Below are 72089 nucleotides of genomic sequence, written 5' to 3' on the forward strand. Positions count from 1 at the left end.
ACATGCTTTAAATCATCAAACAAAACTCACCAAAAATCACAAAACAACACTTGGAGTTTTTGGTTTTAAACTTAGTCCAAAACAGAAATTGTTTTTCCCAACTAACTATGGTCAATCTCCTGATCCATGCCTTAAAGACATGTGATCTTCAAACTAACACATCACATGGTTTAAAAATGTGTCCTAAAGAAGATCCAACCATCAAACGTAAAATCACATGGCTAAAATTTAATAAAACATGGATCTAACTCAAAAACATCAAAGTTTAGGCCTAACCAAAATCCTCTTGCATAGAAAATCATATCTTTAAAACTAATACTAAATATCTTCGAAATAACATCCTAACAAGTATATAAGAGGCTTAGGATCATCATATAAAAATATCAAAACCTTTGGAATAAGATTAAACCACGAAATATTCAAACTTTCACAAAACAGAAACTGTTTTTCCACTTCCAGTTTTCAAGTTTCTAACTCTAAGAAAATCTATCATCAAGAGCTTTATTCAAGCAACAAAACCTCAATGAACATTCATAAACACATGTTAACAACACTCCATAAAATTTTCGGATCAAGATATGTCCATTAGCTTGGTCAAAACTTCCAAAACATGACATACTCTCCAGTTTCACGCCTAGAATGACCGTTCGATGGTTAAAAATACTTTTGACCGATCAAAGGAGCATGGACTGAGACTAATAAGATATCCACGAAAACTAGACTCAAAGATGAACAACTTATGTGAAGGAAAAATCTTGGGAAAATACTTACAAAGGGTCTAAAATGGCCACGTAAAATGTCCTAGAAATCTTCCCGAGAGAGCTCTTTTGGGTTTTTCTCTAAGAACGAGAGAAAAGAAGTGATAAAATAGAATGAAAAGTGCCTTGCAAGACTATAGACTCTTGGAGGGGGAATTTTTGGGCTGGAATGACCCTTGATTGGAGGTGGCTATGTGACATAAAGTGGAGAATAGTGAGGGGTAGAGACTGCCTGCAGCAGCTGTGAAAGATGGAGGTTGATGGAGTGGATTTCTCCTTCATATCAAGGCACTATTGGGTGCAGTCAATGGCAGTGGATGGTCTGCCATGTGGGGGATGAAACTTCTCCAAGAAGCTTTGCCAAGGTGGCCAATTTCGTGGGCCTTGGTGGGCCCCACCAAGTGGGCTTCAATTTGGGGTTTAAAGGGGGCTTGGTTAGGGTTTGAGATGCTATCAAGCCCAAAATCAATTTTTCTTGGCCCAATCAAATTCCCAAGGTTTAAAAGGTTGAATAATGATGTCATAATAAGGATTTGATTAATTAATAGCATGTGGAAGTGATTTAATGAAGTGATTAAACACAATGCTAGAAATCGGATTAAAAAGGGTTTGGAGGCCAACTTTAGGGTTTGGGAAAACCATTTAGGGTTTTGATTTCAACCAAGCTTTTGGGGTTTCAATTGGATTCCAACCATTTAGGGTTTTGCTAGGGTTGAACCCTCTTTGGTCTGGCACAATTTGGTTGAACAGATGAAACACAGCTTTGCTTAGGTGGCATGATCTCACACCTTGATTCCTTCACAAATCTATCTAATGGTTTTTCTTTGTGCCAAGTGTCTAATACCATTTACTATGTGTGGCTAAGATCTTAACAAGTGTCCAAATAAAACTTCTCTAACCTAATTTGGACATTCCACATTGTAATTTTGAAAATACTGCAATTGGTGCACTTATCGAGGTTACTATTCACTCCAAAAAAATACATAATAAACTTAGTACTAAAAAATTTTAAATATTCATATTAACCTATAGTGAAAATCGTTTAACGAAATTCAACCCCGAAGTACCCCTAAAATAATTTCACAATTTTTAACAGACGTTTCGTCCGGAATTATGAAAATAAGCTATTACACCATAACGCATTCTGACACTTCTAACTACCTCAAATAATTAAACTCATATTTCTAGCACCATAGTGAGTGATAACACTGATTATGTTGACAGACTAAAACCTGTGCGATTGGTCGATTCGTAAAAACTTATGGGGTTTTCACGAGATTCCTAAAGTCAATAGAAATTCCACTAATGAATTTCTAGCGGGCTGTTACAAGTATCAACTTGGGAAGTGGAAGAGAGAGTGGATGGCTAGGGCGAGGCACATGCCCATGCCACTTGTCATCCATGCCAAAGGTTGTTTGTTGGGAAAAGGAATAGGCATGAATTATTTTACAAAGATACCCTTGAAAAGATATTCACTTGCTCAAGGAAAGGAAGGGCATAAAGGTGAAAGAAGGGATTTTGGCCAGAGGAGAGGAAACCCTACACGCCACCCCAAGTAGTCCCTTCCCAATGCAAATCCAAGTGGGGATTCTAAGAGTCTTTTCGACAAAAGAGAAAATGGAAGGAGAAAACACTTGCCACTTTTCATCCATGCAAGGATTTTGGAAGCAACCAAGGAGGGAAGTGAGGAGACTACTATAAAAATGACGGAGTATATGCCTATGGGCTTTTCCCTTGCCACTTTTCAAATTTTGCATGAACTCTCACTCTCTCCACACAATTTTCACATTGAACATTCTTTTACTCTCTCGCACTTTCTTTCAAACCAAACAAGGGAGATTCTTTTTCAAGAGAGGATTTCGCCACCATCAAGAATAGACAAGCTAAGAATCGGTTTTCTCTTAGTCTTACACACACAAGTCACTTTCTCAACTCAAAATGAGATTCAAATCTCATAGGATTTCAAGAATAGTGAAATACACACACTTTCTATCCATTCTTATGGAAGAAGGTTTTACGGTATTCAAGGAACCGTTGAAGCCGAATGGTAGGGATGTATACCCTCCATATTTTTCGATCACCTCATATGTATTCATCTTGTTTCAAGTCTTGTTCTACTTCATGAGTGAAATGAAGAGTTTTGACCAAAAAACCCTAGAGGTCGGATGATTTGAGATCAAGTGATGCCCTAGAAATCTTCACACACTCAAGAACACAAAATAAGATTTTTTCTAGGCACTTTCTAATGAAGCACATTCGGATTTACAGCTTGCTAGTATTTCCTTACATGAATTTTTGTAAGTATACATTCAACTTACTCTTGGTTAATATTTGTATATGATTGTGTAAATCCTGATATTATATGAATGGTATGTTTGATTTAAGATGAAAATGGCAAGAATGTTCTATGCATGTTTTGGTTCTAAGGAAAACTTTGTGGTTGATTTGTGTTACTTGATGGTTCGGCCATACCATGTCTTAGAAGTTTCAGATCTTGGTCAAACACCATGATTTTATGTTTTGTTTCATTATGCTTTGATTTCTAAGCAAATATGTTGGAAGAAGAAGCATGTTCAAGTGATGATTCTTCATGTTTTGCATCTATATGTTTCGGCCAAGGCCCTTTTCCATGGGTCCATGCATGTGTTTTGATATTGTATATGGTTTATGTTATCATGATATGAAATGAACATGTTATACTTGGTTATTTCATGCACGACATTTCATATGCCATATGTCAAGTGTAAGTACGCATGTTATAAGTCTCATGTCACATGCATTTCGAGTAAAGTGTTTAAAAAAAAAAGGGTTTAAAATTTTTATCACGACCCTAAATGCTAGGGCGGGAGAATGTCCAAGTGGAGCTCCTCTGTCCACTCTGGAGTGTTGAAGAATAGAGTCGTAACCCCTGGGTCGACAAAGTATTGTTGATGAGCCTTTCAAAGAATGCCGGAGCAATGAAGTGACTAACGCTAGTGGGTGCATATGACATGTAACCCGATGAAGTAAGGTCGAGTCAATATGAATCTCTAATTATGACAAATTTCATCACAATGCACGGTGTGACGCCCCCAAATTTTGCTTGGGATCGGACGGACATTTGAAGCGTCGAGACATACAACACAAGGTTACCTGCCCCCATTCATTACATACAAGATGCAATAATCCTAACATGCATATAGCATTATGCAATATTCGCAACGGATAATTTTTTTCTTTAGCAATACTATGCACCAAATTGAAATATCCCAAATACTTAAAATATACTTCATACTTAATGACATACTAAACAATTAAGATCACAAAAATAGTCCATATGATTGTGATCAAAAGAGTACTGGAGATTGAAGTCCACAAATATAAGTAGTAAGGAGATAACTACTGTACTACCATCGACGTCGCACCATCATTTAGTTAATCGTTTCTAGTTGGTCGATTCCTAATTCTCTTTCAGATCCTATAGTAAGATCTACCATTCGGGGGGAATGGTAGTTGGGACTACCACAGTGAGATTTGATTACAAATCTCAGTAAGTTAATAAAAAACCTTCACACAGGTTAATGATGTATGCATGACAGTAAAAACATGAATGCATAATCAAATTCGTAAGTAAGCATAGCATAACTTGACATATAGCATGACATAAATGACATAACTTGAACTGAAACTGAAACTTAGCTTGACATGACATGACATGTACATGAACTTAAAACAGGACTTGAAACATAGCATGAAAGTGAACTTGAAACATAACATGGACTTGAAACATAACATGAACGTGAACTTGAGCATGACATAACATAAATGTGAACTTAGAACATAACATGAACATGAACATAACATAACATGAAGTTGAAACATATCCTTATCTTATGAGGTCACCATGATAGAGTAGTCTTATCTCATGGGGTTACCATGATTGCTTAACCTTATCCCATGAGATTACCATGATTGCGTGAATGTAAACTTGAACATAACATAACGTGAAACATGACTTGAACGTGAAATACATGAACTTGGAATCTTATTCAATAGACTTAATTAATAAAGTGACCATACGGGTGCTACACAGGTCCCCTTGAGTCGTGTGTCTCTGCCGATTACCACATCACATCACAAGTTGCTATACTAGCTGTGAGTGCGTTAATACGTACTCCACAATTCCTATGGCCCCACTACATATCACAATTGCTGTGTCTCATGTAGTGTATGCTCCACAGTTGTTGTGGCCCCATACTTCATGCTCCACAGTTGTTGTAGCCCCATGACTTATTTGTGCCACACTTGCTGTGGACACAAGTAAAATAAAGTGTGGCTCCATCGGTGTTAGTGCCTGGCACGCTTCAGTGACCAGCTAATTAGGCCTCATTCACAACCTATTGACTATACTTCGTCAACCTAGGAAATTTCACATCTATTTAGACACTCCAGCGTGAACAAAGGAGTTCCACTAGGATATTACCTTATCCTAGCACTTAGGGTCGTGATTGACATGAATAACTTAACTAGCATACATGACATTTCGTAACGTGACGTGACATGAATGTAAGACAACATACATGACGTACTTTGAGTCATAAATGTAATGGACAACATTCCATACTATGGCATACATGTAACAGATAATATTTTGTAACATGACATAACATGTAATAGTGAATATTACGTGACACGAAATACATGTAATAAATGGCATACTTAACTTAACATGACTACTTGCAATGTATAACAATGTATATCAATACGTGGCAGAATATCTTGTGTAACAAATGAATAATTCATGACAAAATAAATTCTGTGTAACAGATAAATATGAAATGACTTGGCATGACACATATGATAACATACATACATACACTTTAGTTCCCTTACTTATCACTCATACACATTAAACTCATAGTAAGTTAAAAGCTAACTTACCTCGATCTTCGTGCTTCTAGACAAAACTCAAGTGCGATCACGAGAATTTGAAATTAGTGATTTCTAAAAATTATAACTTAATCACTAATAATTAGGAATATGGAAAAATATCAACTTAGAGTAAAATTACCATTTTACCCTCTATATGTGAAAAAATGACCATTTTATCCCTAACTTAAGGATTTTGCATCCCAACTCCAAAATTTACCAAAACTTACATACCTCTTGTAAATTTTTTCCTAAACTCAAATATAAACTCAAAATAATTTAAAAATATTCACAACTATGGAAAACTCACTATGGCTGAAACATTCATAGGCCATTTCTCTTGATTTTGGTTGCAATTTCTTTCATATTCAAAACCCATGATTAAACCAAATTTTTTCTTCTAATATACTCATAACATACTCCTAAGAATAATCATGTTTTGAATCATGAACAAAAGTAATCAAAATCACTAAAACCATGCTTGAACTTTTTGGTTTTTTTTTTCTAAGTTCAAAACAAATTTTGTTTCTAACTTGTTTTGATCAATCTCTTGATCCATGACTTATAAAGATGTGATCTTCAAACCAAAACATCACATGATTTAAAAAAGTGTTCTAAAACAGATCCAAGCATCAAACTCAAGATCACATGGTTAAACATCAACCAAAACATAAATTTAGCCAAGAACATCATCACTTTGGCCTAACCGAATATCTCCGTGCATAAAATTTCATATCTTCAAAACTAACATCAAATATCTTCAAAATAACATTTTAACATGTATATAAGAGGCTTAGGATCTTCCAATAAAAATATCAAATCCATTGGAATAAGATTAAACCATAAAAGATTTAAACTTTCTCAAAACAGAAACAATTTTTCCTCTTCCAGTTTCTATGTTTCTAGATCTAAGAAAATATTTCACCACAACTTTTAACCATGCAACAAATACTCAACCAAAAATCATATACACATGTTAACAGTACTCCATAAAAATTTCGAACCATGATCTATTCATTAGCTTGGTCAAAAACTCCAAAATATAACACACTCTCTAGTTTATCGCCCAGAATGACCTTTCTGGGGTCTAAACAACTTTTTAACCAATAAATGATCTCCAAATGGAACAAATAAGGTATCCACGTAAACTAAACTAAAAAGAAAAAAAACTTTCATGAAGGAAACTTTGTGAGAAAATACTTACAAAAGCTTTGAATCAAATGTTCAAAAGAGAAACATGGAATACGGCCAGTCACGGGTATAATGGTGGTTTATAACCCTACTACGAGGGTGAAACATGGAATACGGCCCAGCCACGGGTATAATAGTGGTTTATAACCCTACCATGGGGGTGAAACATGATATACGGCCCAGCCACGAGTATAATGGTGGTTTATAATCCTACCACGGGGGTTAAACATGGTATTTATCCCGGTGTGATGCTATGAGATGATATGAATATAATGATTCGGTTTGGATATGCCAAAGGACCTTCTTTTTGGGAACAAGTTTGTTTTTCTAAAAATTTCGCTCTGATGTTTTGTAACAAGTTTTGTTTTACATTCTGAAAGAAAATATGTTGTTTCTGCATCCTGAAAGTAAATGTCTTATTCTGCATACCAAACTTTATAAATGCTCATGTTTACATGCTAGTATATGATCTCTGCTTACTGAGTTGTTGATAACTCACCCCTTATCTCCATAATATTTTCAGATATTTTAATGGTTCAGCTGAGGATTAAGATTTTGAGGCTTTGGATGAGATGATTTAAGTATAGTGGTTTAAGAATAGAAAGTTTTCAATGAGTATTGATATTTTTTCGTAATTATATTGTGGAAATGTGAGTTTAGGTGACATGTAGAGAAGTTGGTAATTTTTAGGGTTACTGTATTGAGAATTTTATATACGAGTATGTGTGGTTAATTAAATTTGAAGTGTTTATGTTTTGATTTGAAACTTTTGGAAGAATATTAGCAATGTTGGAGTTGATTATTTGGTAATATAAGTTAACTCTCCAGACCCTCGGGGACGGGGCGTTACATTTGTAGCATGTGGAAGTGATTTAATCAAGTGATTAAACACAATGCTAGAAATCGGATTAGAAAGGATTTGAAGACCAACTTTAGGGTCTGGGGATACCGTTTAGGGTTCCGATTTCAATCATGCTTTTGGGCTTTCAAATGGATTCCCACCATTTAGGGTTTCACTAGGATTGAAACCTTCTTTGGTCTGGCACAATTTGGTTGATCAGAAGAAACAAAGTTTTGCCTAAGTGGCATGATCTCACACCTTGATTCCATCAAATCCAACAAACATTCGTCATGGTGCCAAGTGTCTAATATTATTCACTAAGTGTGGCTAAGATCTTGCCAAGTGTCCAAATAAAACTTCTCTAATCTAATTTGTACATTCTACTCTGTGATTTTGAAACACCGCAATTGGTGCGCTTACTGAGGTTACTATTCACTTTGAAAAAGTTAATCATAAACTTAGCACAAAAAATTCCTAAATAATCATATTAACCTACAGTGAAAATCTTTTACCGAAATTCAACCTCGAAGCACCCCTAAAAATAATTTCATAGTTTCAAACAGGTGTTTCATCCGAAAATATGAAAATAAACTTATTGCGTCATAAAATCCTAAATAATCAACTGAGTCTAATGGCGTAGACCATAATGCATTCTAACACTTCTAACTATTTGAAATAAATAAAACTCATATTTCTAACACTATAGTGAGTGATAACACGGACTATGTTGACAGACTGAAACTTGTGCGATCGGTCGATTCGTAAAAGCTTATGGGGTTTTCAGGAGATTCCTAAAGTCAATAGAAATTCCACCAATGAATTACTAGCGGGCTGTTACACATGGACGGTGGATGATGCGGTAACTAACAGGAGCACACAGTGCTAAGGCGAACCATGTTGTATCCAAGCTCTGAACAAGAATAAGAGCTTATGTATTAAGGATCACTTGATGTGAGTCTCGTGACATGATAATGATCACTCAATGCAAATCTTGTAATATGTTCTGATAAGACATGTTTTAATTAAGATTACGTAAATAAGAAAAGTTAAGTTCTTCTGAAAAGTTAAGTTTTGTTACAAGTCTTTTGAAAATGGTCAAGTTATATGTCAAGTACATGTCCATGCATGCATTTCATTAGGTAACTTTTGTATTCTTGTGTTAATTGTGGAATGTTGCATGATTACCTGCAGAGATTTTTTGAAATTTCATTGTGGTAGTATCCACTACCATTCCCCTACCGGAATGGTAGAAGTTGTTAGAAGTACCCAGATAACCAAGAAACATGAATCTAGATGGTTCCTTGATAGTGGATGAGTATACTGTTCATGCTCATCATGACTATACTACTGATGCAATAAAACACACGGCTAAACTTCTCAAGGAGATCCTAACTAGTATTAGTGAGATCGAGATCAATGCTACGATCTATCAACTATCCAAGAATCTGAAGTTTTTGTAGAATATGGACCAGCTGTCTACTTATATGGAGGAAGCCTCGAAGGCCTCGACTGACGTAAAGGCAACAACAAAGGACTTAGGTTTGCCACAACCCAAGCCTTAACAATCCCATGGGTCTTATGGTGTCTGTCTCCTAATGGGATAGTAGTTATGAAGAAAACAAGAACCTAAGTTGTTTTGTGGTAGAAAAGAAAAAAAGAAAAGGAAGGAACCTATGGTTTAGATCTCAACTTTTGTGGAATTATATTTTGAGGAGGTCCCGTGTTAACGATACTCTATGCTTTTGGGATCCTATATATTTATGATACATGTTTATGATTTTTGAACAATGTTGGGATATGATGTTAGTACTGTGCTATATGCTTTGCAATTGCTTATCACATTGCTTAGATTATCCCACCTTTACTAATTTTCCGCTGCTACGTTATTGCATATTGCTAGTGTACTTATGTGCATAGCATATTATCTGTCATGTATGAGGGGAGTGTAGCCTTGTGTTACATGTCCAGGCATTTCAGTCACCGTCCAATTCCAAGCGGGGATTGAGGGCACCACAGAGCATGGTATCAGAGCAATTAAGTCTCTGGGTAAACCCACACATTGTCCTAGGAATGCATGGTACCTTTAACTAGGTTTGAGATCTATAGTTGTAGGCTTGGATTTTAAAGCTATAGGCTTGAATCTAGAGGAAGAAGAAGATATGCCCCTAAGATCGTGAGTTCTAGAGAGGAAAGGTTATCCTTCTCTAAGGAAGGGATTGACCCATGTTGGTTTTGTGTATTTTCGGGAGAAGGAAATTATGATTCGAAATCGGTGCCAGAATACATCTCCGAGAGGTGGGGATCAGGAGACTAGGAATCCTCCACTGGAAGGGGGGCAAGCTATAGCGAAAGCCATTCACCAAATGACTGAGGTGGTACACACTTAGATGGAACAAGGACAAAACGCTAGACAAGTACCGCGCAGAGGGAAACAAGGATGTACTCCAGAAGTTCATGGTGTATAGATACCCGAATTTCATTCGAACGGAAGGACCTTTAAAGGGGCTAACAAGTGGCTTATGGATCTAGAAAGAACCCTCGAAGTTAGTGGATGCTCGGAAGAGTAGAAGGTCCAGCACGCGGGTCACATGCTCCAAGGAGAAGCTAGAATCTGGTTGCACACTAAACAACAACTTTTGCCCAAGAATTGGGAAATCTGACTACACTCACTTGGGATCGATTTAAGATAGAGTTTGGCTAGGCAGCAAAAAGCTTTAGAATTTGCAAGTTTGACCCAAGGGCATATGATAGTCGATCAGTACGATGCTCGTTTTATGGAAATGGGGAGGTTTGCACATCATTTGATCAGTATCGAGAGGATGCAAGCAAGGAAGTTTCAGGACGGTTTGCAACCTCGTATCCAAAACCAAGTAGCATGCCTACAAATAGGAAATCTCCAAGAATTGGTCAATCTAGCTTCGATAGCAGAGGCGGAGCAGTGGAGACTAATTGCACAGGCTCAAGCGGATAGGAAAAGAGGATTTCCTTACTCGCCAGGAGGTAGTACGGGGAAACGAAAGGCCCCTGTAACTTCGAGCAAAGGAAAGGGCGTGGTATTCTAGAAGGCAGCACCTATCACTCCACCACCTTGTTGCCAATGTGGTAAGAGGCATAGTGGAGAGTGTCGTAGGGCCACAGGAGTGTGTTTCAAATGTGGTCAAACTGGCCATATGATCTGGGATTGTCTACAGATTATGCCTGGAGTAGCGTCAACGCCAAGCTCTAAACCCAAGACAGCAGCGAAAGCCAAAGTTTATGCCATTACACCTAGAGAGGTAGACCTACAAGCTGATGAAACAGTAGATTTCAGAGTGATTACTGGTAACATTTCTAACTTTTCCATAATTCATAGAAAGCTTGTGTTTGGGAATCTTGAGTAATTATAGTTACCTCTTTAGGTAAAGTTAGATTGAAGTAGTACATGGTGTGTGCTTTGTTTGATCCCTGAGCATCAAGGTCTTTTATCTCTAGCAGATGCGTACGACAATGTGAGCTCGAGGCTGAGCCAATGTCTCAGAAAGTTTTAGTAGCTATTTCAGATGGGAAATAGCTATTTCAGACGGATAACCAAGAAACAGGAATCTAGACGGTTCCTTGATAGTGGATGAGTATATTGTTAGTGCCCGTCATGACTATATTGCTGACACATTAAAACACACGGCTAAACTTCTCAGGGAGATCCTAACTAGTATTAGTGAGACCGGGATCAATGTTACGATCTATCAACCATCCAAGAATTTGAAGTTTTGGTGGAATAGGGATCAGCTGTCTACCTATCTGGAGCGAGCCTCAAAGGCCTCGGTTGATGCAAAGGCAACGACAAAGGGCTTAGGTTTGACACTGCTTGAGCCTTAGCAATCCCGTGGGGTCTTCTGGTGTCTGTCTCCTGATGGGACAATAGTTATAAAGAAAAAAAAAAAAAAAGGAATGAAGTTATGGTTTAGATCTCAACTTTTGTGGAATTATGTTTTGAGGAGGTCCCGTGTTTTGGGAGATTTAAACTATACTCTATGCTTTTGGGATGCTTTTATGATACATGTTTATGCTTTTTGGACAATGTTGGGATATGATGTTAGTACGGTGCAATGTGCTTTTCAATTGCATATCGCATTAATTAGATTATCTGACTTTTACTATTTTTCCACTGCTACATTATTGCATACTACTAGTGTACTTAGGTGCATAACAAATTATCTGTCATGTACAAGGGGTGTGTAGCCTTGTGTTACATGTCTCGGCATTTCAGTCACCATCCAATTCCAAGCGAGGGCTAATGACACCACAATATTCTAACAATATTTTATTCAACTTTTTAACTTTAATCTCGATTTTATCTCATCTCATCTGTGAAAACAAACAAGACCTTAGTGTGAGACTATAAAAATAGGATTGTTAGAACCAACCCACCAGAAACTATAACGCCCCGTTCCCGAGGGTCAGGAGAGTTAACTCATATAACCTGATAATCAACTCTAATAAGGTTAGAGTACTTCCAAATTCAAGAATATATATTTTCCCAAACCTCAAATCAAACGTAAATACTTCAATTAAATAAATCATATAAACTCATCTATCCAATTTTCAATCCAACAACCCAAATAAAATTCAACTCTTCTTCATGTCTCAAATAACAAACTAGAAATAATGAAACATTAACATAAGTCTCCGTAAACCGTCTAAATCCATTGAAGCAACTTAAGAAATATAAATAACTTCCAACATCAACACTAATACCACGAGGTACCCAATAACTATTCACTGCTAATCTTCTCCATAAACTCTAATACTGATCCTCAGTTGAACCATCAATGTCATCTGAAATATTATGAAGATTAAAGGGGTGAGTTATCAACAACTCAGCAAGCAGAGAGCATATACTAGCATGTAAACATGAGCATTTATAACATTTGATAAGCAGAACAAAACATTTACTTTCAGAAGGCAGAAACAAAACTTTGTACAAAAACAATAGAGCAAAATTTTCAGAAAAATAAACTTATTCCAAAAAAAGAAAATCCGTTGGCATTTATAAACTAAAACATTATAATCATATCATCGTTTAGTATCACATTGGGACAATACCAAGTTTAACCCCCGTGGTAGGGTTATAAACCACTATTATACCCATGGCTGGGCCATATTCCATTTTTCACCTCCGTGGTAGGGTTATAAACCACCATTATACCCGTGGCTGGCCATATTCCAAATTTCACCCCCGTGGTAGGGTTATAAACCACCATTATACCAGTGGCTGGGCCTTAACAGAAACAGAATAGATTTCATCGAAAATCCTATTACAATCATATACAGAATCAGAACTTCATGCTAAGGTTTTCAAATGACTCATCATATCAAAACAAAATACTTAATTGCTTTAGATCTCTTCACATGTTCGACTAAACAGAATCAAAATATTTTCATTGGCTCATAACAAAACTTTTAGAATTCCTTATTCGCTCTTTTGCATAGTTCTGAAATAAAGTGCACAAAACTAGCTCATGTCTACACCAGTCATGATAGAAAAACACTTTCTCTTATATTGAATTTATGCATATGCAGAATAAACATCTGAGGTTGTTTTCAGATAATTTCTTTTCAAAAACAAACATGCATATTTTCAAAGTCAACCTCATTTCATTTCTTTTATGCAAAATTAGTATATGAACCTCGCTTACCTGGGCAACTTAGCTTTTCAGAAATTTCCTCAAAAATATCGAGTCGACAATAAATCGTCACCTATAAAAATAATCGCATAATTTTCATAAGTTTTCAATCAATCACGGATTTTGATATTTAAGCCTAAGCTTCTTAAATAACCTATTTTAATATCTCAAAACTTAAAATCCTCATAATCCCAAAATATATCATCACTTCCTAAAAATCACCAATATCCACCATGACCAACATCAAACTCAAAACACCAATATTTAAACCCGAAACAGCCAACAAATTCCAAAGCATAAACCAATCTCACGCAAACAATTCCATCATCGAATCCAACCGACCCCCTTACTCTACGGACTTAGTCCGGCACAACCAACAAATTCGCAGTAAATATGAATTAGCGCAAAAATACATTTAAATCTCAAAAGTTCTTTGGAAAAATACTTACAATGCTATAATATAATTTTTGAAAGATCACGGAGGTGCTAGAAGCGGCAACGCAGCAACAAAACAGTGCGAAATGCACTGTGGCCGTGGGTCTCAAAAACCCATTTTTGAACAGGTGTAAACGAAGACCCGAGATTGATAGGGTAGGGCCTAGGGATGTCGGTGAAGTTAATGGTGGTTGTGGTTGGCAGTGGGTGGCGGCGTGGGCGGTGGTTGAAGGCCAAAAAGCACAAATCGGAGATGGAGATAAATGGGCTTCACAGGTGACAGATCGGAGCCAAGGATTGGTGCATTAGGTTGCTAGGAGGTCGATGATGAAGTGGTGAAGAAATGGTGGCCAGTGGTGGCGCGACGGCGGCGCACTAGCACAAGCAACGCCGCGGCATAGTGTTGCGCGTGGGGGTAAACGGCGAGGCGAGAGGGGCTGAGATTGGAGGGAGGTGGTTGCCGGAGGGTGGGGAAGGCCATGGGCTGGGCGGTGTCGCCGGATGAAGGCTCACGGCGGCGGGCTGGGGAGGAGACGCAACGCACGGGGAGAGAGGATGAGGAGTCGCGCAGGAAAGCAGCGGTTCCGAAAGAAAAGAAAGGAAAAGAAAGAAGAAAAAAAAAAGGAAAGGGAAAATGAAAAAAAAAATGGAGGGAAAAGAATGAGGTCTAGTCCTCACAACTTGGATCACAAAATTCCAGCAAAAATTTTTTCAAAACAACAATTTAAATAAAATTAATTTAAACACATTGACTAAGTAAAATAAAATAATCAAATCCAACAATACAATAATTTTAAAACCCACAAACTAATTTAAATTAAGAAAAATTTAAATCCATAACAAATATTAATATTAAGGAAACATGTGAAATTTAATTTTCACAATGTAAAAATCATAAAAAAATAAACCCACTAAAATCTGAAAATTTAAAACAAGATAATCAAATTTTAAATTAATAACAAATAATCCTTCAAATATAAAAAAAATACACTAAAAAATATGGGGTGTTACATCCTTCTCCCTTAAAAAAATTTCGTCCTCGAAATTTGAAAGGTCAAACATGACGCTAAAGCAGGATAGAAGATACAACCCAAAACACACTAAACCTTCCATAGGCAATTCCATCATACTCGTATTAGTCCCCCAGTGGCACAACACGTCCAGTATTCCTAGGGTGGCTATGATATCCAAAATCTCATTTTCCACAAGAGCCTTAATACAACATCCAATGAATCCCAATGATTAATAGCTCTATTCGATAATCTATATTAACCTCAATTGACTCCTACGGTATAACTTCCAAATCTTCATTGTATTCTACCTTTGGTAACCTAATGGTCACTTCCAAAGTTAATCATCAATAACATAATTGGTACAACTGAGCGATTAGTCTCCAACTACGAGTATCGTCTCAAAAATTTAAGTCACGACTAATTTCTCAAAATCAACACAAAATTTGAATTCCTAATTACAACGAAAATATCACGCTTCTGCTACGAACTCTGATAATTCGCCACATGCATAAAATTTATGTCCTTATAAAAACAACACCATTGAGTACAAGGTAGCTCCATACCTAATGACCAGAAAACTCTTATCACATTTTGATAGAAAAAAGCTTGATCTCCCAAAACCATGAATTATTACACTTTTTTTTTTTCCTCAAAATCACCAAGAATGCCTTCTTGAATCTACACCAACTATCATCCTTAAATTTGATCCCAAAGCTTGCCACTAAAAGCTCGAACTAATAACAATTATTATCCAAACTGGACCAATACCTTCAATCCTCAAAGAAATAGTCCCCTTGAAAATTCCTATATCAATAACTCAACTTCGATCAACCCCATAATAATGGTCACATACTAACCAGTCTCCAAAATAAATCAAGCTAGCACACCAAGCCTGCAAAATTAAAAACTTAAATCTTATTACAAATCATTCCTTCAAATCTGTAATTCTAAAACCTTAAATTATATAAGAATCATTTTCCGAAATCTGTAAGATCGATGAACTTATATCCAATAATAAAACAATGGACTCCCGAATCTTTCAAAATCTAAAATATTAAATGATAACAAATCATTTCCTAAAGCCTGCAAAACCTTAAACTTTTGGTGAAATTCCCGTAAATCTATCCTTAAAATTTGTTGAACTTACAACCTCCTATTCTAAAGCCTCGTGTCATACATCCACGAAATTGAAAACCTCAAATATCTTACTCTTCAAATACATCAACCAGACCATGCTGTTCCTTTCAAGCCTCGATATTGTAAAAGCACACCAAGTCGATAAAAGTTCAAGCCTACTCTGCTAAATATTTATACCTAACAATAGCATTCTCAGTCGTACCATCTTCCTGCCATAACTTAATCCTTAACCCACTTTTCAGCTTCGAACGAAACGAACAAAATAAAGTAAACTTAATAAATAAATAAAAATAATTCCAATTCAAATAAAATAAAATCAAGCAAAACCAAATAAATTCAATTTAAATAAAAATAATAATTTCTAATTAAACCTTTAAACCTTTCTGGTACCGCACACATGGTTTTACCCATTCTTAGCCATATCTTTAACCAGCACATATAGTCATTCCTTCCATCTATAATTGTAAACCTGACATCGCTCTAAACTCACTTTTGTCTTTAGAAATCTAACCTCAAAAATCTAAACCTTAAATTAAATTAATCTTATAAAGATTATCTCCTATAGTCCACCAAGTAAGCTTGTCCGATCTAAAATCTCTAAACCTCAAAATCTCAAAACTCAATCATAAAGTCTGTAAAATCTAAACCTTAAATATCCACATAATCATTTCTTATTCTTTAAAATTCTACACCTAAAATCTGAAGTTTCTTCTTAAACCTACAGATATCTAAACCTCCAAGGTTTATAGTATGCAGAATCTCTAACATGACTCTGATACCAACTGTAACGCCCTGCTCCCCGAGGGTCCGGAGAGTTAACTCATATAACTTGATAATCAACTCTAACAAGGTTAGAGTACTTCTAAATTCAAGAATATATATTTTTCCAAACCTCAAATCAAACGTAAATACTTCAATTAAATAAATCATATAAACTCATCTATCCGATTTTCAATCCAACAACCCAAATAAAATTCAACTCTTCTTCATATCTAAAATAACAAACTAGAAATAACGAAACATTAACATAAGTCTCCATAAACCGTCTAAATCCATTGAAGCAAACTTAAGAAATATAAAAAACTTCCAACATCAACACTAATACCACGAGGTACCCAATAACTATTCACTGCTAATCTTCTCCATAAACTCTAATACTGATCCTCAACTGAACCATCAATATCATCTGAAATATTATGAAGATTAAAAGGGTGAGTTATCAACAACTCAGCAAGCAGAGAGCATATACTAGGATGTAAACATGAGCATTTATAATATTTGATCAGCAGAACAAAACAATTACTTTCAGAAGGCAGAAACAAAACTTTGTACAAAAATATTAGAGCAAAATTTTCAGAAAAATAAACTTATTCCAAAAAAATAAAATCTGTTGGCATTTCTAAACTAAAACATTATAATCATATCATCGTTTAGTATTACATCAGGACAATACCATGTTTAACCCCCGTGGTAGGGTTATAAACCACCATTATACCCGTGGCTGGGCCATATTCCATGTTTCACCCCCGTGGTAGGGTTATAAACCACCATTATACCCGTGGCTGGCCATATTCCATGTTTCACCCCTGTGGTAGGGTTATAAACCACCATTATACCTATGGCTGGGCTTTAACAAAAACAGAACAGATTTCATCGAAAATCCGATTACAATCATACACAGAATCAGAACTTCATGCCAATGTTTTCAGATGACTCATCATATCAAAACAAAATACCTAATTGCTTGAGATCGCTTCACATGTTTGACTAAACAGAATCAAAATATTTTCATTGGCTCATAACAAAACTTTTAGAATTCCTTATTCGTTCTTTTGCATAGTTCAGAAATAAAGTACACAAAATTAGCTCATGTCTATACCAGTCATGATAGAAAAACACTTTCTCTTATATTGAATTTATGCATATGCAGAATAAACATCTGAGGTTGTTTTCAGATCATTTCTTTTCAAAAACAAAATGCATATTTTCAAAGTCAACCTCATTTCATTTCTTTTATGCAAAACTAGTATATGAACCCCGCTTACCTGGGTAACTTAGCTTTTCAAAAATTTTCTCAAAAATGTCGAGTCGACTATAAATCGTCACCTATAAAAATAATCACATAATTTCCGTAAGTTTTCAATCAATCACGGATTTTGATATTTAAGCCTAAGCTTCTTAAATAACCTATTTTAATATCTCAAAACTTAAAATCCTCATAATCCCAAAATATATCATCACTTCCTAAAAATCACCAATATCTACCATAACCAACATCAAACTCAAAACACCAATATTTAAATCCGAAACAGCCAACAAATTTCAAAGCATAAACCAATCTCACACAAACAATTCCATCATCCAATCCAACCGACCCCCTTACTCCACGGACTCAGTCCGGCACAACCAACAAATTCACAGTAAATATGAATTAGCACAAAAATACATTTAAATCTTAAAAGTTCTTTGGAAAAATACTTACAATGCTATAATATAATTTTTGAAAGATCACGGAGGTGATAGAAGCGGCAACGCAGCAACAAAACAGTGCGAAATGCACTGTAGCCGTGGGTCTCAAAAATCCATTTTTGAACGGGTGTAAACGAAGACCCGAGATTGATAGGGTAGGGCCTAGGGATGTCGGTGAAGTTAGTGGTGGTGGTGGTTGGCCATGGGTGGCAGCGTGGGCAGCGGTTGAAGGCCAAAAAGCACAAATTGGAGATGGAGATAGATGGGTTTTACCGGTGACAGATCAGAGCCAAGGTTGGGTGCATTAGGTTGCTAGGAGGTCGATGATGAAGTGGTGAAGAAATGGTGGCCGGTGGTGGCGCGACGGCGGTGCACGAGCACAAGGAACGCCGTGGCATAGTGTTGCGCGTGGGGGTAAACGGCAACACAAGAGGGGCTGAGATTGGAGGGAGGTGGTCGCCGGAGGGTGGGGAAGGCCATGGGTTGGGCGGTGTCGTCGGACGAAGGCGCACGGCGGCGGGCTGGGGAGGAGACGCAACGCACGGGAAGAGATGAAGAGGAGTCGAGCAGGAAAGCAGAGGTTTCGGAAGAAAAGAAAGAAAAAGAAAGAAGAAAAAAAAAAAGGAAAGGGAAAATGAAAAAAAAAATGGAGGGAAAAGAATGAGGTCTAATCCTCACAACTTGTATCACAAAATTCCAGCGAAAATTATTTCAAAACAACAATTTAAATAAAATTAATTTAAACACATTGACTAAGTAAAATAAAATAATCAAATCCAACAATACAATAATTTTAAAACCCACAAACTAATTTAAATTAAAAAAAATTTAAATGCATAACAAATATTAATATTAAGGAAACATGTGAAATTTAATTTTCACAATTTAAAAATCATAAAAAAATAAACCCACTAAAATCTGAAAATTTAAAACAAGATAATCAAATTTTAAATTAATAACAAATAATCCTTCAAATAAAAAAGAAATACACTTAAAAATACAGAAAGTTACAAAAAGTCTATTTGCATCTACTTGGGCTTGAGCATAACCCGAGCTTGTCTGCCACATTTGGCCACCACAAATACCAGATTAAATCCCACATAATTAATGCCAACATGTTGATAGAAGATATAATCTATATGTCTGACACATATAACCACCACAACCACCATGTACTCTTGAGTTGTACATCAGTACTACTATGATTTTATAACAGCTTAATAGAACATATAAAATCACCTACCTGCAATCAAATAACTAGTACGCAATTTAACTTTTTCACTTTTACCAAACCCCTTCAGCTGTGAGCACTCATGCTCACCACCAATTTCCAGCATAGGAAACCAGTTTTGCTGATATTGAAGAGTACTGCAACCTCCATTAATGTTTAGATTGCTAATTTACATGAATTCATTCACATCATTTAAGTAACATCTGCAGTACTTGTCTTCGAATTTCTGCCTTTGTTGCCCAGGTATAAGGAAGGAATAAATCTTTCCAACCTCCTAACACTCCACACTCTACATTCTTTTTAATTTTTATTATTATTTTTTTTATCAAATATTTATTATATGAATAATGAATAGAAAATTTGAAATATTTTAAAAAGAATAAACTCAAATTTTTTTTTTTTAAAATATTAAAAATTTAAAAAAATGTGGAGTGTGGAGTGTGGAGTGTGGCGGAGGTTTTGTAGCAAAACTCGTAAAGAAGAAAGCAAAAGGTATCGTGTATTTATTCTTTAAACACAAACCCAATCCTTATACCATAAATATATAAGAGATGCAAATATAGAATGAGCATTATTGTACGTGCAGCCTGAAAAGAGTTTATTATCTCCAACGTAACGCCACCAGCACACATGCTTTCATGCCTAGTACATCATGTTGTAGAAAAACTTATCACTTTTGGTTCTAACAGAAAATATATTACTTCCAGCTTCCCTTGTATGACATATGATGACCATCCATAACCGCAATATAAGGCTGGCTACATCAACTGGCGAAATAAAGCAGAAAACCACTGCCACCATGATCAATAAGAGTTAAGTTGTAACACTCCGCCTAATTACCCAATAGGATTAGCCCTTAATCTTCCTTAAAATAAGCTTATAATACTATATTATATTTTGGGCTTATTATTATATTTTTTAGCATGAGAATTATTATTATAATTTTATTATTATTCTATTTTTTTTTCTCTTTGAGAGGTAGTTAGGTTTAGGGGAACTTCTCCCTAAAAAGGTAATCAATAGTATGCAGTCTAAAATTGAGTGGATGATATTTTCATAGAAGTAACAAACGATGTTGTCCACAATAAAATAGTAGTGCAAATTTTCATAGATATGTAACTGTATGGAAACCAGAGATTCACGTACATAGACTCTGAACAATAGGAACTAAGAGAATATAAATTGAGCAATGCATTATATTTATATGCGATGTAGTGGACTTCTAATTTCTAAACTTATGCAGTTGGATAAGAGGCTTGCATTGCTATACCACATAGGCCTTCCTCTGCATCAATATCTCTTTGCATCCTTATGTACCCTTCTTCACCCCATTCAGTACCCCATGAGTTCTTCACCAACCAATACTTGGTCCCGTCATTAGTGATCCCATAACCAACAGCGGTAACACCATGGTCTAGGCTAGTGCCACACTCTCCTGTAAAAATACCACTTGAATAAAATTGAAAATCGGAGCCTCCAGCATCTATGGCATCAGAAATTGGTTGGTGAGCTGCAGCCTTAAGAAGTGCCTTTTCGCTATTGGCCGGCACATCTTCATAACCATTTATCTTGGCTGCATGGTTGGCTTCTCCCTTTGTATTGCATGTTCCATCAACACCCTTGTAAGGATAGTTGGCTTCTGTAGTGAGGCCTTGATTGTGTTGGATGAACTGGAATGCATTGTCCATCAAACCACCACCACAACCTTGGTCAATTCCTTTAATGTCACAGTCAACCAACTCTTGCTTAGACAAAGAGATTAATTGACCAGTTGATAGCTTAGTAATTCCCTCCATGGCTGCTACTGCTGAAAATGCCCAGCAACATCCTACATTTCATCACAAGAAAGAGTTAACAATCTTACAAGGAGCACAATTCATTTAAAAATTAGACACTTACCACATTGGCCTTGGTCTTTGATGGGTGTTACAGCTCCTTTCTTTCTCCAGTCCATTGCAGAAGGCAACACAGTTACATTTTCATATTTGAAAGAAGAAATCTTTGTCGAGCATTCATGCCCCATGAATCTATTTCGTGTCACTGTGAACTCTTTATTTGTAAGATCTGCAAATTGGTTGATACACCACGGCGTTCAGCTAGAGGACTCAAACCAAATCCCAAATATTTGGGAGGAGGTTAGATGAACAAAATCGACGCAAGCGGACGTAGTGCGCGTAGCGCGGGACGTAATGCGCTGGACGTAGCGGGACGAAGTGTGCGGGACGTAATGCGCAGAAACGACGTGCATACGTGCATGGACTGGGTCATAGCCGTTAGAGATATTTCAGCTCTATGTTATCTTCTGTTTTATCTTCTGTTTTATGATTAATTGTTGCTGCATTTTATTCAGTTAAATACGTGAGTCATTTCCCTTTTATTAGGCGTCGGCTACTGGTAGTGGCTTAGGTTGTTCCTCTGTTTCCGCAAGATCTATTTTAGTGTTTTGTTTCAGTGTGTAAGCTTGGTCTGCTATTTAAGCAGCCGAAAGTTATCAATAAAGGCAGCAGAAAAATTATCCCAGTAAAGGTGGTTCATCCTCACCCGAAAAGGACAATTCTTGAGTATCATATTTGGCATTATCAAGGGACCTATCATTGGCCTCAGAGCCAGGTTAAGCATGGGAACCAACAAGGAGCGTATTGAGCACTTGGAGTATGGATTGGGCGCTGTGCAAGAGGGTTTACAGAGAATGGAGGAAACCCTCAATCGACTTTCCAATGTATTGCTCACTAACCCGGATACCTCAAACCCGAGCAATCACCACCACGAAAACCCAGATGGCGGACGGATGATCGTCTCGTCCAAATCAGCCAAGTTAGAGTTTCCACGCTTCTCTGGAGACGATCCAACGGAGTGGTTCAATCGGGTGGAACAATTTTTTGAATATCAGAATACGGCAGAGAACCAAAAAGTTCCCATGGCTGCATACCACCTTGAAGGGGAAGCCAACCAATGGTGGCAGTGGCTTCGTAGGACGTTACGTGAAGAAGGAAATGTGATATCTTTGGAAAAATTCGAAGAGGAATTATGGGCTCGCTTCGGGCCGTCGGGATGCGAAGACTTTGATGAAGCTCTCTCACGGATCAGGCAAACGGGAACATTGCGAGACTATCAACGGGAGTTTGAGAAGCTAGGCAATAAGGTACGTGGATGGACGCAAAAAGCTTTAATAGGGACATTCATGGGGGGCTTGAAGGCGGAGATTTCTGATGGGATAAGGATGTTTAAGCCGCAATCCCTCAAGGAGGCCATTAATTTGGCACGAATGCGGGACGAACAGCTTGCACGCCAGCAACGGTTTGTGCGATCACCACTCACAAGAGCTCCGCCAGTCTTTCCACCAACCACCCGTGTAGCCCCTGCTAATCCTGCAACTCCAATCCGACGTTTAACATGGGAAGAAATGCAAAAGAGAAGAGCTCAAGGTCTCTGTTTCAATTGCAATCAACGCTTCACCACTGGGCATAAATGTCAAAAACCACAATTACTGCTCTTGGAGGGGCATACGGATAATGTCATATGCGAAGATATTACTGATCAGCAAACATTGGAGGAAGACCAAGGTGGAGAAACAGGGGAAGTACAAGAACCTGAACAAGAACCCGAGATCACGTTGCATGCTTTAACAGGTTGGTCGGGTCCCAAAACCATGCGCATAACAGTGAGAATGGGTCCTCACGAAGTGGTGGTTCTGGTGGACATCGGCTCGACGCACAACTTCATCAGTGAACGTTTGGCGAACATGCTCAAATTACCAGTAGTACCCACGGAAGAATTTTCTGTCCGGGTGAATGGAGAAAAATTAAAATGTCAAGGGCGTTACGATCAGGTACGAGTGGAGCTGCAGGGTACCGAGTTTTATCTCACCCTTTTTTCTCTGCCATTAACAGGTTTAGATCTTGTACTTGGTGTGCAATGGCTTGAAATGCTCGGATCAGTGGTCTGTGATTGGAGGAAATTGACCATGGACTTTACTTGGCAAAACCAAGACCGCAGATTGCAAGGTGTAGACGTGCGAGCAATCCAGGAGGCAACACCGACTGAAATATCGAAAGAGCTCCGCCAAGGCCATGCTCTATTTGCGATATACATTCAGCCAACTTTGAGCAAAGCCTCACCTGCTGCGCCAGTTGATGTTAAGCAACAAGAAATGCAGAGGATCCTTAAAGACTAAGAGGACGTATTCCATGAGCCCTCAAGTCTGCCACCAGTGCGTGAGGTTGAGCATTGCATTACGCTCAAGGAAGGGACCGAGCCAATCAATGTAAGACCGTATCGATATGCACATTTTCAGAAGGAGGAAATCGAAAACAAGTGCAGGAGATGCTGAATTCCGGCATTATTCGTCCAAGTACCAGTCCGTTCTCGTCCCCCGTATTATTGGTCAAGAAAAAAGATGGTAGTTGGCGATTTTGCACGGACTACCGCGCACTCAATACCGCCACCATTAAGGATCGATTTCCCATTCCGACGGTAGACGACATGTTAGACGAATTACATGGCGCTTCATACTTTACCAAGCTCAACCTAAGGGCCGGATATCACCAAGTAAGAGTAAATATTTAGTAATGCGCTTCAAAACTGCATTTCGTACTCACAAAGGTCATTATGAATATTTAGTAATGCCGTTTGGTCTATGTAATGCACCCTCTACGTTCCAAGCCATTATGAACTCTATATTTCAACCTTATCTTCGAAAGTTTATTTTAGTCTTCTTTGATGATATTCTCATATATAGCTCTACTTGGGAAAAGTATGTGACGCATGTAAAACAATCCTTGGAGATTTTGAGGCAACAACAATTTTTTGCTAAGGCCAGCAAATGTGTATTCGGCCAACAGGAGCTAGAGTATTTGGGACACATTGTTACGCCTCAAGGAGTGAAGGTCGATAATCAGAAAATTGCTGCCATGTTTGCATGGCCTACACCAACTAATATTTCTGAATTGCGTGGGTTTTTAGGCTTGACAGGATATTACAGAAAATTTGTTCGAAGCTATGGCATCATCGCTCGACCCCTCACCAACCTCCTCAAGAAAGGGCAGTATGTATGGAGCGAGGAAGCCGAAGGAGCCTTCGTCAATCTTAAACGTGCGATGACTACCACCCCTGTTTTGGCCATGCCAAATTTTAATGAGCCATTCACTATAGAAACGGAGGCGGCAGGGGAAGGAATAGGCGCAGTCTTAACGCAACAAGGCAAACCCATTGCCTTCATGAGCCGTGCACTGGGAGTTACAAAAAAATCATGGTCCACCTACGCCAAAGAAATGCTTGCTATTGTGGAGGCGATACGCACATGGCGACCATATTTATTGGGGAGGAAATTCTTCATCCAAACCGACCAACGCAGCTTAAAGTATTTTCTGGAACAACGTTTGGCAACACCAGAGCAGCAAAAATGGGTAGCCAAATTGCTAGGCTACGAGTATGAAATCACCTATCGCCCAGGTCGTGAAAATTCTGCTGCGGACGCCCTTTCACGCAAGCCCAACAGTCCAGTCCTCAACCACATCCATTTACCCACCGTAACTATATGGGATGAAATTCGGAAGGCGTACAAAGGAGACCCAGACTGTAACGCCCCGACCCCGAGGGTCCGGAGAGTTAACTCATAAAACCTGATAATCAACTCTAACAAGGCTAGAGTACATCCAAATTCAAGAATTTATCCATTTTCCCAAACCTCAAATCGAACGTATATATTTCAATTAAATAAATCAAATAAACTCATCTATCCAATATTCAATCCATCAACCCAAATAAAATCAACTCTTCTTCATGTCTCAAATAACACTAGAAATAATATAACATTAACATAAGTATCCATAAACCGTCTAAATCCATTGAAGCAAACTTAAAAGAGATAATTAACCTCCAACACCAACACTAATATCATGAGATACCCAACAACAAATCAATGCTAATCTTCTCCATAGACTCTAATACTGATCTTCAACTGAGCCATCGATGTCATCTGAAATATTATGAAGATTAACGGGGTGAGTTATCAACAACTCAGCAAGCAGAGAGCATATACTAGCATGTAAACATGAGCATTTATAACATTTGATAAGCCGAACAAAACATTTACTTTCAGAATGCATAAATAAAACTTATACAAAAACATTAGAGCAAAATTTTCAAAAAAATAAACTTATTCCAAAAATAGAATCCGTTGGCATTTCTAAACTGAAACATTATAATCTTATCTTCATTTAATATCACATCGGGACAATACCATGTTTAACCCCCGTGATAGGGTTATAAACCACCATTATACCCGTGGCTAGGCCATATTCCATGTTTCACCCCCGTGGTAGGGTTATAAACCACCATTATACCCGTGACTGGGCCATTTTCCATGTTTCACCCCCGTGGTAGGGTTATAAACCACCATTATACCCGAGGCTGGGCCTTAACAGAAACAGAACGGATTTCATCGAAAATCCGATTACAAACATATACAAAATCAGAACTTCATGCCAAGGTTTTCAGATGACACATCATATCAAAACAAAACACTGAAAGGCTTCAGATCATTTCACATGTTCGAGATAAACATAAACAAAATATTCTCATTTGTTCATAACAAAACTTTTAGAATTCCTTATTCGCTCTTTTACATAGTTCAGAAATAAAGTGCACAAAACTAGCTCATGTCTACACCAGTCATGACAGAAAACACTTTCTCTTATATTGAATTTATGCATATGCAGAATAAACATCTGAGGTTGTTTTCAGCTCATTTGTTTTCAAAAACAAACACGTTTATTTTCAAAGTCAACCTCATTTTATTTCTTTAATGCAAAACTAGTATATGAACCCCGCTTACCTGGGCAACTTAGCTTTTCAAAATTTTCCTCAAAAATGTCGAGTCGAAAATAAATCGTCACCTATAAAAAAAATAATCACATAATTTCTGTAAGTTTTCAATCAATCATGGATTTCGATAGTTAATCCTAAACTTCTAAAATAACCTATTTTAATATCTCAAAACTTAAAACCCTCATAATCCCAAAATATATCATCACTTCCTAAAAATCTCCAATATTCACCATGACCATCTTCAAACTTAAAACACCAATATTCAAACCCAAATCAGCCAACAAATTTCATAGCATAAACCAATCTCACACAAACAACTCCATCAAATCCAACCGACCCCCTTCTTCCTCAGACTCAGTCCGGCACAACCAACAAATTCACAGTAAATTTGAATTAGCGCAGAAATACATTTAAATCTCAAAAGTTCTTTGGGAAAAATACTTACAATGCTATAATATAATTTTTGAAAGATCACGGAGGTGCTGGAAGCGGCAACGTAGCAACAAAACAGTGCGAAATGCACTGTGGCCGTGGCTCTCAGAAACCCACTTTTGAACGGGTGTAAACGAAGACCCGAGATTGATAGGGTAGGACCTAGGGATGTCGGTGAAGCTAGTGGTGGTGGTGGTTGGTTGTGGGTGGCGGCGTGGGCGGCGGTTGAAGGCCAAAAAGCACGAATCGGAGATGGAGATAGATGGGCTTTACCGGTGACAGATCGGAGCCAAGGATGGGTGCATTAGGTTGCTAGGAGGTCGTTGATGAAGTGGTGAAGAGATAGTGGCCGATGGCGGCGTGACGGCGGCGCACGAGCACAAGGAACGCCGCGGCATAGTGTTGCGCGTGGGGGCAAACGGCGAAGCGAGAGGGGCTGGGATTGGAGGGAGGTGGTCGCCGGAGGGTGGGGAAGGTCGTGGGCTGGGCGGTGTCGCCGGAAGGAGGCGCATGGCGGCGGGCTGGGGGAGAGAAGGATCGGACGAAGAAAGAGAGAGGGCTGGGTCGCGCGAGGAAGCCGTTCCGGAAAAGGAAAAGAAAAAAAAAGAAAGAAGAAAAACGAGGAAAGAGAAAAAAGAAAGTGGAAAAGAAAAAATGAAGGAAAAATAAATGAGATCTAAATCTCACAACTTAGGTCACAAAATTCCAACGAAAATTATTTTAACACAACAGTTTTAAATAAAATAAACTTAAACACAGTGACTAAGTAAAATAAAATAATTAAATCCAACAGTACAATAATTTTAAAACCCACAAACTAATTTAAATTAAGAGAAATTTAATTGCATAACAATTATTAATATTAAGGAAACATGTGAAATTTAATTTTCACAAATTAAAATCATAAAAAAAAAACCCAATAAAATCTGAAAATTTAAAACAAGCTAATCAAATTTTAAATTAATAACAAATAATCCTTCAATTAAAAAAAATACACTAAAAAAAAAATACGGGGTGTTACATCCTCCCCCCCTTAAAAAAAATTTCGTCCTCGAAATTTGAAAGGTCAAACATGACGTTAAAGCAGGATAGAAGATACAACCCAAAACACGCTAAACCTTCCATAGGCAATTCTATCATACTCGTACTAGTCCCCCAGTGGCACAACACGTCCTGTATTCCTAGGGTGGCTATGATATCCAAAATCTCATTTTCCACAAGAGTCTTAATACAACATCCAATGAATCCCAAAGATTATTAGCTTTATTCGATAATCTATATTAACCCCAATTGACTCCTATGGTATAACTTCCAAATCTTCATTGTATTCTACCTTTGGTAACTTAATGGTCACTTCCAAAGTTAATCATCAATAACATAATTGGTACAACTGAGCGATTAGTCTCCAACTATAAGTATCGTCCCAAAAATCCAAGTCACAACTAATTTCTCAAAATCAACACAAAATTTGAACTCCTAATTACAACCAAAATATCACACTTCTACTGCGCACTCTGATAATTTGCCACATGCATAAAATTTATGTCCTCATAAAAACAACAACATCGAGTACATGGTAGCGCCATACCTAATGACCAGAAAACTCTTATCACATTTTGATAGAAAAAAATGCTTGATCTCCCAAAACCATGAATTATTACACTTTTTTTTTTTTCCTCAAAAATCACCAAGAATGCCTTCTTGAATCTACACCAACTATGATCCTTAAATTTGATATGGATCAAATCCCAAAACTTGCCACTAAAACCTCGAACTAATAACAATTATTATCCAAATTGGACCAATATCTTCAATCCTCAAAGAAATAATCCCCTTAACAATTCTTATATCAATAACTCAACTTCGATCAATCCCATAATAATGGTCACATACTATCCAATCTCCAAAATAAATCAAGCTAACACACCAAGCCTGCAGAAATAAAAAATTCCAATCTCATTATAAATCAGTCCTTCAAATTGCAATTCTAAAACCTTAAAACTTTACATTATATAAGAATCACTTTCTGAGATCTGTAAAATTAACAAACTTATATCCAATAATAAAACTATCAACTCCCGAAGCTTTCAAAATCTATAACATTAAATGATAACAAATCATTTCTTAAAGTCTGCAAAACCTTAAACCTTTGGTGAAATTCTCGTAAATCTACCCTTAAAAGTTTGTTGAACTTACAACCTACTATTCTAAAGCCTCATGTCAAATCTCCACGAAATCTAAAACCTCAATTATCCTACTCCCCAAAGAGATCACCCAAACCAAACCACCGTTCCCTTCATGCCTCAAGATTACAAAAGCAAACCAAGTCGATAAAAGTTCAAACCTACTACACTAAATATTTATACCTAATAATAGCATTCTTAGTCATACCATCTTCCTGCCATAACTTAATCTTTAACCCACTTTTCAGCTTCGAACGAAACGAACAAAATAAAGTAAACAAATAAATAAAATAACATAATTCCAATTCAAATAAAATAAAATCAAACAAAACCAAATAAATTCAAGTTAAATAAAAATAATAATTTCCAATTAAACCTTTAAACTTTTCTGGTACTGCACACATGGTTTTACCCATTCTTAGTCATATCATTAATCAGCACATATAGTCATTCCTACCATCTATATTGTAAACCCGACATCGCTCTAAACTCTCTTTCGTCTTTAGAAATCTAACCTCAAAAATCTAAACCTTAAATTAATCTTATAAAGATTATCTCCTATCGTCCACCAAGTAAGCTTGTCGGATCTAAAATCCCTAAACCTCAAAATCTCGAAACTCAATCATAAAGTCTGTAAAATCTAAACCTCAAATATCCACATAATCATCTCTTATTCTTTAAAATTCTACACCTCAAATCTGAAGTTTCTTCTTAAACCCAAAGATATCTAAACCTCCAAGGTTTATAGTATGCAGAATCTCTAACCTGGCTCTGATACCATCTGTAACGCCCCGACCCCGAGGGTCCGGAGAGTTAACTCATAAAACCTGATAATCAACTCTAACAAGGCTAGAGTACATCCAAATTCAAGAATTTATCCATTTTCCCAAACCTCAAATCGAACGTATATACTTCAATTAAATAAATCAAATAAACTCATCTATCCAATATTCAATCCATCAACCCAAATAAAATCAACTCTTCTTCATGTCTCAAATAACACTAGAAATAATATAACATTAACATAAGTATCCATAAACCGTCTAAATCCATTGAAGCAAACTTAAGAGAGATAATTAACCTCCAACACCAACACTAATATCATGAGATACCCAACAACAAATCAATGCTAATCTTCTCCATAGACTCTAATACTGATCTTCAACTGAGCCATCGATGTCATCTGAAATATTATGAAGATTAACGGGGTGAGTTATCAACAACTCAGCAAGCAGAGAGCATATACTAGCATGTAAACATGAGCATTTATAACATTTGATAAGCCGAACAAAACATTTACTTTCAGAATGCAGAAACAAAACTTATACAAAAACATTAGAGCGAAATTTTCAAAAAAATAAACTTATTCCAAAAATAGAATCCGTTGGCATTTCTAAACTGAAACATTATAATCTTATCTTCATTTAATATCACATCGGGACAATACCATGTTTAACCCCCGTGGTAGGGTTATAAACCACCATTATACCCGTGGCTGGGCCATATTTCATGTTTCACCCCCGTGGTAGGGTTATAAACCACCATTATACCCGTGGCTGGGCCGTATACCATGTTTCACCCCCGTGGTAGGGTTATAAACCACCATTATACCCGTGGCTGGGCCTTAACAGAAACAGAACGGATTTCATCGAAAATCCGATTACAATCATATACAGAACCAGAACTTCATGCCAAGGTTTTCAGATGACACATCATATCAAAACAAAACACTGAAAGGTTTCAGATCATTTCACATGTTCGAGATAAACATAAACAAAATATTCTCATTTGTTCATAACAAAACTTTTAGAATTCCTTATTCGCTCTTTTACATAGTTCAGAAATAAAGTGCACAAAACTAGCTCATGTCTACACCAGTCATGACAGAAAACATTTTCTCTTATATTGAATTTATGCATATGCAGAATAAACATCTGAGGTTGTTTTCAGCTCATTTGTTTTCAAAAACAAACACGTTTATTTTCAAAGTCAACCTCATTTTATTTCTTTAATGCAAAACTAGTATATGAACCCCGCTTACCTGGGCAACTTAGCTTTTCAAAATTTTCCTCAAAAATGTCGAGTCGAAAATAAATCGTCACCTATAAAAAAAATAATCACATAATTTCTGTAAGTTTTCAATCAATCATGGATTTCGATAGTTAATCCTAAACTTCTAAAATAACCTATTTTAATATCTCAAAACTTAAAACCCTCATAATCCCAAAATATATCATCACTTCCTAAAAATCTCCAATATTCACCATGACCATCTTCAAACTTAAAACACCAATATTCAAACCCAAATCAGCCAACAAATTTCATAGCATAAACCAATCTCACACAAACAACTCCATCAAATCCAACCGACCCCCTTCTTCCTCAGACTCAGTCCGGCACAACCAACAAATTCACAGTAAATTTGAATTAGCGCAGAAATACATTTAAATCTCAAAAGTTCTTTGGGAAAAATACTTACAATGCTATAATATAATTTTTGAAAGATCACGGAGGTGCTGGAAGCGGCAACGTAGCAACAAAACAGTGCGAAATGCACTGTGGCCGTGGCTCTCAGAAACCCACTTTTGAACGGGTGTAAACGAAGACCCGAGATTGATAGGGTAGGACCTAGGGATGTCGGTGAAGCTAGTGGTGGTGGTGGTTGGTTGTGGGTGGCGGCGTGGGCGGCGGTTGAAGGCCAAAAAGCACGAATCGGAGATGGAGATAGATGGGCTTTACCGGTGACAGATCGGAGCCAAGGATGGGTGCATTAGGTTGCTAGGAGGTCGTTGATGAAGTGGTGAAGAGATAGTGGCCGATGGCGGCGTGACGGCGGCGCACGAGCACAAGGAACGCCGCGGCATAGTGTTGCGCGTGGGGGCAAACGGCGAAGCGAGAGGGGCTGGGATTGGAGGGAGGTGGTCGCCGGAGGGTGGGGAAGGTCGTGGGCTGGGCGGTGTCGCCGGAAGGAGGCGCATGGCGGCGGGCTGGGGGAGAGAAGGATCGGACGAAGAAAGAGAGAGGGCTGGGTCGCGCGCGGGAGCCGTTCCGGAAAAGGAAAAGAAAAAAAAAGAAAGAAGAAAAACGAGGAAAGAGAAAAAAGAAAGTGGAAAAGAAAAAATGAAGGAAAAATAAATGAGGTCTAAATCTCACAACTTAGGTCACAAAATTCCAACGAAAATTATTTTAACACAACAGTTTTAAATAAAATAAATTTAAACACAGTGACTAAGTAAAATAAAATAATTAAATCCAACAGTACAATAATTTTAAAACCCACAAACTAATTTAAATTAAGAGAAATTTAATTGCATAACAATTATTAATATTAAGGAAACATGTCAAATTTAATTTTCACAAATTAAAATCATAAAAAAAAAACCCAATAAAATCTGAAAATTTAAAACAAGCTAATCAAATTTTAAATTAATAACAAATAATCGTTCAATTAAAAAAAATACACTAAAAAAAAATACGGGGTGTTACATCCTCCACCCCTTAAAAAAAATTTCGTCCTCGAAATTTGAAAGGTCAAACATGACGTTAAAGCAGGAGAGAAGATACAACCCAAAACACGCTAAACCTTCCATAGGCAATTCTATCATACTCGTACTAGTCTCCCAGTGGCACAACACGTCCAGTATTCCTAGGGTGGCTATGATATCCAAAATCTCATTTTCCACAAGAGTCTTAATACAACATCCAATGAATCCCAAAGATTAATAGCTCTATTCGATAATCTATATTAACCCCAATTGACTCTTATGGTATAACTTCCAAATCTTCATTGTATTCTACCTTTGGTAACTTAATGGTCACTTCCAAAGTTAATCATCAATAACATAATTGGTACAACTGAGCGATTAGTCTCCAACTATAAGTATCGTCCCAAAAATCCAAGTCACAACTAATTTCTCAAAATCAACACAAAATTTGAACTCCTAATTACAACCAAAATATCACACTTCTGCTGCGCACTCTGATAATTTGCCACATGCATAAAATTTATGTCCTCATAAAAACAACAACATCGAGTACATGGTAGCTCCATACATGGAAACATGTCAAATTTAATTTTCACAAATTAAAGTCCTAAAAAAAAAAACCCAATAAAATCTGAAAATTTAAAACAAGCTAATCAAATTTTAAATTAGTAACAAATAATCCTTCAATTAAAAAAAATACACTAAAAAAAAAATACGGGGTGTTACACATACATCCAGGCAATCACGCAAGTGACCCAGAATCAAAACGAAGGGCCCTATACACAACGCCAGGGGTTACTTTTCTTCAAAGGCAGGGTACTCATTCCTTCCCAAGGAGAATTACGGAAGCAGTTGCTACACGAGGCTCATGACACAAAGATCGGAGGGCATTCAGGCGTATTGCGGACTTTCAAACGCTTGGCAAATCAATTTTACTGGCCGAAAATGTATCAAGCTGTAACCGAATATGTTAAGCACTGTGAAGTATGCCAGAGGATGAAAACCGAGACACTCTCACCTGCGGGACTTCTCCAACCGTTGCCCATTCCTTGCCAAGTTTGGGATGATATCACTCTTGACTTCATTGAAGGATTACCCAAGTCCAACGGCAAAGATACTATACTGGTGGTAGTGGACAGGTTAAGCAAAGCTGCACACTTCCTAACTTTAGCTCATCCATTTACGGCTAAAGGTGTGGCTGAAAAATTTGTGGAAGGAGTTATCAAGCTGCATGGCTTGCCAAAATCGATCATTAGTGATCGTGACCCGGTTTTCATTAGCAGGTTTTGGCAGGAATTTTTTCACATGTCAGGCACAAAATTACAACTTAGCTCCGCTTATCATCCGCAAACCGACAGACAAACGGAAGTCGTTAACCGCTGTGTAGAGCAATATCTTAGGTGCTTTGTGCATCAATGGCCGCGCAAATGGAGTGCCTATCTACCTTGGGCTGAGTTATGGTATAATACAACGTATCATGCCTCAATAGGGATGACGCCGTTTCAACCTTTATACGGACGGCCACCTCCCACAATTCCACTTTATCCTACTGGTCACTCTTCCGTCCACGAAATTGATGAGCAGCTAAAAAACAGAGATGAGTTATTAAAGCAACTCAAAACTCATCTAGAAACCTCCATCAATCGTATGAAACAAACCGCTGATCATAAGAGGAGGGATGTCACTTTTGAAGTCGGTGACATGGTATTCTTGAAGCTGCATCCCTATCGACAACAGACAGTTTTTAAACGTGCCCACCAAAAGCTTGCCAGTAAGTTTTATGGGCCGTATCGGGTGCTACAAAAAATAGGGGCCGTTGCTTACAAGCTGCAGTTGCCAACCGAAGCCCGCATTCATCCAGTTTTTCACATTTCCCTCTTAAAGAAATTTCTGGGCGAACATACACTGCCTTCTACAGAGTTACCGCCTATAGATGATGAAGGAACAATCATACTTGAGCCGCAACGCATCCTGGATACCCGCTGGGTCAAACAAGGCAAAAAGTTTGAAGAAGAACACTTGGTTCAATGGAAAAACTTGCCAGCTGAAGAAGCCACATGGGAGAGGGCTCAATCATTGATGGAGCAATTTCCAAATGTGGACCTTGCGGACAAGCGTCCACCCAGTGGGGGAAGTATTGATACACCACGGCGTTCAGCTAGAGGACTCAAACCAAATCCCAAATATTTGGGAGGAGGTTAGACGAACAAAATCGACTCAAGCGGACGTAATGCGCGGGACGTAGCGGGACGAAGTGCGCGGGACGTAATGCGCGAGATGTAGCGTTCGACGCGGGACGTAATGCGCAGAAACGACGTGCATACGTGAATGGACTGGGTCATAGCCGTTAGAGATATTTCGGCTCTATGTTATCTTCTGTTTTATGATTAATTGCTGCTGCATTTTATTCAGTTAAATACGTGAGTCATTTCCCTTTTATTAGGCGTCGGCTACTGGTAAAGGCTTAGGTTGTTCCTCTGTTTCCGCAAGATCTGTTTTAGTGTTCTGTTTCAGTGTGTAAGCTTGGTCTGCTATTTAAGCAGCCGAAAGTTATCAATGAAGGCAGCAGAAAAATTATCCCAGTAAAGGTGGTTCATCCTCCCCCGAAGAGGACAATTCTTGAGTATCATATTTGGCATTATCAAGGGACCTATCATTGGTTGAATCCTAACTTGTATGGTTTGGTTCCTGCACCATTAAATGATTCTATGTATGCAACATTCTCTTTGAATATTTTGAAACGCTTCTCTTTCTCATAATTATTCTCATATACACGTCCATAATGAGCCATCCATTGCTCGTACTTCTCATCCATTGCTACATCTTGGAGGGTGCAAGCAGCAGCTTGAGAAGCCAAAGCTCCCAAAATGAGGATCAAAGCTAAAGAAATGCACTGACAATGGTTAGTGAACCCCATGATTTGTACGGGTTGTAGCTAAGATTTGATGAATTGGATGAGTGATTGGCATGCATGCTCAAGTGGTTTATATAGAGATAAGATTGCATACTAATCTATGGTAACACTAGAGGAGGACTTGCTCATCATCGTGCTCGAGAGAATTTCCTGATTTGGATCCATATATAAAACTATCTAATTTGGTTATTTTCATTTGGGATTTTGTAGTTTCTTGTTACTTGTCTCTTTATGATCAATTGGTCTATATTTTTAAGGTTCAAATCATATAAAGTGGATATGTGCTTTGGTTGATAGCAAGTGGTTTGTAATAGTACTTGGGGCTTTCACCAATCAAATCTAAGCAAAATGGTCTCGGCGCCGCAACGTTCCGTTTATATATTATACATAAAGGAAAAGTTGCAATACAAAATAGACGCAACATTGGATAAACGATGTTTGACAAGTATTCAATACACTAATTTATCTATTGTCGGATGTCAACATCATTCTAAAACTTTGGACTTCCTCTATTATTAAAAAAAGAATGGAGTCCTTGTCCACCTTAACATGAGCATATTGTAGGCTCGAAGTAAGGAATTTGAGTATCCTTCAACTTCATTTGCAAAAGTCTTACACTGTTGAGTTAGTTTAAATCCCCTATGATTTGGTTATGTTTGTTCTCCTTGTATTGGCCTTAACGTGATGGGAAAGACTGGAAGAATATGTATGATATATGATATAATATAAATATAAGAAATGAACCTTTCCATCTAAAATGTATAACTTCTATAATAATTGGTGGATATTCAGAATTTGGTAGTATATAATTCCTAGCATATGGGCTACGTACAAACACCCAGATTTATTTTACAAGGTTTGACCAAAAATAAGGATATCCCCAAATAATGGCTAAAATGGGATAGACTACTTTAGGAAGATCGATGGTTTAACTTTGGGGACGAAGGTTTCTTTAGATTTTTGGATGAACGTACACCTAAATATAAGTTCATCATCATGAACAGCTTATATCAGATGAATTTCCTCACTAGCCAAACTCAACGTACAACATAGACAAACCAAACTGTTATATCGAATTTTGCATATCATGCAAGTGACAATCATTTAATTTCAGTGCTTTCACATCTAAGACTGTTCAACTGGGCCGGGTTTTTTCCCGACCCGGTCAGGAACCCGGAAAACCGGGATCCGGTTCTGGATTCCGACCCGGATTTTATCCAGACCGAAACCTGGATTGAAAAATCCAGACCTTTCTGGCCCGGATACGGGTTACAAACCCGGTACCCGGGTCTTTACGCATCCTAAGGAAAACCCTCCTCAAATCGAATCCGTCTGTCACTCTCTCTCTCTCGTTACGCTTGCAAGAAACCCTAAGTTCCGTGCCTCTTTGTAGCCGCGACCCCATTGTCGCCGCCGCATCTTCGTCTCCGCATCTCCGTCGCCGCCGCATCTTCGTCGCCGTCGACCTTTCCCTAAGTCCCTGCCTCCATCGTGACCCCGTGAGTCTACTCCTCTCTCTTTCTCTCTCTATCTCCCTCTCTCTCTCCATTGGATTTCTGGGTTTGGCTTTCCAAGAGAGATTTCTGGGTTGGATTCCTGTGATCGAGTATCTTTTGTTGAGTTTGGATTTCTGGTTTCTCCGTGTGTCTGATTTTGTTTTTATTTGAATATCTTTTGTTGTCTAATGGATAATGCTTCCTCTTCTGCTCAAGTAGTGCTGATTGATTTCTATATTATTGAGTTCATTGAACAGAATCATGTATAAGGTGGGTTTATATGGCAGTGATCGTGTAATAATTTCTATATTATTATCTAGGGTGTGATATTATGTTACTTTCTTGTCAATGTGAGCAACTAGAAAGACACAATTCATTTTTTCCCTTAGAAGACATTATTTATGTTTGTTTTTCCAAGCAAGTTTTCAGTTTTTAGTTTCAAAGAAACAATTTTCAGATTGTGTTCCAATTCATCCTACCTACCCATTTTCGTAAAACTTGATAAAAAGCACCTCCAAAACATTTTTATTGGACTGAGTTGCACCTCCAATTCATCTAACATGCTTGTAGTTTAGCAACAATTATTTTTAACAAGTATTTGATCTAAAAGAATTACAAGTTATTTGTATTATGGTATCACCCATTAGTTAGAAAGTTTAAAGTGCATAAGCACATATATCCAGCAGAAATCACTCCCTAAAAAAGCCAAGTAATATACCGTAACATATCACAAACAAATGCCAAGTCATGGAAGCAAAGAAGCCAAGCAAACCAAAGGGAATGTAGTTCGCCTACATGTTCATAATAGTTCCAAAAAACCCAAATATGTGTAAAAACCAGATTAGCTTCAGAATTGCAAGGATGGGAGATTTCACATAATGTTCATGTACTCAGATATTTAAGTGCAATTTGCCTTATTGAAAAACTAAAACCAGAAAAGGAAGTTTGTAATAATAAGCATATTAAGTTAGATTATTTATTCTTCTAGAGTTTGAACCCTAAACAAATAGTTTGCTTAATAATGTAAATTGTAATAGACAGCCTCTGTTTTAGTCTGTTTTACATTGCATTTTGTGTTAATCATACGGGGGACATAAAGCAATCTGAAGACTAATAAGTTTTATGTTGACGATATTAGACACATATTACCAATTTGGGTAGTAGGGGCCTGGTGCCACTACCATATATGGAATGTTGAGATTTTTTTTGGTGGGTCAAGTCTGCTTTCTGTCAAATCCAAGGATCAATAAAATGGGTTGAAATATTTGGACTTTTATTTATTTATTTTTATTTTTTTAAGAAGAAGAAGAGGAAATCTTTGAAATCTTAGGACTTGGAGCTCTTTCTATTCTGTTCTTTCATGCATATTTTGGAAGCTTTTGATTGATATCTAAATGACTAGAAAGGAAAGTTGGAGAGGAGCCATCACAATAATGCTAGCTGGGCAAGATTTGATGCCTGAGGTACGAGTCTAGCAGATGCTTAATATTGAGATACGAGTGCATGGATGGTAACTTCTGGAATCAGGAAACTCCTTAACACGTTTTCATGTTTTGGTCATCAGTGCTTGATCCACCCTGGGGAATAAAGCCTTGGTTTGTCGCATGAATGTGGCTGCTCTCAATGATTGTTCCTGTTCATATTCTTTCTTCTCCATGGGCTTTGACTTTGTACCATGGTATCAGTCTCAATTTGGTCACTATTGTTACGGAGATGTGATTTGGGAGATTTTTACTATTTTTGGTCATACTTTCCTTTATGGGTACATTGTATAAAGCTGTCAATTAGGATGTAAATACTTACCTTATATAACATATTAGTGGTAGATAGTTTGTATGTGGCTGCTGTTTGTGGCTGCATATTTTGGGACTGTTTTGTATCTTGTGGTTGTATTTGTTTTGGAATTGTAGCCTATGTTATTTTTTATTTTGTAATGTAATGTAATGTATAAATACTAAATAATGTAATATGTAGTGAATTGCATTGTGTTGCATGCATTTTAAATATTATATTTCTTTTTCTAGGTAATTAGTTGTTTCTAAGTTTAGTAATTTTTTACATAAAATTTAGCTTTCCATTTTTATATATTTTTATTATTGTGGACAATGTTAACATACTTATTGAAAACATTTATTTTATAAGATTAAACAAATAGAGTTTGAATGTTATATCAACATTTATTTTTTGAAAAAATGTTCAAAACAAGTAGGCCTTTTTGTTTAAAAAAAAACCGGGTTTAACCCGGAACCCGGAATCCGGGTTTCGGCCCGGGTATGACCCGGGAAGACCCAGCCCGGGTTTGAAACCCGGGTTCCGGTCTGGGTATACCCGATTTTCCGGGTCGGAACCCGGATGAATAGTGCTATTCTCATCTCTCGCATTGTCGATTTTTCTCTTTATCATAGAAAATACTTAGGACAGATAATTATATGGGATCTCAATCTTTTTCACAAAGACCTTTGTAACACCCCGTATTTTAGTGTATTTTTAATTAAAAGATTATTTGTTATTAATTTAAAAATTTATTCTCTTGTTTTAAAATTGGTTGGATTTTAAGTGTGTTTATTTTTATGATTTTTAATTTGTGAAAATTAAATTTGACATGTTTCCTTAATATTTATTATTGTAATACAATTAAATTGTTTTTCATATTTAATTAACTTATTGTTGGGTTTAATTATTTATTTTCATTTTAATCACTACGTTTGAATTATTTTATTTTACTTGTTGTTTTGAAATCATTTCCATTGGATCATTTTTGTGACCCAAGATATGGGGATTGAACCTTATTTCTTTCCCTCCATTTTCTCTTTCCTCTCTTTTTCTTTTCTTTTCTTCTTTTCTTTTATTTTTCTTTCTTTTTTCTTTCCTTCTCCCTGGTTCTCCCGCGCGCACATCTCTCCCTCTCTCTTCTCTCCGTTCGTGCGTCGTCCCCTAGCCCGCCGCCGTGCACCGGCGGTGACCGACACCACCCCTCCCTCTCACCTCCCCTTCGACCAGCGATAGCCCCTAACTCGCCGCCGATAGCCCCCACGCACCACACCACGCCGCGACACTCCTTGCGCCGTTGAGCAGCCGTCGCGCCACCTCCGGCCACCATCTTCTCACCACATCATCCTCGACCTCCTAGCAACCCAATGGACCCAACCCCACCTCCGATCTGTCACCGGTGAAACCCCACCATCAATATATCCGTTTTGGGTATTTTAGCCTTCAACCACCCTCTACGCCACCACCCACGGCCAACCACCACCATAACTAACTTCACCGACATCCCTAAGTCTTACCCTATCAATCTCGGGTCTTCGTTTAGACCTGTTCAAAAGTGATTTTTTGAGACCCACGGCCACAGTGTATTTGGCACTGTTTTGTTGCTGCGTTGCCACTTCTAGCACCTCCGTGATCTTTCAATAGTTATATTATAGCATTATAAGTATTTTTCCCAAAGAACTTTTGAGATTTAAATGTATTTCTGTGCTAATTCATATTTACTGTGAATTGGTTGGTTGTGTCGGACTGAGTCCGAAGAGTAAGGGGGTCAGTTGGATTGGATGATGGAGTTATTTGTGTGAGATTGGTTTATGCTATGAAATTTGTTGGCTGTTTTGGGTTTAAATATTGGTGTTTTGAATTTGACGTTGGTCATGGTGGATATTGGTGATTTTTAGGAAGTGATGATATATTTTGGGATTATGAAGGTTTTAAGTTTTGAGATATTAAAATAGGTTATTTTAGAAGTTTAGGCTTAAATATCGAAATCCGTGATTGATTGAAAACTTACGAAAATTATGTGATTATTTTTATAGGTGACGATTTATATTCGACTCTACATTTTTTAGGAAAATTCTGAAAAGCTAAGTTGTCCAGGTAAGCGGGGTTCCTATGCTAGGTTTTATACAAGTTAATAAGACTGAGGTTGACTTTATGAAAACTTGCATATTTTGTGATGTAATGGGAACTTGGGAAAAACAAAGACCAACCTCGGTCGCTTATCTGCATTATTCATCAAATCATTATGAAAAAAGAAAAATATGTTCTGACATGCATTGTGTAGACATGAGCTAAATTCTATCATGTGGTTTCTGAAATCTAAAAAAGGGAGCGATATTGAGAATATGGAAAATTGTGCATTTATTTAGAAAGATGTTATGGCTTTTGTTGTCAGTGTGTGTAAACTGTCTGATTCTGTTTTGGTACTTTGTATTATTTTTATATAACATCTGAAAACCTTTTGCATGGTGTACTGGTATTTGTATCTGACTGTCCCTGCTTCGCTCTGCTCTGTTATGCTCTACTCTGTTTGGGTTGGTACTAACTGTTGTGAAATACTATGCAAAGTACACACACCAACGATGACAAATAAAGTAAAAGCAACACAATCAAGAACAAGCAATCACACACGACACAATATTTACGTGGTTCGGCAAATTGCCTACGTCCACGGGAGTTGCATAGGATTTTTATTTCTTGAGAAATCACAATACAATAGTGTAGGACGGCTACTGTTCACTCTGATACAGTACAAGTCAAAATCATAAACAATTTATATGTTATGCGGCGGAAACCCTAAGCTCAGCAGAATTAGTGATGTTCGCTCAAGCGGAGTGTCGAGCCCGCATCGAGCGAACCTGTTTCCCGCAATCGCTCGAGCCATGTGTCGAGCGGCTCATCAAGCGAAGCTCTCTGACTTCCCTCTGCTCAAGCTGAGTGTTGAGCCGTTATCGAGCGAAGCTCTCTGACTTGCTTTTGCTCTTGCAGTCTGTCGAGCGAAGCTCTCTGACTTGTATTCGCTCGAGCGGCGTGAACCAGACTCCAAATACTCAACAATTCTCCCACTTGGAGACTGGTACACCCACATTGTCGCCCTCTGCCTCAAACATGATATCCTCCACCTTTGCAACTCACAGCTCCTGTCTTCATGCTAGAAGACGAACTGAAGTCAAGCCCGACTTCAGTCTTCCACATACATTGCCCTTAGAGCAACTCACAACTCCCACTGCACTAGGAGTATCCGGTCTCGAACCGATCTTGGCAACCTTAGCCAACTTTCCCAGGCTTTCATGAGGAACGACAAAGCTGACTCCCTTTGGCTTCCTCACATGTTTATTGCGATCAAGCCTGCCTTTCTGCACTCTTGTATTTTCCTGCACATCACTGGATCCTGATATCAAATACAAAGAATTAGATCTCTTACCAAGCGCTAGGACCAGCGCACCCTTAGTGATCTTCCATGCCCCTCCAGAGAACGCTACTGCAAAACCGCAGTCATCAAGCTGTCCTACAGTGATCAGGTTTTTCTTTAGATTTGGAACATGTCTGACTTGCTGTAAAGTCCACACACTTCTGTTTGGAAGTGTGATATGCACATCGCCCACTCCCACTACATCCAATGCCTCTCCATCAGCCACATACATCTTCCCAAAATCACCAGCAACATAATTCTACATGATTTCTTGATGTGAAGTGCTATGGAACGAAGACCCTGAATCCAACACCCAATCATCAATCGGACTGTGCACTGCAAGAAGTAAGGCATCATGAATTTCTTCTGCCACTACATTCACAGCATCATCATCAGAACTTTCTTGATTACTGCAGTTTCTCTTGATGTGGCCCGGCTTGCCACAACTCCAGCACGTGATTTGCTGCCCAGTTCTCGTCTTGCTATTTCCCCTGCTCTTAGAGCTTGACCTGCCATGTCCTGTGCCTCTATTGTCAACAATCAGGGCAGATCCTGAACCCGAGGACTCACCCATGTCTCTCCTACGTACCTCTTCAGCAAGCACCATGTCACGTATGTCATTGTAGTTCAATTTTGCCTTACCGGCTGAACTACTCACAGCCATCCTCATAGACTCCCAACTATTTGGCAGCGAGGCCAACAAAATCAATGCTCTGATCTCATCATCAAACTCAATCTCTACAGAAGACAGTTGATTTGTGATCGTATTGAATTCATTCAAGTGTTGGGCTACAGACATACCTTCAGACATCTTCATATTGAACAATTTCTTCATCAAGTGCACCTTATTATTCGCAGACGGCTTTTCATACATACCTGACAAAGTCGCCATGAGATCCACCGTGGTTCTCTCCTTACTGACAATGTGTGCCACTGTTCTGGACAAGGTCAGCCGAACAAGACCTAGAACCTGTCGATCTAACAGGGTCCACTCAGAATCATCCATGTTCTCCGGCTTCTTTCCCAACAATGGAAGATGGAGCCTCTTCCCATAGAGATAATCCTCAATCTGCATCTTCCAGTACCCAAAATCAGTGTCGTCAAACTTCTCGATCCCGGGTGCGTTCACTTTATCTCTAGCCATCATTCTCCTTCAGATCCGACCTTGGCTCTCTAATACCAGTTGTTGTGAAATACTATGCAAAGCACACACACCAACGATGACAAATAAAGTAAAAACAACACAATCAAGAACAAGCAATCACACACGACACAGTATTTACGTGGTTCAGCAAAATGCCTATGTCCAGGGGAGCTGCAGAGGATTTTTATTTCTTGAGGAATCACAGTACAATAGTGTAGGACGGCTACTGTTCACTCTGATACAGTACAAGTCAAAATCATAAACAATTTATAAGTTATGCGGCAGAAACCCTAAACTCAGCAAAATTAGTGATGTTCGCTCGTGCGGTGTGTCGAGCCCGCATCGATCGAACCTGTTTCCCGCAATCGCTCGAGCCATGTTTCAAGCGGCTCCTCAAGCGAAGCTCTCTGACTTCGCTCCGCTCGAGCTGAGTGTCAAGCGGTTATCTAGCGAAGCTCTCTAACTTGCTTTTGCTCGAGCGGCCTATCGAGCTCTCTGACTTGTATTCGCTCGAGCGGCGTGAACCAGACTCCAAATACTCAACACCAACTTCTCTGTCTCTAAGTGCACCCACTTTGGAAACAAAGTGGTTTTATTGTGGTCTTTCCTGTGTGCACACTCGGGACTCCGAGAAGAATAAATGAAAATTTTCACCTCTATCTCTGCCTGGTTTGGCCACTGGGGTTAGCACAACCCTACCACGGGGGTGAAACATGGTCTCTGCTCTGTGTGATGCTTTGTTTTGATCTGATGATGATACTCAGCTTATGTTATGCCAAAGTATTACGGGTTTTACTTGTCTTAAAACCATCGCTCTGTTATTTTTGAAAATATGTTTTGTTCTGCATGATAACTCTGGAAAATATTTTGTTCTGCATGCTATACTTTGTAAATGCTCATGTTTACACGCTAGCATATGTCCTCTGCTTACTGAGTTGTTGATAACTCACCCCTATCTTCATAATATTTTTTAAATGATGTGGAGAGTCCAACTGAGGACCTGGATTCGATTGGTGAGCATGATTAAGCTAATGAGAGGATGTTAGAAGAAGGAATTCTGATATCCTTTAGTTTTAATGTCTTTTAGATCTAATTATATCTTGGGCTTGGGTTTAGTAAGACTTATGAAAGTATTAGTTTGGTTTGTTATGACTACAGGGAGATTTTGGACTCCTTAATTTATTTTGCTGCAGTAATGATTTTGTAGAGTTTTCAATGTGGTTATTTAGAGTATATGAGATTGAGTTTTGCTAATAAAGTTTTGGAGTTTTATTTTAGTTGTGTTGGGAAACTTGTTCTTAAGTAACAGGTAGTAATTCTCCAGGCCAACAGGGTTTGGGGTGTTACTTTTCATTTGTAACGCCCCAATGGAAGGCCCAAACAACATGGCCTATACTCCAAAAGGACTAGTCAATGATACAATTGGAGCTCCATTGGAACCTTATAAAGAGCAAGAACTTCTCATTCCCAAGCAATGTGGGATTCCATACATTACCTACCTTTATCCATATCATATGGGGTATCACAATCTACCCCCCTTAAATTCCCAACGTCCTCGTCGGGCCTGTCCATTGTACGTGACATGGCTCAAGTCTCACATCTCTGGTTGGAATAGGCTCTGATACCATTTGTAACACCCAAATGGAAGGCCCAAACAACATGGCCTATACTCCAAAAGGATTAGTCAATGATACAATTGGAGCTCCATTGGAACCTTATAAAGAGCAAGAACTTCTCCTTCCCAAACAATGTAGGATCCCATACATCACCTACCCTTATCCATATCATATGGGGTATCACAACCTTCAAATTCATAAATCTAAATCTTGTTTCTTTCCTTTCGTGGCGTGGGTTGGGTATCTCTGAGGAGGAAAGAGGCCTAGCAAAGGGAGAGGGTGGTCGGACGACCAGTGTGACCCCCCTAGATTCCACTTGGGATCGGACGGACATTTGAAGCATCGGGACATGCACACAAGGTTACCTGCCCCCGTTCATAACATATAAGATGTAACGTTTCTAACATACATCTAGCATTATGCAATATTCGCAGCGGATAACTTTTTTTTTAGTAATACTATTCACCAAACTTACAATATCTCAAATAGTTAAAACATAATGCATGCATACTTAACAAAATAAACATCCACGATTACAGCACAAGTCTCAGAAGACTGTAATCTCAAAACAACAGAAACCTGGCTCCATAATTACATTGCCAAAATACACTATTGGGCTAGTTCATGGAGTAACTCGAGTAACTCGACTAACAATGCTGTAATACTATCCAAATACCTAACTATGGAGGCTGCAAGCTCCGTGTTGCGACTAAAGCGTCTAGTCAACCTCCTCCAGTCTGCCAGTATCTGCTCACTACTCTGATCTGCCTACCATTCGGGGGGAATGGTAGTTGGGATTACTACGGTGAGATTTGATTACAAATCTCAAGAAGTTAATAGGAAACTTTCACACAGGTTAATGATGCATGCATGGCAGTAAAAGCATGAATGTATAATCAAAGTCATAAGTAAACATAGTATAACTTGACAGCATAGCATAAATGACGTAACTTGAACTGAAACTGAAACTTAGCTTGATGTGACATGACATGTACATGAACTGAAACCATAACATAGACTAGCAACATAGCATGAACGTGAACTTAAAACATAACATGGACTTGAAACATATTATGAACGTGAACATATATAATTTGAACATGAATTTGAACATAAGATGAACCTGAGCATAACATAACATAAACGTGAACTTGAAATATAATATGAACGTAAACTTGAAACATAATATGGCTTGAAATATAGCCTGAACGTGAACATACATAATATGAACGTGAACTTGAACTTGAGCATAACTTGAACTTAAGCATAACATGAACCTGAACTTGAAACATATTCTTGTCTCATAGAGTCACCATGATAGAGTAGTCTTATCTCATGGGGTTACCATGATTGCATAATCATATTTCATGGGGTTAGCATGATTGTATATTCTTATCTCATGGGGGTTACCGTGATTGTGTATTCTTATCTCATGGGTTACTATGATTGACATGAACTTGAAACTTGACATGAACATAAACTTGAACATAACATAATGTGAAGCATGACTTGAACGTGAAATGCATGAATTTGAAATCTTATTCAATAGACTTAATTAATAAAGTGACCATATGGGTGCGACACGGGTCCCCTTGAGCCATGTGTCCCTGCCGATTACCGCATCACAACACAAGTGTCTATATCAGCTGTGAGTGTGTTAATACGTACTCAACAGTTGCGTGGCCCCACGTATTCTACTTGTCACAATTGTTGTGTCTCACGTAGTGTATGCTCCATATTTGTTGTGGCTCCATGAATTGTTTGTGCCACACTTGCTGTAGACACACATAAAATAAAGTGTGGCTCCATCGGCGTTAGTGCCTGGTGCGTTCCTGTGACCAGCTAGTTAGGCCTCATTCACAACCTGTTGACTGTACTTCGTCAACCCAAAGAATTTCACACCTATTTTGACACTCCAACGTGAACAAAAGAGTTCCACTAGGATATTACCCCATTCTAGCGCTTAGGGTCGTGATTGATATGAATAACTTATTAAGACTATTCTTGAGATACACAAACTGTATTCAAGACGGGATAACATGAATACGAAAAGATAGAAGTCTTGACGTAGCGTAACGTCACCTGAATGTAAGACGACATTCATAACATACTTTGGGACATAAATATAACATACAACATTTCATAACATGGCATACATGTAACAAACAATATTTCGTAACATGGTATAATATGTGACAGTGAATATTATGTGACATGAAATACATGTAACAGATGGTATAACGCCCCAAGCCCGGTTGGCCTGGAGAATTACTACTTGTCACTTAAGAACATGTTTTCCAACACAACTAAAATAAAACTCCAAAACTTTATTAGCAAAACTCAATCTCATGTATTCTAAATAACCACATTGAAAACTCCACAAAGTCATTACTGCAGCAAAATAAACTAAGGAGTCCAAAATCTCCCAATAGTCATAACAAACCAAATTAATAATTTCATAAGTCTTACTAAACCCAAGCCCAAGATATAATTAAATCTAAAAGACATTATAACTAAAGGACATCAGAATTCCTTCTTCTAACATCCTATCCTCAGCTTAATCATGCTCACCAATCTAATCCAGGTTCTCAGTTGGACTCTCCACATCATCTAAAAAATATTATGAAGATAGGGGGTGAGTTATTAACAACTCAGTAAGCAGAGGACATATGATAGCGTGCAAACATGAGCATTTACAAAGTATAGCATGCAGAACAAAGTATTTTCCAGAGTTATCATGCAGAACAGAACATATTTTCAAAAGTAACAGAGCGATGGTTTTAAGACAAGTAAAACCCGTAATACTTTGGCATAACATAAACTGAGTATCATCATCAGATCAAAACAGAGCATCACACAAAGCCGAGACCATGTTTCACCCCCCGTGCTAAGGTTGTGCTAACCCCGGTGGTCAAACCAGGCAGAGACAGAGGTGAAATCTTTTATTTATTCTTCTCGGAGTCTCGAGTGTGCACACAGGAAAGACCACAATAAAACCACTTTGTTTCCAAAGTGGGTGCACTCAGGGACAGAGAAGTTGGTACAACCCCAAATAGAACAGAGCATAACAGAGTAGAGCAGAGCATAACAGAGCAGAGCAGAGCATAACAGAGCAGAGCAGAGCAAAGCAGAGACAGAGTCAGATACAAATACCAGTACACCATGCCAAAGGTTTTCAGATGTTATATCAAAATAATACAGAGTATCAAAACAGAATCAGATAGTTTACACACACTGACAACAAAAGCCATAACATCTTTCTAAATAAATACACAATTTTCCATATTCTCGATATCGCTCCCTTTTTCAGATTTCAGAAACCACATGATAGAATTTAGCTCATGTCTACACATGTCAGAACATATTTTTCCTTTTTCATAAAGATTTGATGAATAATGCAGATAAGCGACCGGAGTTGATCTTTGTTTTTCCCAAGTTCCCATTACATCACAAAATATGCAAGTTTTCATAAAGTCAACCCCAGTCTTATTAACTTGTATAAAACCTAGCATAGGAACCCCGCTTACCAGGACAACTTAACTTTTCAGAATTTTCCTAAAAAATGTCGAGTCGAATATAAATCGTCACCTATAAAAATTATCACATAATTTTCGTAAGTTTTCAATCAATCATGGATTTCGATATTTAAGCCTAAGCTTCTAAAATAACTTATTTTAATTTCTCAAAACTTAAAACCCTCATAATCCCAGAATATATCATCACTTCTTAAAAATCACCAATATCCACCATGACCAACGTCAAACTCAAAACACCAAAATTAAAACCCGAAACAGCCAACAAATTTCATGGCATAAACCAATCACACAAACAATTCCATCATCCAATCCAACCGACCCCTTTACTCCTCGGACTCAGTCCGGCACAACTAACCAATTAACAGTAAATATGAGTTAGCGCAGAAATACATTTAAATGTCAAAAGTTCTTTGGGAAAATACTTACAATGCTATAATATAATTTTTGAAAGATCACGGAGGTGCTAGAAGTGGCAACGCAACAACAAAACAGTGCCAAATGCACTCTGGCCGTGGGTCTCAAAAACCCACTTTTGAACGAGTGTAAACGAAGACCCGAGATTGATAGGGTAGGGTTTAGAGATGTCGGTGAAGTTAGTGGTGGTGGTGGTTGGCCGTGGGTGGCGGCGTAGAGGGCAGTCGAAGGCTAAAATACCCAAAACGAAAATATTGATGGTAGGGCTTCACTGGTGACAGATCGGAGGTAAGGATGGGTGCATTGGGTTGCTAGAAGGTCGAGGATGAAGTGGTGAAGAAATTGTGGCCGGAGGTGGCGCGACGGTGGCGTGCGAGCACAAGGAACGCCGTGGCTTCAAGCCGTGCGTGGAGGAGAACCCCGGCGAGTTAGGAGCTGAGATTGGTGGGGGATGATGACTGGCAAGAGGGAAACTTGTGGCGGTGGGCGGTGTCCGTCACGGGCAGCTCACGGCAACGGGCTGGGGGAGGAAGGAGAACGCACGGGAAGAGAGAGGGAGGGGGCGTCGCGCGGGTGAGAAGTAGAGGGAGAAGAAAAAAAAAAGAAGAAAAAAAAAAGAGAGGAAAGAGAAAATGGAGGGAAAGAAATGAGGTCCAATCCCCACATCTTGGGTCACAAAAATGATTCATCGGAAACGGTTTTAAAACAGCAAGTGAAATAAAATAATTCAAACATAGTGATTAAAATGAAAATAAATAATTAAATCCAACAACAAGTTAATTTAATATGAAAAGAAAATTAAATGCATAACAATAATTAATATTAAGGAAACATGTCAAATTTAATTTTCACAAATTAAAAATCATAAAAATAAACCCACTAAAATCTGAAAATTTAAAACAAGATAATCAACTTTTAAATTAATAACAAAAAATCCTTCAATTAAAAATACACTAAAAATACGGGGCGTTACAGATGACATACGTAATGTGATATACTTGCAATAGATAGTAACATGAGACATAATATATTATGTAACAGATAAGTATTTCATGAAAGAATAATTCATGTAATAGATAAATGTGTGATGACATGGCATGTATAATAACATACAAACATAAATTGTTGTTCCCTTATACCTCGATAGTTGTGTTCTACGAGAATAAAGCGCAAAACACAAGGAATTGTAATAGGGTATTCTAAATATTAGAAATTAATTTACTAATAATTAGAAATGTGAAAAGAGACAATTTAGAGTAAAATTACCATTTTACCCTCTATATGTGGTAAAATGTCTATTTTAACCCTAACTTAAGGATTTCACATCCTAACTCCAAAAATTATCAAAATTTACATTCATCGTATAAATTTTGTCATAAACTCAAATACCAACTCAGAAAAATTCAAAACCATTCACAACTATGGAAAACTCAATATGGCCGAAACATACATAGGTCATTTATCTTGATTTTGGTTGCAATTCTTTCAAATTTCAAAACTCATGATTAAACCAAAAATTTTCTTCTAATATACTCATAACATATTTCCAAAAATAATCATGTTTTGAATCATGAACAAAAGTCATCAGAATCACTAAAACCATACTTGAACCTTTTGGTTTTTCTTCTAAGTTCAGAATAGATTTTTGTTTCTAACTTGTTTCAATCAACCTCTTGATCCATGACTTATAAAGATGTGATTTTCAAACTAAAACATCACATGGTTTAAAAAGGTGTCCAAAAACATGTCCAAGCTTCAAACTCCAGATCACATGCTTAAACATCAACCAAAACATAAATTTAGCCAATAACATCATCACTTTGGCCTAACCGAAAATCTCCTTGCTATAAAATTCCATATCTTCGAAACTAACATCAAATATCTTCAAAATAACATCCTAACATGTATATAAGAGGCTTAGAATCATCACATAAAAATATCAAAACTTTTGGAATAAGATTAAACTAAGAAATCAAAAATTGTTTTTCACTTCCAGTTTTCAAGTTTCTAGATCTAAAGAAATCTATCATCACAAGTTTTATTCATGTAATAAAACCTCAATGAACATTCATAAACACATGCGAACAACACTTCATAAAATTTTGGAACCAAGATATGTCCATTAGCTTGGTCAAAACTTCCAAAATATAACATACTCTCCAATTTCACGCCCAGAATGACATTTCCATGGTTAAAAATACTTTTGAACAATCAAATGAGCATGAAATGAGACTAATAAGATATCTACAAAAAATAGACTCAAAGACGATCAACTTAAGGAGTCCTCATGAGAAAATACTTAAAAAGGGTTAAAAAGCTCCACGCAAAATGACCCAGAAATCTACCCGAGATAGCTCTTTTGCGTTTCTCTCTAAGAACGGGGTGAAGAAGTGATAAAATGGAGTGAAATGTTTCTTGCACGACTTTAGACAGCCTGAGGGGAAACTTATGGGCTTGAATGACCCTTGATTGGAGGTGGTTATGGAGAATATCGAGGCACTATTGGGTGCAGCCAATGGTAGTAGATGGTTTGCTATGTGGGGGAGGAAACTTCTTCAAGAAGTTTACCAAGGTGGCCAAATTCGTGGGCCTTGGTAGGCCTCACCAAGTGGGCTTCAATTTGAGGTTTAAATGGGGTTTGGTTAGGGTTTGAGATGTTATCAAGCCAAAAACCAATGTTTCTTGACCCAATCAAATTTCCAAGGTTTAAAAGGTTGTATAATGATGTCATAATAATGATTTGATTAATTAATATCATGTGGATTGAATCAAGTGATTAAACACAATGCTAGAAATCGGGTTAGAAAGGGTTTAGTTTTCAACTTTAAGGTTTGGGAAACCATTTAGGGTTTCGCTAGGATTAAAACCTCCTTGGTCTGGCACAATTTGTTTGATCAGATGAAGCAATGCTTTGCTTAAGTGGCATGATCTCACGCCTTCATTTCCTTCACAAATCTGTCTAATGGTTTCTCTTTGTGCCAAGTGCCTAATACTATTCACTATGTGTGGCTATGATCCTGCCAAGTGTCCAAATAAAACTTTTCTAACCTAATTTGGACATTCCACATTGCGATTTTGAAAACACTGTACTGGGTGCGCTTATTGAGGTTATTATTCACTCCAAAAAAATGCATAATAAACTTAGTACTGAAAAATTCTAAATATTCATATTAACCTATAGTGAAAATCGTTTATCAAAATTCAACCCCAGAGTGCCCCCAAAAATAATTTCCCAATTTTGAAAACACACATTATGCCATAAAATCTTAAATAATCAACTGAGCCTAATGGCGTAGACCAAAACACATTCTGACACTTCTACCTACGTCAAATAATTAAACTCATATTTCTAGTACCATAGTGAGTGATAACATTGACTATGTTGACAGACTAAAACTTGCGCGATTGGTCGATTCGTAAAAACTTATGGGGTTTTCGTGAGGTTCCTAAAGTCAATAGAAATTCCACTAGTGAATTTCTAGTGGGCTGTTGCAACCAGTACTAAGCTGCTGGAAGCCCACAACATCTCGCGGCTGAGCTTAGGGAGAAATTTTCCTATCGCAGCATAAAAGAGAGCTAGAGAGGAAGAGCTTGAGAAATCAGTGATGAAGGACGGGATTGAGAGCGAGAGTGGCTCGGGATGCATTTCGAAGGGTGGAGATCCGACCAATTTATAAGCCATGTGAGTGCATTAATACATACTCCACAGTTGTTGTAGCCCCATGTACTCTACGTATCATAATTGCTGTGTCTAATGTAGTGTATGCTCCACAGTTATTGTGGCCCCATACTTCATGCTCCATAGTTTTTGTGGCCCCATGAATTGTTTGTACCACACTTGCTGTGGACACAAGCAACATAAAATGTGGCTCTATTGGCATTAGTGCTTGGCGCGCTCCGGTGACCAGCTAGTTAGGCCCCATTCACAACCTGTTGACTGTACTTTGTCAACCCAGGGAATTTCACATCTATTTAGACACTCCAGCATGAACAAAGGAGTTACACTAGGATATTACTCTATCCTAACGCTTAGGGTCGTAATTGACATGAATAACTTAACTGGCATACATGACATTTCGTAACGTGACGTGACATGAACGCGACATAAAAGGCAGAAGTCCTGGCGTAGCGTAACGTGACATGAATGTAAGACAACAAACATGACATACTTTGAGACATAAATGTAACAGACAATATTTTGTAACATGGCATAACAGGTGACAGTGAAAAGGTAATGCATAATGCTCTTTGACTTAGGCGATTTTCATTTCAATGTGAGGCAATTTTCATTTTCTAGGGTTTTACGTGTTTCTGCATGGCAGCGGCTGGACCCCATGGTGGTTCTTTGCCGTACGCCAATACTCAATCGTTTGTAGATATGATATATGTCATTCCTCAGCCCCTCCCTAAGATTCCTCTACCATGAGAGCTTCAAAAGTGATGGATGGGGAGATATATTTTTAGTTTTTGAAAGAGGAGTTCAGAAGATAGCGGAACCTTTTCGATTTTCGTTGGTTTTAAAATTTCTAAGGCAACGTCCGTCCTTGGATGCCATTCGCTTGTTCATAAAGAGCAGATGGGGATTATCAGGGGTGGCAGTAGTTTCGGCCATGAGATTGCATTGAAACATTTTCATACATCTCACTTCGGAAGAGGATTTCAATAAGGCATTATTGCGTGAGGTTTGCAACATTAACAGTACTCAATACAGGCCATTTCACTGGTCTCTAGATTTTATTGAAGAGGAGGAGCCTTCTGTGGTGCCAGTCTGGGTTTTTTCTACCTGTTCTAGCCCCAAACTTTTATCAGTCGTCTATTTTATGTATTCTAATGGCGCCCATTGGAAAGTTTATTCGTAGTGATAATTCTATGTGATGCACGACAAAAACGGATGGTGCAAGGGTCTGTTTAGAGTTGGATGTGGCAAAAAAACCTATTACTTCATTCTGGATTGGGGTGTTAACGAGTCCTTCCAATCATCGTCAATAAGTGATTTATGAAACACTCCTGGCTTATTGTATTCGGTGTAAACGACAAGGTCAAAATGAAAAAACATGCAAAAAAGAAAAACTGAGTAGGGATAAGGAGAAGCCGTTAGTAAGAAAGGAATATAGTGTGGTGAAGAAGAATGATAAGGAGTTGGTGGAGTCCAATGGAGAGGCTGAAGAACGGACATAGGTTCCGATGTTGGGCGGATCAGATGGTTTAAATTTGAATAGAGTGGTTGTGAGTCCTGAAAGTGATGTAGAACATGGGATGGTGGCTGTGATCTCTGTTGAGAAAGTGATGAGAACCAATGTGGATCTAGTCTTAAAGATATGTTGCAAGTTCCAGATAGGCCAAATACAAGTTCAAGGGCTTAAATGATGAAGATTCAGCTTTGATTCATTTGATAAGCTATGGAAGGGGCAACAAGATAACTTAAAGGCTTTGCGCTCTTGAAGGATTTCAACTTATTTAATTCATTTAAAGAACTTATTTTATTAGTTTAGAATAATTGGGTTTATTATGGGAATCACTTAAGGGGGCCTATGCAAGGGCATGTTGGGAAAATTATTATTTTATTGAACTAGGGTTAGGGTTACTGTAGTCGAGTTACTATAGCACCGCACTGTAGCTGTGGCACTGTTCATCCGGGGGCACTTTTGGAAGATGGGGATTTATTTTGGCTAGGGTTTCAATAGGTTTTGCTTTAAATACTCTATGTAGCCTCATTTTAATCAGTTTATGAAGTTTATGAAATTTGATGAATTTGTTAATTATGAGTTGAGTTTATCTCCTCTTGTTCTTAATTGAACTTTTGAATTTATCAAAGGTAAATGACAACCTTTTGAACTTTTGAGCTTTAATCATCATAGGAGCTGATTACACCTTTCTAGTTAGTATCTTGTTTTATAATTACTCTTTCCCTCGTATAAATTCCTTGAGTCTCGTGTCATTTTATTCATTCCTTATTTTTTTTATCTATATTACTGGTTGGAATAATACAAGGTTGTATTGTCTTGATTTAGTTCAACTAGTTCTTAAAGAACTTGAGCGGGAAAACTATTGAGGTAAAAGGCAAGAGAGTGTGAGACTATTATCTGGAAAAAACCAATTAAGAGTGAAATACGAGTGAAGTGCCATTATTCGAGTGTAAACACGTAAGGGAGTGTGTGAGGATTTCCACTAACATTTTTTTTGTGCAACACATTATGATGTCTCATAAGAGTAACTCATCACCAAAGGGGATGGTACATAACTCATCCCTTCTATTGCAAGATATGCAACAACAGTTTGAGAAGTTGAACTTGGTGTTGGGTGAAGTGAGGGATAGGATGGATCATCAAGATGCGGTAATTAGAAATCTTCATGGCAGGAGAGATAGGAGGCGTCCTGAGTTTAGTGTTGAAAATGAGTATGAGAATGAAGACAATAGTGATTCTCTTTTTACCAGGCATGCACTCAATACAAAAATTAAGATGGATGATATAGGGCAGCAGGGTGAGAACATTTTTCATACTAGATGCCACATCAACAACAAGGTATGTAGTATGATCATTGATTTGAGGAGTTGTATTAATTTGGCTAGCACTACTTTAGTTGAGAAATTAAATTTAAGTACCTTGAAACACCCTAGACCATATATGTTGCATTGGTTGAATGATTGTGGAGAGGTTAGGGTAAATGAGCAAGTGCTAGTTTCTTTTTTAACTGGGAAATACAAGGATATGGTCCTTTGTGATGTAGTACCTATGCATGCTGGTCATATTTTGTTGGGGAAGCCGTGGCAATATGATAGGAAGGTGATTCATGATGAGTTAAGGAATATATATAGTTTTGAAAATGATGGAAAAAAAATCAAACTTGCTCCTTTAACTCCAACACAGGTTCTTGGGGACCAACTGAAACTGAAAAGTGAGGATGAGAATGTGAGTGATAAAAAATTAAAGAGTAAAAGAGAGAGTGATCAAAAAATAAAAAGTGAAAGAGAGATTGAGCTAAAAAAGAAGAGTGAATGTGAGAGTGAAAGTGAAATTGAGCTGAAAAACAAGAGTGAATGTGAGATTGAGAAAAAAAGAAATAGAGAGTCTGAAATGGAGAAAGAGAGAAAAATGAGAGAGAAAAAAGAAGAGGGTGAGACTAAGACCACAAGAAAAAAAGAGTATGAGTTAAAAAATAATTGTGAGGTCAAGAGTACAAAAAAAGATGAAGAAAAAGAGAGTGATAGAAAAAAAAAGAGTGAAAAGGAAAAAGAGTGTGAAAGGAAAAAAGAGAGTGAAAAAGAAAAAGAGAGTGGAAAGAAAAGAGAGAGTGAAGAAAGTGAGAGAAGAACAAAGAGAAAAGTGAGTTTTTATGCTAAGGTGAGTCTTAATACTAACGAACTTGACGTATATTTGCCTAGTATTGTTGTCTCGTTGTTGTAGGGATACAAGGTCCTGATTCCTAGCAGTGTGTTTAGTGGATTGCCACCTATTAGGGAGATAGAGCACTACATTAATTTTGTGCCAGGTGCGACAATTCCTACCCGACCTTTCTTTGAAAAACATGAGTCATTGACACACTTAAGGGGACAAGGTAAGTTGTTGACTAGAATGCATGCTAAGTGGGATGACTGTATTGAGATTTTTCCTCATGTATTCAAATACACACAAGGTATGGAAAATTTTATGGTTGACTCTTTAGCAAGAAGGTATGTCCTTGTCTTCATTTTAGATGCAAAATTGTTGACACTTAAATATGATAAGGAATTGCATGCTAATGATGATGACTTTGCTAGTGTGTATGGAACATGTGAGAAAGTTTCTTTTGGTAAGTTCTATAAACTTGATTGGTACTTGTTTAGAAAGAATAAATTTTGTGTGCCTACTAGTTTTATGCGTAAATTTCTTGTGTGTGATGGACATGCTAGTTTGTTGGGTAACCTTGGTGTAAAGAAGACTTTTGTTGTGTTGCATGAACGTTTTTGGGAATATCATTTGCCTTTCAATGATGTGTTGTATGGACGTTTGTGGGAGTATTGCTTGCTATTCATTGAGCTTTCATATAATTGGAGTGGTCATTTTGGTGTAAGGAAAGCTTTAGGTGTGTTTCAGGAACGTTTGTGGGAGTATCATTTGCCATACATTGACTTGTTGCATGAACGTTTGCGGGAGTATCATTTTCGTTTCATTGAGTTTGCATATAATTGGAGTTGTTATTTTGGTATAAAGAAGATTTTAAACATGTTGTATGAACGTTTGTGGGAGTATCATTCGCCATACATTGACGTGTTGCATGAACGTTTGCGGGACTATCATTTACCTTTCATTGAGTTTGCATATAATTGGAGTAGTCATTCTGGTATCAAGAAAACTTTAGATATTTTGCATGAACATTTATATTGGTCTAAGATGAAGAGAGATGTCAATCGTATTTGTGGCAGGTGCATTACATGCAGAAATGCCAAATTTAAGCTTTTGCCACATGGGTTGTATACACCCTTACCTATTCCTAGTGAGTCATGTGTAGACATTTCTATGGACTTTGTTTTGGGGCTGCCTAGGAAATAAAGGAGTAGAGATTCTATTTTTTTGGTTATGGATAGATTTATAGAGTCTGCATATAATAGGACCATGCATACTACCACTTTATATTCTCCTATTGAAATTGTTTACAGACTTAATCCATTTACTCTTTTAGATTTAATGCATTTATCCGTTTACAATAGGAGTAGCTTTAATGGATTTTTTCAAATTCTCGAACAAATTAATGATAATGCATATGATATTAATGATAATGTTACTAACATTTTCCTCTTTGATCCAGGTGGAGATTCGAGGTTGAATCCTTTTGAGGAGAGGGGGAATGATGAGAACCAATGTAGGTCTAGTCTTAAAGATATGTTGCAAGTTCCAGATAGGCCAAATACAAGTTCAAGGGCTTAAATGATGAAGATTCAACTCTAATTCATTTGATAAGTTATGGAAAGGGCAACAAGATAACTTAAAGGCTTTGGGCTCTTGAAGGGTTTCAACTTATTTAATTCATTTAAAGAACTTATTTTATTAGTTTAGAATAATTGGGTTTATTATGGGAAGCACTTAAGGGGGCCTATGCAAGGGCATGTTGGGAAAGTTATTATTTTATTGAACTAGGGTTAGGGTTATTGTAGTCGAGTTACTGTAGCACCGCATTGTAGCTGCGGCACTGTTCATCCGGGGGCATTTTTGGAAGATGGGGATTTATTTTGGCTAGGGTTTCAATAGGTTTTGCTTTAAATACTCTATGTAGCCTCATTTTAATCAGTTTATGAAGTTTATGAAATTTGATGAATTTGTTCATTGTGAGTTGAGTTTATCTCCTCTTGTTTTTAATTGAACTTTTGAACTTATCAAAGATAAATCACATCCTTTGTGGCATTCCTTCTTGTAATTTGGGTTCTTGAGACGGGTTCTTCAACGGGTCTAGATTTTAATATAATCTAGGTTCTTGAAACAAGTTCTCATTGGGTCTAGATTCTCCATCCTTGACTTGATTTTGGCTTTCTTGGAGAGTTTTCAATTTGATTGTGGGTTCAAGGGATTCCTTTCCCGCGGGTTCATATCAGAAAGGGACAAAGGACGTGATAGAGTTACCAGTGATTGATCCAGTAGTTATAGATCAGGGAGAAAAGGAAATTGAGGTTAGAACAATTGCTAATGGAATAGAGAATGAGAGTCTTAGATCAAAAGAAGTGGAATTGCAGGAGGAGATGTATGGGAGGACGGAAGAATTGGTTACGATGGTTGATAACCATGTCAAAGAAGACTCCGTAATGTTTATTGATCCTCAGTCAAAGGAAGAGGACTCTGTTTTGGCAGGGGAAGAGGATAAGATAGTCAGTATTTAAGATAGCGACACTGGGGAGGAAAAAGAAGAGGCCGGTAAAGAGGTGTTCTCAGACTCATAAGTGTCTAACAAAAAGAAGAACATATTAGAGGATAAGTTGGTGAAGGTAAAAAGTTTGAAGAGGGTGGTGACCCGTTCCTCTAAATTTAATCTATGATCAGTCCAATAATTTTTTAAAATGTCCGGGGGGGTGGAATGTCAAGAAATAGATTAAAGAAAATTGTAATGAGATATATGCCAAAAGTTATTTCTTTAGCGGAGCCATTTTTAAGTGAAGTTTCCATGGCAGCTATCAGTCGTAGTTTTTCGTTTGAGGGGTGCCTTTCAAATGAGTCATTGGACAGGAAGCTATGGTTGTTTTGGATGTCAGAGGTAGGAGTGATAGTTTTGTCAATAAATGATCAACACATTACAGTTATGGTATCAGATGGGCAAAAAGAATTCAAGATGTCATTTGTTTATGCAAAATGTACATTCGCACAACGCCGGAGACTTTGGGTGGATCTGGGGAGGGATGGGGGGTCGAGTATCCCTTGGATGGTGATTGGTGATTTTAATGTCATTTCTAATGATAATGAGAGGAGAGGTGGAAGGCCTCGCTCTTTGCAGGCTATAAATGAATTTAATTCATGGATTCAGTCTTGTGGTTTGATTGAAATGAAGTTCTTGGGGAAGACTTTCTCTTGGTGTAATGGTCAGCAAGGATTATCTAGAAGTTGGGATCGGTAGGATCGTACGCTGATGAATAATAATTTTTTGCTGTGTTGCTTGGAGTCTTCTATGCGTTATTTACCTCGTACTACATCGGATCATGCGCCAATGGTGATCTCCTTATCAAGCAAGTCAGTTGCATATGGTCCCTCTCCTTTTCGCTTTCAACAAATGTGGGTTGTGCATGATGGGTTTTTACATTGTGTAAAAGAATCTTGGGAGCAGGATGCCCAAGGTATGGGTATGGTCAAATTGGTTAATAAAATGAAAAGGCTGAAGGTAAGACTAAGAAGCTAGAATTGAAATGTTTTTGGTTGGACGGCTCAACACATTCAGGCGTTGGAGACTCGGTTAGAAGGTCTCAAATCCAGCTTACAGAGGCAGTATAGTGAAGATATAGAGCAGGATTTGCTAGCTACCAAGCTTGAGTTGGACACTTGGGAAAAACGGGAGAGTATGCGGCTTGCGCAGTGTGCTAAAGTTCAGTGGATGGAAAAATGAGATAAAAATACTTGGTATTTTCATACATTACTCAAACTTAGAAAGCAGAGACAGGTTTGTGAAATGCGGCTTCAGAATGGGGTTGTCTTAAAGTCTCCACAAGAGGTCCATGATGGTGCTATAGCTTATTTTGAAGAGTTTCCGGGTCAATCTTCTAGTGTGGAATGCCGAGTGCTGGAGGGTGTAGTTGAGCCTATTATATCAGAGGAGGAAAACAGCCTTTTGAGTCATTTACCTTCGGTTGAATAAGTGAAAGAAGTTGTGTTTAGCATCCCAATTGATAGCAGCCCTGGCGTTGATAGATTTGGTTTCGGACTTTTTAGAGCTTGCTGGGAAGTAATATGTGATGATATTATGGATGCAGTCAGGGAATTCTTTAGTGGTTCTTCTTTGCCAGGATTTTATATAGCCTCTTTGTTGGTGCTTATTCCGAAGGTTTTGCAACCTTCAGTTTTTGATAAGTTTCGTCCTATTAGTTTATGTTCAGTGTTTTATAAGATATGTTCCAAGGTGCTTGTTAATTGCTTAACACATCTACTTCTGTCTATGATATCTATGGAACAAAGTGCCTTTATTCCCAGAAGAAGCATATTTGATAACATTAGTTTAACACAAGAAATGTTTTCTTTTATCAATAGAAAAAGCCAGGGAAGTAATGTGATTTTCAAGATGGATTTGGCAATAGCCTATGATAGGGTGGAATGAGATTTTCTTTTGTATGTACTGGAGAGGTTTGGTTTTCTAATGGTGTCCGTGGGCAGATCAAGAATTGTATTCAGTCGCTGTGGTATTCCATTTTGATGAATAGAACTGTCCGTGGTTTTTTTTCATGGTCGAAGAGGACTGAGGCAGGGAGATCCCCTCTCGCCCTACCCTTTTATTATCATGGAAGAAGTACTATCCTGTCTATTGAAGGAAAATTTCTCAAATGGAAGGATTGGTAGTTTTTCTCAACCTCGAGGGACACCAATAATTTTCGCATTTGCTATATGCAGATGATATTCTCATTTTTGCAAATGGAAGTAAGAAATCGGTGAGAGGATCGATGGAAGTGATTGGTATGTATGAAAAATGGTCTGGGCAATGCGTAAACAAAGACAAAACAGGGGTTTATTTTGGTAAACATTTTCCTGTTGGGAGGAAAAGGGAGCTGTTGAGGGTTATGGGTTTTGTAGAAGGAATTTTTCCTTTTACACACCTTGGTGTTCTGATTGCTTATGGAAAAATATTAAAAAAATATTTAGACCAACTCATCACAAGAGTCCGGGATCAGATTAAGGGTTGGAAAAATAAGTGTTTGTCTGTTGGGGGAAAACTGGTTTTGATGAAGCATGTTTTAGCAAGTTTACCAATTCACTTGCTTGCTGGCAGCTTCTAAAATATTTTTTGAGGTTGCTAAATAGTATGTTGAGTTCCTGTTTCTGGGGTGAGGTGAATGGGAAAGGTAGAAAGCACTGGTTATCTTGGAGTCGAATGTGTCAACCAATAGAAGAAAATGGCATTGGATTGAGGAAATTTGAGGATGTTCAGGCGTTGCTTCATGCCAAATTTGCATGGAAGATCCTTCAAGGGGATGATTTATGGTGCAGATTTTTTATGGGAAAGTATGCTGCTAATAGACATCTATCTTTGGTAGATCCGAATAAGGGCTCTCGATTCTGGCATTTGGTAGTCCATAGTATCCCTCTTGTGCTCCAACATTCTAAGTGGAAGGTCAGGGATGGAAGGCTGTCTTTTTGGTTTGATAACTGGTGGGATGGGGGTCCGCTTGCTAATGAAACTCAAATCGTGGAGGAACCAAAAATACAAATATGTGAGCTGAAGGTAGAGAATGGATGGGATATTGTTAAGCTGGACATGATGGTCAGCTAGGAGAGGGCTACATAAATTTGTAACTTCCTAGGATCATGTAGAGAAGGCCAGGATATACTGGTTTGGATGGAAAATAATGATGGAAGGTTTTCTTCAAAAAGTGTGTGGGAGTGTGTTCGTGTTTGTGCTCGGAAGTGTGTTGGGCTGATTGGGTTTGGCATGAGAGATTACCAAAAAGCATTTCTGTGTTTATGTGGAAGGCAATGAACAATTGCCTTAGTGTTGATGAGAGGTTGAGGAGGATTTGATTGCTGTGCAGATGGGGCCACTGAGGATCTAAATTACATACTTATGGGGGGTGAAGTTGCTTTGAATGTTTGGAAATATTTTTTGGATCTGTTGGGTATTCCCTATGTATCTAACAGGACGTGGTACCAAACGGTTTTGGTGTGGTTCAAGAGAGCTTCAAGATTGACGCAAATGGGTAGTATACTCGGTTTGCTTCCGTCGATTATCTCATGGAGGTTATGGTTTCGTCGGTGTAAAGCGAGAATGGAAGGGAAATTATTTTCTGCGGAGGAAATAAAGCATTTGATACGATTCAAAGTGGGTAAACTACAGAAGGTAAATGTGAAGGTTGCAAGATGTTCTCGCGTGGACGAAGCTCGGCTACATGAGCTTAATATTCCAATTATTCTTATAAAACAGAAGTCCATACGGACTATATGTGTAACAACCCGATCCTAAGTTTAGGTCATAATATAAGTTTTATGTATTTTTTTTCATATATCTATAAATAATCTATTCATATCATTATTATTATTATTATTATTATCATATTTTACATTTATTAATTTTAATAATTTCTATTATGATTTTGTTTGAATTTAGTAGAGTTTTGTTTTATTATTAATAATTATTATTAGATTTTTATCAGATTTTAGTTTTAGTTTGAATTTAAGTCTTACTTCATTCTATCTCCAACAAAGCCTCTTTTAAAACACATTAAACCTCCAAACCCTACGCCTCTCAGTTGATGATAAATTTCTCCACTCCGCACATCTCCACTCCCATGCTCTTTCACGTCTCTTTTCCTCTAGGTTTCCTCTTGACTCATCATATATATATATATATATATATATATATATATGTATACGCGGCAGCTCTACTGCATGAAGAAACCTCACGCCGCAAACCTAGAACTATTTTCAAGCCTCTACCCAGCCACGCAATTCCATAGCATCAGCGCTGCTCCTCCCCTTGCAGCAACACCACCATCACCCACGTTCCTCTGCGGCGACTCCAAGTTGCCCAGAACACGCCGACGCCACCACCAGCCACCTTAGAAGACATCGGACCATCCCAGCCGCGAAGACACGCCGCAGCAACCACGGACGTGAAGGCCAAAGCCTCTGTTTCGCTTCAACGGTAGCCACCTAGAGGGACGTCGAACCACCGACCAGCCACCACAGAAACTGCCGACCAGCTCTCCCCCGTGGCACCTACTCCTTTTTCGACAGCCCTCGACCGCCGCCAACCTCTCCTTTCGGTTGTTTCCGTAGTTTTCGGTTTACAAAACACCAACACTCTCTCTCTCTCTCTCACTCTCTCTCTCTCTCTCGGTGTCGCACCACCACAGAGTAGTCGCTAGTTGTGCCGCCGTGACCCCCGCTTGTCGCCTGAACCATCGGGCAGCCCATCTCCGTCGCATACCCTCTCTCGGTGAGCCCCTGTATCTCTCGCATGGTTTTTGTTTTGTTGCTTTGTCCGTGTGTTTCAGCTTTTTAGTTTTTAAGGAAACTCTGTTTCACAACGGGCCATTTTGGGCTGGGCTTAATTCAAGTGGACTTGTGTATTTTGGGCCAGGTTGTAACTTTTACAGATTCTAGTGATCTTTAAATAAACTGGTATTTTAAATTGAGTTTGTTCTTATATTTTATTTCAGCAACAGTTTTAGTAATTTTTAAATTGGACTTGTTCTTATATTATTTCAACAATTGTTTTAGTAATTGCATTAGGCTTAATATTAATATTTTTAAAGTTGAAGTTTTCCTTAAATAAATATATTAGTTAAAGGCTCATTTTATAAGAAAGTATATTAAAGTACACTATTGAGCCTAATATTTTAGTTAATATTTCCTCTGTCAATTTAGTAGGATTTTAATAAAATTACTAAGTTAAGAATTTAAGTTTTATGAATTATTTTAAAATAGCCCAAATATTCTTCTAAAATTATAAATTAGTATTTTTAAGTAATTTAAATACTAGGATTTATTGATTATAGTGTTAAACAAAAGATTTATTTGACTATCTGTTAGATTGTGAATTTGATTAAGTAGGATATTAGTACATGTTGTTCCTAGACAGATTTAGTGATAGTTAATATTGTGTATAGGTGTCGAGGTACGAAGTGAGATTCAAGAAGAAACGTAGCGAGGTAAGTAATTTGATCATAAATTAGGATCATCACAGTTAGCTTATATGTATGTATATCCAAGCCAGTTCATTGACAGCCATTATTTATGAACCTCTCATGTCATATGCAAACATGTCATTCAGCATAGCATATGATCATATCATTCCGCATCATGTTCAGATTTAGAAATTATGATTATGTATGTAGTATGCCATGCATCTCATGTGTATAAGACACGTAAGCCATCTTAAATTTAAGTGTAAGATAAGATCAGATCAGTTAATAAGATGGCCATTCAGATGCATGGTACCAATGCAATTCAGTTCAGGGTGGTGTGCAAGCCACGAACTCAGTCGTGGTCCACCATAGTATGTTAGAATACTATCAGCGGTTCCCCTTACTGCAGCGGGATGTGGGGCCAGTGCACAACCTTGCACACAGGGTTAAGTGTGTTGGCCAGTCAGATAAGTCAGATAAATCAATCAGATAAGTCAAATAAATCAGTCAGTTAGTCCAGATAAATCAGTCATACATAGCATAAGCATTAGCATGAACATTCATGAATTTTAAGCTCAGCATGAAAGTTCTTATGAAAATCTTATGTTTATTACGTTTACGTTGTGATAGATTTCTTACTGAGTCATCGACTCATTTTAGTTTATTTTCATGTTTTTAACCACCCAAGTGAAGATGATGATTACGAGCAGGCAGGCCAAGAGTAGAAGGAGCATTTATTTTTAGTTCAGACTTTCTAGAACAAAACTACTTTTGTGACAAATTTTAGTCAGATCATTCCTTTAATGTTTTTAGAAAACATTTTTATTAGTCAGTTTTTCTACAAAATAAATCCTATTTTCAGTTATTAAATATGGGATATCTTGCCAGGGTTTATTTTATGAAAAACACGTGACACACCTATCCTACGGGAAGGGGGGTGTTAAAGTATGTTGGAGGAAACCAAGTGTCAGTAGGATTAAACTAAACATAGACGGTAGCTGCTTGGGGAATCCGAGAGCTTCAGGGGCAGGAGTTGTGTTACGGGATGCTTACGGAAATATGGTTCTGGCTTTTTTGAAATATATTGGTGAGGGTACAAATATTAGTGCTGAGTTGTAGGCAATAGTTTTTGGGTTACGATTTTGTCGAGAGATGGGTTTTCAAGGCATACATGTGGAGTCAGACTCACAAGTATGTGTGCATGGGTTCATTGGCAGCAGTGTAACGTGTGGTATTTAGAAGACTTTTGGGAGGAATTAACGGACATCGTTCATAGTGGGGATGTTAATGTGCAGCATATGTTTAGAGAAGGAAATGCTCCGGCATATTATTTGGCAAAGTTAGAAGTAAGTGGAGTTTCGTGTGTGTGGAATTCTTTAAATCAGGCGCCTAGGATTTTTAGAGGGTTAATACGTACGGATAAATTAGCTTTACCTTTTACCTTATTTAAGGTATAGTTAATTGTTAATTATCTTTGGGTATGGTAATTTCCTTTTTGTGTTAAGGTTGGTCATAAGGTTGTTTTATGTTATTAGTGGAAAAGTTTGTTTATATGGGAATAATGTAACCAAGGTATTCCTCCGCCAGAAGTAAGGGTTTATGAATAAACTTGGGAAATGGTCACTCTTGAACATGTGGCCTGGACTCTTTTTTTGTAAAAAAAAAATGTGACAGTGAATATTACGTGACATGACATACTTGTAGTAGATGACATACGTAATGTAACATACTTACAACAGATAGTAACATAAGACATAATATATTATTTAACAGATAAGATTTTCATGACAAAATAATTCGTGTAATAGATAAACATGTAATGACATGACATGGCATGGCATATATAACAACATACGAACATAAATTGTAGTTTCCTTACCCATCACACATACACAGTAAACTGAAAGTAAGTTAAGAGTTAACTTACCTCGATTGTCGCGTTCTATGAGAATAATGCGCGAAGCACGAGCAACTATAAGAGGGTATTCTAAAAGTTATAAATTTAATACTAACAATTAGAAATGTGAAAATGGACAACTTAGAGTAAAATTACCATTTTATTCTCTACATGTGAAAAATGACCATTTTACCCCAAACTGAAGGATTTCACATCCTAACTCCAAAAATTACCAAAATTTAAATTCATCATGGAAATCTTGTCCTAGACTCAAATATCAACTCATAGAATTTTAAAATCATTCACAACTATAGAAAACTCACAATGGCCCAAACGTTCATAAACCATTTCTTCGATCTTCAAAGCCCATGATTAAACCAAAATCTTGTAACAAAGATCTTCCTATCCTAAGTTTAAAAAACACACGTAAAACATCCATTAAGAAAAAGCTAATCATCAACACCAAACTTTTTGTAAAAAGACCCAAACTTTTTAACAAAAAGTAAACCCTTAAATCACAAGTTTTGACCTTAATAAAAACATCTCCAAGAATTCAAAAAATCAAATCTTACTTCTAACATATTCAAAACATCATCCTAAAATCACCCATGCTTTAAATCATCAAACAAAAGTCACCAAAAATCACAAAACAACACCAAAATAGAAACTTTTTTCTCAACTAACTTTGATCAGTCTCTTGATCCATGGCTTAAAGACATGTGATCTTCAAACTAAAACATCACATAGTTTAAAAATGTGTCCTAAAGAAGATCCAGCCATCAAGCTTAACATCACATGGCGAAAACTCAATAAAACATGGATCTAACCCAAAAACATCAAATCTTAGGCCTAACCGAAATCCTCTTGCATAGAAAAATCATATCTTTAAAACTAATATTAAATATCTTCAAAGTAACATCCTAACATGTATATAAGAGGCTTAGTATCATCAAATAAAAATATCAAAACCTTTGGGATAAGATTAAACCACGAAATATTCTAATTTTCACAAAACAAAAACTATTTTTCCACTTCCAGTTTTCAAGTTTCTAAATCTAAGGAAATCTATCATCAATAGCTTTATTCATGTAACAAAACCTCAATGAACATTCATAAACACATGCTAAAAGTACTCTATAAAACTTTCGGACCACGATATGTCCATTAGCTTGGTCAAAAAGTCTAAAACATAATATACTCTCCAGTTTCGCGCCTATAATGACTTTTCCATGGTTAAAAATATTTTTGACCGATCAAATGAGCATGGAATGAGACTAATAGGATATCAATGGAAACTAAACTCAAAGACTAACAACTTTTATAAAGTAGTCATCATGAGAAAATACTTACAAAGGGTCGAAAATCTCCACGTAAAAAGATCCAGTAATCTGTTCGAGAAAACTCTTTTGAGTCTCTCTCTAAGTATGGGGTGAAGAAGTGGTTAAAGGAAGTGAAATGTGTCTTGCATGAATTTATACTTTTGGAGGGGAAGTTATGGGCTTGGATGGATAGAGAGGAGCAAGGACTGCCTGCAGCAGCTGTGAGATATGGAGGTTGATGGGGGTGGATCTCTCCTTCACATCAAGGCACTATTGGGAGCATCCAATGGCAGTGAATGGTCTACCATGTGGGGGAGGAAACTTCTTCAAGATGATTTGCTAAGGTCGCCAAATTCGTGGGCCTTGGTGGGCCTCAACCAAGTGGGCTTCAATTTGGGATTTAAAGAGGGTTTGGTTAGGGTTTGAGATGCTATCAAATCCAAATCCAATTTTTCTTGGCCCAATCAAATTTCCAAGGTTTAAAAGGTTGGATAATGATTTCATAATAAGGATTTGATTAATTAATAGCATCTGGAAGTGATTTAATCAAGTGATTAAACACAATGCTAGAAATCGGATTAAAAAGGGTTTGGAGGCCAACTTTAGGGTTTGAGAAACTGTTTAGGGTTTCGGTTTCAACCAAACTTTTGGAGTTTCAATTGGATTCCAACCATTTAGGGTTTCGCTAGGATTGAAACCCTCTTTGTTCTTGCACAATTTGGTTGGTCATATGAAAAAAAGTTTTGCTTGGATTGCATGATCAAACACCTTGATTTCCTTCACAAATCTATCTAATAGTTTCTCATGGTGCCAAGTGCCTAATAATATTCACTATGTGTGGCTCAAATCTTGCCAAGTGTCTAAATAAAACTTCTTTATCCTAATTTGGATATTTCATACTATGATTTTGAAAATACTGCACTGGGTGTGCTCATTGAGGTTACTATTTACTCTAAAAAAATGCATAATAAACTTAGTACTAAAAAATTCTAAATATTCATATTAACCTATAGTGGAAATCGTTTTCAGAAACTCAAGCCCGAAGTGCCCCTAAAAAAAATTTCACAATTTTGAATAGGCACTTTGTCCGGAATTATGAAAATGGGCTATTATGCCAAAAAATTCTAAATAATCAATTGAGTCTAATGGCGTAGACCATAACGCATTCTGACACTTCTAACTATCTCATATAATTACACTCATATTTCTGACACTATAGTGAGTGATAATACTAACTATGTTGATAGACTAAAACTTGTGCAATTGGTCAATTTGTAAAAACTTATTGGGTTTTTACGAGGTTCTTAAAATCAATAGAAATTTCACCAGTGAATTTCTAGCAGGTTGTTACATCTAGCATTTGTAGAATGAGCATTACTTACAAGGGATCGAAACTACCATGAAGGACGTCATGGCCTTTTTGTCCCACCAGAAGACCAATGACACCCCCAGTGAGAGTAAGGAAAATAGCTCTACGTTTCCATCGAACAACGAAGAGTCTACAATCACTGTTGCGCACATACAAATTACAAAAATGGATTTTCAATTTTTGGAGATTGATCCTATAGAGTGGTTTAACACCTGAGCCCAACACCCGGGCCCAGGACCTGGCCCAGTTTGTTTTTTAGTTTATACGTATGAAAGCCATTCAGGATTGTGAGTGAAATTCTTGGAAAAGAGTATGAGGTTAGATTTCTTTTGGCGGAATATGATTTTTCAATAGGTTTGATAATTAGGTTTAAAATCTTTTAATGGACCAATTGAATTTTCACCCGAAAAGTTTTTGGGACTACTACTTTTTTTTAGGTTGAGTCGAGGCCCTTAGAGAAAAAGGTCATGTATTAATCCCATGCAAGATCCAACACATGGGCCAAACTTTTTCAGCTTAGAGAGCCCTAACCCATGAAAATAATTCCAGACTCCACGACATGCACGGTTTCACTTCCAATCCCACTGCATGCACGCTTCAATAATGTATGTGTTTCACGGCTTGCCAATGCACATCTGGTGTTGTTTCTGCGTTAGAAAGCCCGAGACGACAGGTAGCACGTCCGTAGTGTTTTTGCGCTAGAAAGCCAACTTCGTGGGTCCCAGCCACCATTAGCACCACCAATAACCCAATAGCCCTTGTTTTTAGCAACTGAAACAGAGCACCTGCTCCCTCCACGTCGAGCCACAACCTAGCCACCCACAGCAACAACTCTCTATGCGTTGTCATTACCTGCCCAGAAAACACTGGCCGTTGCCACCCCGGGTCTGTCATTCATTGACCTTCTCGATAAGCCCACGACCTCGTTTCTCCTCACAACATCCTTTGTCTATCGTGTCTCACAAAATTTCACCTCTCTCCCTCATGTTTTGCTCTCTCACATCGTGTTTCTCTCTCTCTTTCTAGTGTTTAGCCGCTCAACTCGATGGTGTCTTCGTTGACCATCCAATTCCGCCACACAATGCTCTCTACCACGGGTCCTCTATGCTTGTTGGGTAAGCCATGCCACAAGTCTCTTTGGTTCTAAAATCAATATGTGTTTTGTTTTAAAATGGGCATTAAGTTTTGATTTCAATCTGTCAAATGTGGTTGTATTTTTTTTATTTCCCAAAACACCTTTGTTAACAAACTGGTTTCACGTGGGCTGTAGGTTTTTCTTTGGACTTGGACGCTTGTGGGCTTATATTGTGAAGCTAGTATTTTAGATACTGATGAATTTAAAGAAATATTTTATTAAGTGATTATTGATAAAATTCGGAAGTGATGGCATTTTAGGATTAAGAGAATTTTAGACATTTAGGAAAAATAGGTTATTTTAGTATTTTAGGTTTAAGAATCGAGTTGAAATTTATGGGAGTTACATGACAATTTTATAGGTGACGATTGATTTTCGTTCAGTACTGCTATAGAGAAATTTTGATAAGCTAAAAAGTTCAGATAAGCAAGGTTCCTATACTAGACTTTGCATAAAAATAAATGGACTGAGGTTAATTTTGAAAAATATACATGGTTGAAAAGAGATTTTGAAGTGACCTTAGTTATTTATTCTACATTACTCTTGAAATTCTGTATAAAAAGAAAGTATTTTCTATCATGACTGGTGTAGACATGAGCTTATTTTTGACATTCTGTTTTTGAACTATGCAAAAAGAGCGAATATGAAAATTTGTGCATAACTTATATTTTTGTGATTTGATTTTGTTTTGTTCTGATTCTGTTCAGCACTCTATTTTTATAAGATGTGGCATCTGAAAATCCTTTTGCAGGACTATCTAGTTCTATATCTGATTCTGTTTATGCTCTATTCAGTTAGAGACCATACCACGGGGGTTTTACATGGCTTCTGTTTTGAAATTATATGGCCTTGCCGCGGGAAAGAATAGTGGTATTTTGTTTTAGTTCTGATGTACATCTACTTGGTTATCCGTAGATGCACAACCCTACCAAGGGGGTGAAACATAGCCGATGTTATGATATGATGCTCTGATATGATGATGATGATGAATCAGATAGTTATGCCAAGGTATTTTGGAAGATTCGCATTTTGTTTATGCTCGGTTAACCATCAAGGTTTGCACAACCCTACCACTGGGGTTAAACATGGAATTCTGTTCTGATATGATGTATTCAGTTATGCTATGCCAAAGAAATTTCAAATAAGAATATTTTTTTGAACTTTCGCTTTGATATTTTTGATAACATGTTCTGACTCTGCATTCTAAAAATAAAAAGTATTTTTGTTCAACATTCTGAATTCTGTAAATGTTCATGTTTGCATACTAGTATATGTTCTCTGCTTACTGAGTTATTGATAACTCACTCCTTATCTCCAAATATTTTTCAGATAATCTTGATAGTTCTGATAGAAAGCAAGAGTAAGCAATGTTAGAAAGGTTTGATATTCGTAGAAGAATTAGTGTCCGAGGGTACAAGTACTTATTTGAGAGTCATAGTTAGTAAATTGATTATTTTAAGTTATTTTGATATAATGAGTTAAAGATATTTTCGAGTCTTTTGAGAGTTTTTAATTTATTTTATTGAGAAATTCTTCGTTATCCTTATGAAGGAAAATTAATATTTGGGTTAGGCAAATGAATTAATATTTTATGGGGTTTTCTAGATTTTATAGTTGTAGTATTGGAGTTGATATTAAATAGTAAGAGCTAACTCTCTAGACCTCCGAAAATGGAGTTTTACAGTGGCTCAATCAAGTTGAATATTTCTTTGACTTTCAAGAAACCATGACTAATCAGAGATAATTTTTGGCACTGTTCCATTTAGAAGGCAGACTAAATTAGTTGTGGCAGTGATTTCTAGGATTGGCCAAATTAGTGGAAGGTAATGATTGCTGCAAACAGGGGCGACAGGTGGACAAATTTTCCTTCATTCCCAACCCAACTAATTAAAGAAGGGCCCAAGGATTCTTGCATGCTATAACGCCCCATTCCCGGAGGTCTAGAAAGTTAACTCTTAATACCTAATATTAACTTAAATAACACAACTATAAAATCCAGAAAGCTCCATAAAATATTAATTCATTTACTCAACCCAAAAATTTATGTTCCTTCATAGGGACAACAAATAAGTTCTCAATAACATAAATTAAAAACTCTCCAAAGACTAAAAAATATCCTTAATTCATCAATGAAAATACTGAAAGTAAATAAATTTACTAACTACGACTCTCGAATATGCACTTGTACCCTCAGGCACTTATTCCAC

The 72089-nt window shown here is 37.5% G+C and overlaps 1 protein-coding gene across 1 annotated transcript; it reads right to left on the reverse strand.

Annotated features, from left to right (window-relative positions):
* Positions 1-20881: 20881 nt before the first annotated feature.
* On the reverse strand, positions 20882-35491 carry LOC108995614 (senescence-specific cysteine protease SAG39-like). The gene is made up of 3 exons (XM_035695577.1): positions 35242-35491; positions 21546-21728; positions 20882-21474 (listed from the first exon to the last, which is right to left on the reverse strand). Exons 1-3 carry the CDS (start codon positions 35489-35491, stop codon positions 20882-20884), a joined length of 1026 nt encoding a protein of 341 aa, XP_035551470.1.
* Positions 35492-72089: the final 36598 nt, after the last annotated feature.

This window comes from Juglans regia, chromosome 1, assembly GCF_001411555.2.
Source record: "Juglans regia cultivar Chandler chromosome 1, Walnut 2.0, whole genome shotgun sequence".
Classification (NCBI taxonomy): domain Eukaryota; kingdom Viridiplantae; phylum Streptophyta; class Magnoliopsida; order Fagales; family Juglandaceae; genus Juglans; species Juglans regia.

Bases quoted from the DNA above. Each gene is read 5' to 3' on its own strand.
- LOC108995614 (XM_035695577.1), bottom strand. From the start codon at position 35,491: ATGGGGTTCACTAACCATTGTCAGTGCATTTCTTTAGCTTTGATCCTC. The intron at 21,729-35,241 runs GATTCAACCAAT...GAACGCCGTGGT, and splicing joins AACCAAACCATACAAGTTAG to GTATCAACCAATTTGCAGAT. The intron at 21,475-21,545 runs GTAAGTGTCTAA...GATGAAATGTAG, and splicing joins CAAAGACCAAGGCCAATGTG to GATGTTGCTGGGCATTTTCA.